This window comes from Lygodium microphyllum, chromosome 2 (genome assembly GCF_053477565.2).
Source record: "Lygodium microphyllum isolate KBCC chromosome 2, Lygodium_microphyllum_v1.1.10, whole genome shotgun sequence".
NCBI classification, from domain to species: Eukaryota; Viridiplantae; Streptophyta; class Polypodiopsida; order Schizaeales; family Lygodiaceae; genus Lygodium; species Lygodium microphyllum.
Window position 1 is genome coordinate 11562148 of NC_141136.1, and position 72089 is coordinate 11634236.

The 72089-nt window shown below is 44.7% G+C and overlaps 2 pseudogenes; both read right to left on the bottom strand.

Moving 5' to 3' along the window:
* Positions 1-40513: 40513 nt before the first annotated feature.
* Positions 40514-40683, bottom strand: LOC148039480 (small ribosomal subunit protein uS14 pseudogene; annotated as a pseudogene).
* Positions 40684-49708: 9025 nt separating this feature from the next.
* LOC148039481 (small ribosomal subunit protein uS14 pseudogene) lies at positions 49709-49878 on the bottom strand (annotated as a pseudogene).
* Between the last annotated feature and the right edge of the window lie 22211 nt (positions 49879-72089).

The following is a 72089-nucleotide window of genomic DNA, read 5'->3' on the forward strand; positions in this document are numbered from 1 at the left end:
GCTTCTGTACCATACACCAACTGGAAAGGTGTCTGTCCTGTTGCTGCTTTATGGGAAGTTCTGTACGCCCAGAGGGCCTCTGTAAGTCGATCGTCCCAATCACGACGATGTGCGGCAATCGTTCTTGTCAGAATCGAGCAAAGGATGCGATTGGTAACTTCGACTTGGCCGTTGGCTCTGGGGTAATAGGGAGTGGACTTGTGATGGCGGATCTTATACAACTCTGTCAACTCTTCCATGACTTTGTTAAGGAAATGAGTGCCTCTATCACTTACCAGCTCTAAGGGACTGCCAAAACGGGTGATGATATTCTCGTACATGAACAGGGCCACGCTGTTACCATCGTCCCGCTTTAGGGCTTTAGCTTCACACCACTTTGTGACATAATCTGTACATACGAGGATGTATCTATTCTGTTTCCTTCTGGTAGGAGGGTCGATTGGACCTACGAAGTCAATGCCCCACTTCTCAAACGGCTTCAAGGGAAGGATAGGTTGCAACGGCATGGCACTTGTCTTGGTGGGTTTCCCCATTCTTTGACAAGCATCACATCTTTTACAGTAATCATAGGCATCCTTATGAATGGTAGGCCACCAATATCCTACTAGCAGAGCCTTCCTGGCTGTAGCTTCTCCTGCAAAGTGACCTCCACATGGCTCGTCGTGGCAAGCCTTCAGAACAATCCCAACCTCATCTCCGGCAACACATCTTCTGAGTACTTCATCTTTGCCTTTCTTGTACAGTGCACCACCTAACAGGGTGTATGGGGCTGATTCTAGCATGAGCTTCTTTCTCTCCCGACTAGAAATACCAGGAGGATACTGTTGGGTTGCCAGCAGATTGGCAATGTCTGCATACCAGGGAGTTACAGTTTCCACCAAGAATAGGGAAGCATCAGGGAGGTCTGGATCATCCCGCTCCTCGTTTGCAGTTTGTGGGATACGCGACAGATAATCAGCCAGAACATGGGAACGACCAGGCTTAGTAACCACCTCAAAGTCGAACTCCTGGAATAGAAGGAGCCATCTCATCATTCGTCCTTTCACATCTGCTTTGTTCATCAAGAAGGACAGGGCCTCATGATCCACATAAAATTTAAAGTGGGTGGATAGGAGGTAATGGCGAAACTTCTCCAGGGCAAACACCATTGCCAAGCACTCCAGCTCTGTCACTGTATACTTTCGTTCCCTATCAGTGACTTTTCGGCTTGCATAATAGATCGGTTGATCCAACTTTGAGGAGCCCTTTTGGCAAAGGACAGCACCTAAACCTTCAATTGATGCATCAGTGTGTACGTGGAACTCTTTCGTCCAATCAGGAGGTTGCAGAATGGGTGCCTCTATCAGACACTGCTTCAGAGTGTGGAAGGCTTTGTCACATTCTTCCATCCAAGTGAACTCTGCATCTTTCCTCAGGAGCTTGTGCAAGGAGGTTGCCTTTGTCGCAAAATGGGCTATGAACCTTCTGTAGTAACCCACATGGCCTAGGAATCCCCTCAACTGTTTGAGGTTGGTGGGTGCTGTCAGAGCTGAGATCTTTTCGATCTTTGCAGGGTCTGTTGATATCCCTTGTGCTGAGACAATGTGGCCCAACAGAACTCCGGAAGAGACCCCAAAGATGCATTTGTCGGGGTTAAGGGAAATCCCATACTCCCGGCATCGGTCAAAGCATTGTTCCAAATGTCCCCAGTGTTCACTGATCAAACTATAGACACAGAAGTCATCCAAATATACCTCAATAAAGTCGTGCAGATGATTTTGAAATGCGGCCATCATGACTCGTTGGAAAGTAGCAGGGGCATTGCAGAGCCCAAATGGCATCACTCGATAAGCGTAGGTCCCCCATTCTGTGGTGAAGGTTGTTTTGGATTGGTCTTCTTCTGCGATTTGGACTTGGTTGTATCCACTGAACCCATCCAGAAGGGAATAAAGCTCATGTCCTGCCACTGTGTCCAACAGTTGGTCTGTGAAAGGGATTGGAAAGTGATCCTTCTTTGTCTTGGAATTAAGCTTTCGGAAATCCACACATATTCGCAATTTGCCATTCTTCTTGGGTACAACCACGATGGGTGAAACCCATTCACTGTTTGCCACTGGATAAATGAACTCGGCTTCCAGAAGCTTCAGCAGCTCTGCTTTCACCAATGTGGAATAATTCGGGTTCATTCGCCTCTGTCGTTGCCGTACTGGCTTGGCATCAGGCTCCAAGTCAATATGATGTTGACATATTGTGGGATCAATCCCCTTTAGGTCTTTGTAAGACCATGCAAACACGTCCAAATTTTCTTTCAACAAGTTGTACAAAGTTAACAACTCCTCTTCTGGGAGACTGCTACCCACCTTCAAGTGGCGTTCAGTGCCTTCTGCATCCACAAAGGTTAACTGCCTTTCACCTTCTACTTCACGGATGAAGGTCCCGCGGACTGCTTCTGGATACAGATCCGACTCCTTCAAGGGAGTGGTGTCCTCTTCTGATGTCCCACTAGAACCAACTTCTTCTTTTGGTGGAGACTTAGGTTGCTCCTTAAGACGTTGGAATGGGATAAGCGCTGTTTCGGATTTGGTTTCAAAATTAATTACCTCGTGGCTTGACGACTCATCTTCTGAAGATACATCCAGGAACGTCACATAACAGGGACCCTCTAATGCCTGTTGGGTTGGTGGGACTGGTGCTTGTTGGCACGGTGCATCATCATCATCTTTCTTTGGCGAGGATAGGTTAGGACGGCAGGAGCCACTGCTGAAAGACGGCTTGTTCTTCTTAATCCACGTCTTATAAAGGTTTTGCATATGAGAAGATCCATTGACTAGACCAAATGGTACCATTGCCATTCTGTCCCATAGCATGAGCTCATCGGCTTCTGACACTTCTGGAACTTCTTCAAAAAATGTATCCTCTTCAGGTGGGATAGACTCTTCTGGCTCACTTTCATCATTCTCTTCGTCCATATCATATTCATCCTCTTCTGTCTCTGCCTCTGTCTCTGCTTCTGCTTTTGCTTCTGCTTCTGCTTCTGCTTCTGCTTCTGCTTCTGTTTCTGCTTCTGTAGGAACTCTGTAACAGAAGAACAGATTCTCTGGTTCCTCTCCTGCCTCTGTCTCTGGCTCTGCTGTGGCCATGTAACAGGGAGAGCAGTACATCCATGCCTCTATCTCACTGTCAGAAGTGACTTCAGAAGTCATTCCCGGTTCAGGCAGGAAGTATTCACCCATTGATAATGGCTTTGCATCCTTTGGAAGTCGGCTTACTGTATCCACTGTTAAGGAATGTGCCACTGTTTTCTTAAGAAGGATTTGTTTGACAGCATCTTCGTCTGCTGATGTTCCATCCGTAACCTCATTAGGGGAGTCAGAAGATAATTCCAAGGAGGTGGATCCATGTCCTTTTTGAGAACCATACAATTTCAGCACCACTTTGTTGGGTCCTCTGCCCAAGGTCAAAGTTCCTTTAAACCAATCCGTCCTTGCTCGGGCTTCAAAAAGCCATGGTCTGCCCAGTAACAGAGGATAGGATGTGCCATAAGAGTTTGGCTTCACCACTAAATAGGTTAGCCAATAATCTTTTCCCGCCACTGTAGTCTTCACATATGGAAGAATGCCCAGAGGCTTGATTCTACTCTGATCCGCCAGTCTGATGAGCCATTGGGTTGGTTGCACACCTTGTAAGCCTAGATCCTTCATCGTCACATCCGTCATAATGTTCACTGATGAACCTCCATCAATCAGTGCATTTGAAATAAAGCAACCTTCTATCCACACGCCAGTCTCTGGAGTACCCGGATCTAGGAAAGCATTAGCCACATCCACTTCTTTTACAGGCTCTGGAGCCTTGTTGGACTTTGTCACTGTTGAGGGAGCAATCCTTAAACCACGTCTTTTCGTCAGTATACTTTTGAACCTTTTCCGGCAACTGGGAGACAACAACAATAATTGTCGGAATGTGAGGTTTGGTTTAAAGGTATCTAGATCTCTAACTAGATCGTATTCCTTAATAGGATCCACTGGCTTCTCTAACCGATTAGGGAATGGGGCAACACCCATTTTCATTTTCCCTCTTTCTTCCAATAGAGGAATTACAGGAACTTCTTCTGCCACTTGTGGCACTTCCTCCTCTTCTGTATCCTGGACCTCTGGTCCTGTCTCTGTAACTGTCTCTGTAACTCTCTGTGGCTCTGTAGGGCTCTGTACGGCACTGTTAGGCTCTGTTCTGTTCTGTTCTTCTGGTGGAAGACTGAACTTCACTGTTCTGGCAGGAGGGTTATTTTCTTTCTGGGTAGGTGGTTCCGTCTGCTTTGCACGCGTGATGGCAGCAACTTCCAATTCTACCAAATTGGAGGTAGGCTCTTGGGCCTTAGACGGACTATCAGTAGCACTGTTTTTCACTGGGGCTGGGCTTGGACAGTCTTTTGCAGTGTGGCCTTCTCCTTTGCATCGACTGCATAAGGGCTTGTAATCCACTGACCTTCGAGGATTTGGACAATTTGGTGAGATGTGTCCCTTTTCTCCGCATCTATAACACTCCACTTCTGATCTCTGACCACCGCCAGACTGTCTTCCTCTGTAACTTTGAGAAGGAAATCTTCTAGGTCCGAAATTAGGACCAAACTCTCTAGGCTTGGGTCCAATATCTTGTGTTGTCATTTTGGATTCCAGCAGGTTGAATCTTGCGTCTTCTTCCTTCCTTCTCCTATCATGCATCTCCTTTAGAGAGCAAATGTCCTCTGTATGGTTCTTCCGCAAACAGTAGGAACAGAAGGCTCCAGGGATGGTTGGTTTCCGTGTACATTCAGTGGCTAAATGGCCTGCTTGATGACACTTACCACACCAAGTATTTGACCGCATCACATCTCTTCCTGCTCCTGCAACATTGGATATGCTTGCGGTATTCACTTTCAGCGTCTGTAGTTGCTCTGTAATCACATCCATCAACTCCTTTTTGATGTTTGCAACTGAGTTAGATAAATAATCCTTCAAGCTTTCTCCTCCGGACGTACTGGCAGGAGGGTTTTGAGGAGTTTCTGTAATCACTGCATAAACTGGTTGGGCTGGGATAGAGGGGTCTCTGTTCTGGTTCTGATTTAGAGCTCCTGTTTGAACTGTTGGCTGTTGGCTCCAGTTGGTAGGATTCCACTGTTGCTGCTGATTTGGCATTGAGGAAATTGGTTGAGACCATGGTTGTTGTGGTGGAACCACCATTTGAGGCATGGATTGTGGCCACTGTGGATTTGGTGCACTGTACTGTGAGACCGGGGGCATCTGTTGGTATGGATAGGGAACAGTCCCTGGGACTGCATTTGGTGGATACATCATTCCTGGCACCAGAGGAGGTAGGACTCCTCTTCCTGTATTCATTGCTAATCTAGCTTCCACTTCATCGTACAGTCTTGCATCTTCTGTCTTGCAGTGTGGCCGGTCTTTGCAGCTCCACAAACTTACGGACTTCTGGTTGTAATCCTCTGAGAAACACTCCCTTCTGAATGCCATCATCTAGATTATGGTTAGTCCACCTCTTGAGGCTCTGTAATCACATCCATCAACTCCTTTTTGATGTTTGCAACTGAGTTAGATAAATAATCCTTCAAGCTTTCTCCTCCAGACGTACTGGCAGGAGGGTTTTGAGGAGTCTCTGTAATCACTGCATAAACGGGTTGGGTTGGTACAGAGGGGTCTTTGTTCTGGTTCTGATTCAGGGCTCCTGTTTGAACTGTTGGCTGTTGACCCCAGTGGGTAGGGTTCCACGGTTGCTGCTGATTTGGCATTGAGAAAATTGGTTGAGACCATGGTTGTTGTGGTGGAACCACCATTTGAGGCATGGATTGTGGCCACTGTGGATTTGGTGCACTGTACTGTGATACCGAAGGCATTTGTTGGTAGGGGTAGGGAACAGTCCCTGGGACTGCATTTGGTGGGTATATCATTCCTGGCACCAGAGGAGGTAGGACTCCTCTTCCTGTATTCATTGCTAGTCTAGCTTCCACTTCATCGTACAGTCTTGCACCTTCTGTTGCAGCTTGCAGTGTGGCTGGTCTTTGTAGCTCCACAAACTTACGGACTTCTGGTTGTAATCCTCTGAGAAACACTCCCTTCTGAATGCCATCATCTAGATTATGGTTAGTCCACCTCTTGAGGATGGATTCCATTCGTGAGACATAGGCTTCTACTCTTTCTCCAGAGGACTGACTTAGGTTCATAAATTCCTCTCTCATCCGCTCTTCAAAACCTTCACGCCTGAATTTAGTGAGGAAGGCCAACTTCAGATCGTCCCATGTGCCAAAAGTTCCTGCTGCTTGTCTCTCGTACCACTGAAACGCCGCGCCCTTAAAAGTGGCGGGGAATATTGCTAACCAATGCTCAGGGGTTCTGGCATTGTTAGCCACACACGCTACCATAAACTCTGCTACATGAAGATCGGGGTCTTCATTGTACTCTCCCTTAAAAACTGGCAATGGGACTACGTTCGCTGGCCTGTCATCAATATTTCCAGGACGGATCTGGCTTGGAAGTGGACCTCCAGCAGGAGGAGGAAGGGCTTGATGTGCCATTGGGACTTCTGTAAAGAGTTCCGCAAGGGCGTCAAAGGCGGCTTCTGCTGCGAGCTCGCTCTCGGCTCTGATTCTTGCTTTCTCTCTTCTTACGTACCTCTGGACTCGTTCTAACGCTTGCCTCTTTATTGCGTCATTCATCAGGGGGTTGACTCCACTATGTTGTTAGTGCTCCACAGAGGGTTAACAGAAGGCTTCAGTCTCTGGAGGACTCTCTTGCCAACATTTCTTCTACTTCTTTCCTCAGAACGTCCCTGAATTCTGCTTTCATGCCACTACACAGGGGAAGGTATTCGGTTCTGAAGGTGTCAAAATGCATACGTCTGAGCATTGTGGTGGTGCCATCATCATAGTAATGCCAGCTTCTGATGGTTTCAATAGTGTATGTTGTGAAAAACACTCTGTCTACCAACTTCCAGTGGGTTGCTAATTGAACAAACAGAAGATTATCAGTACACCAAGCATCCCATATATCTTGCTGTTGAGCGTCCACGAACAAATTCCAACTCTTTTCCTTCTTGTCCCTGTGAACCTCTACAGACCAAGACTCCTGAAGCTTCTTCACAATCTCCCACTTGATGTTGTCTGGAAACTTCTCAATGAATGCCAAATCTTCCATAGATGTTCATTCTCTCTGTTTCTGCTCTTCAGTTTGTTCCCAAACAGTTTGCCACCAAGATGCAAGTTTCTGTTGCTTCAATAGGAAGAGGAAACTGTCCACCACATAGAGCATGCATCATGATGGTGATATGTTTCCGCCATCGTGGGATGAACTTCTTGTGGAAAGTGGCTTTGATTATGAGAAATTCCAATTCTTCAGTGGAAGAAGGAATTTTACAGACATCCATTGAATTCTTCTCTTCTTGGCAATGCCAATTCCTTCATTTTCAGCCTCTTTTGGTGCTTGTTGATGGCAAGTTTCCCCGGCTGCGCACCAAAAACATGGAGCCCCGAGAGGAACACCAAGGAAAAGGGAATTCTCTTGCAAGAAAATCTATCTTGTAACATCAACAAGCTTGTTTATCATGTTTCATATGATCATAATGAAGAAAAGAACACCAGGCACAACAAATCTTCATGCAGCATCATGTAAATCTCCCACGGTTTTAATAGAATCAACCATATTCTTCAACATCCTCATAAAATCCATCAATGGAACAAAGAAAGCAAAGAAATACACCATCTTTGAATGGAAATACATCACATAGTATTCATCTTCAATATCTCCATATAGTCTTCTCTCTCAATCTCTCATATACAATCACTCTGTTTGAGTAGAATTGGCTATCTCTGACTCTCTCTCACACACTCCATCAATAATACATCATATCCTCACTACAATCTCTCAAAAATCACTCTCAATCATCACTCTTAGGTCGTGGATACCCCTCCCAAGAGGTATGTCTGATATGAAAGGTCACCAGAGCCACTACAGTGTCTCTTCATAGCTCACTACTATCACTTCACTCTAGTCTTCTCTTGAGTCTTCAACAGCTACTTCTTCCACTTCTTTCAGCTCTTTTGCACTTGTATTCACCTCTTTCCAAGGCTAGAAAACTTTCCCCAAAATCACACATACATTCCACAGAACACTTACAGAACAGTCTACAGAACAGTACCAAAACAGTTACAGTACAGAAACAGAACAGAGACAGAATAGAAACAGAAGCTCTACAGAAGACCTACAGAAGGTTATCAAAACCTCATAACTCACTCTCAAACCATTTCAAACTCTCACAAAACATTCAATAAGCTTTCACAATATCTCATTCTTCATCAATCAATACTCCATCCCTCCTTACAGAAGACAATCAGAACAAAAACAGACCAAAACAGAACAAAACAGAAGGTATACAGAACCATTCAGAACCTATCAGAACATCACAAAACCATCAACAAACATCATGAACTTCCAAAACACAATCAATACCATCCAAAACCCTCTCAAACCACTTCCTAATCAACCAATCATCCCATAAAATCAACCATTCAGCTCTCAAAAACAACAAAAATCAGCCAAAAAACAAGTCATTTCAACACTCAACAGACATCCATTTGGTATAAATCCAAGTCAAGCTGAGCAACCAAAGCCAAGACTAAGTGCAGGGTGGTCATCTTAACCACAGGAGAAAATACCTCATCAAAGTCCACACCATGCTCCTACTTAAAACCCTTTGCTACCAATCTAGCCTTGTATGCCGGCTTGGGGTGTCTAGGGGTACTTTTCAGCTTATACACCCACTTGCATGGCAAAGCCTTCTTGCCCGTAGGCAAGGAAACCAAATCCCAAGTGTCATTCTTATGCAGGTAGTCTATCTCAGACTGCATAGCCCTCTCCTAGGAGTGACTGTCACCCTTGCGCATAGCCTCATCATAAGTGAAAGGCTCTCCTGCATCCGTAACCAAGACATAATGCATCGAGGGCTGAAATCTATTAGGTGGACGTCTGTCTCTAGTAGACCGTCTCATGGTAGGCTCTGCTACCTGCCCAGCTGCCTGTCCAATGCCCTAATCATGAGCATCTGCTGCAGCTGTAGGCTATCCAACTAGCTGTGTGGGAGCTCTCAGCTCCTCCTGAAATATGACCCTGCGGATCTCAACAACTCTCTCAGGCTGCCTATGCATCTTGTCTTCATGGAAGACTACATCATGATTGTGGATGACTTTCTGCTCCTGCGGATCCCAGAGACAATAACCCATCTTGTCTACATCCCTATAACCAAGGAAAATGCATTTGACACTCTTAGGATCCAACGTACTTCTCTTGTCCCTGGGCACATGGCAAAATGCCTCATATCCAAAGACACGGAGATGCGCATAAGAGGGAGGTTTTCCAGTCCATACCTCCTCTGCAACTTGGAAATCCAAACCACTAGAGGGTGTTCTGTTTATGACATGCACAGCTGTACTAACTGCCTCAGGCCAAAAGCTCTGTGGTAGGCCTGCGTGGCTAAGCATACTACGGACACGCTCCTGGATGGTTCTATTCATCCACTCAGCCAAACCATTCTAGGGGGGGTGTAGGGGGCAGTCAACTAACGTTTAATACCCTTCTCATCACATAACTGCTCAAAAGCACATGAGACATACTCACCCTCATTATCTGTCTGTAGGCATTTTAGCCTATACCCAGATTGGTTCTCAACCAATGCAAGCCATCTCTGAGACACAGCCAAGACATCGGATTTGAGCTTAATGGGATAAGCCCAAAATTTTCGTGAAAAATCATCTATGAATGTAATAAAATACTTTGCACCACCCATAGACTGACAAGGCATGGGCCCACAGACATCCAAATATACCAATGCCAAGGGCTCAGTCATGCGTGGCCTACCAAACTTCTTATGCGTAGGCCTAGTCTGCCTGCCATAAAGACAATGCTCACATGAATCAAAACATGCATAATCAAGGGGCGGTAAGTACTGCAAACCAGAAAGCATTTTCATTCCCTTCAAAGGCATATGTCCCAAACGGGCATGCCAAAGAGATACATGTGGGATAGAACCCACAGACAAAACATGATCAAGGGAAGAAGCTGATACAATCAAGGGATAGAGGCTGCCAGTCTTGGCACCTCTCGCAATCACAAGTTTGCCACAAGTGATCATGTTTTGTCTGTGGGTTCTATCCCACATGTATCTCTTGGCATGCCCGCTTGGGACATATGCCTTTGAAGGAAATGAAAATGCTTTCTGGTTTGCAGTACTTACCGCCCCTTGATTATGCATGTTTTGATTCATGTGAGCATTGTCTTTATGGCAGGCAGACTAGGCCTACGCATAAATTTTGGTAGGCCACGCATGACTGAGCCCTTGGCATTGGTATATTTGGATGTCTGTGGGCCCATGCCAAGGGCTCAGTCATGCGTGGCCTGCCAAACTTCTTATGCGTAGGCCTAGTCTGCCTGCCATAAAGACAATGCTCACATGAATCAAAACATGCATAATCAAGGGGCGGTGAGTACTGCAAACCAGAAAGCTCTCTTCAATTTTAACACTAGACTTTGCAGGCACTATGCTGCGATCAGAAGACTTATCCTGCACTTTGTCTTTCCCCTTATCTTTGCACCTTTCATTGTGCAATTCATGGCATTGTGGCTTAATATGGCCCTTTTCCCCACAATGGTGACAAGTAACATTTGCATTCTTGCCACGAGATTTGCTACGTGACTTTCCATGAGACTTGGACCGAGATTTCTGAGAATCTCTTCCACGGCCACTACCACTGCCATGCTTTCCATATCCATCATTCTTGCCTCCAACTGTCATAGCATGCGACATATGAGAGGCATCCAAATTCTTACGGTTAACCTCTTCTTGCAGAAGAGCACTCTCAACATCAGATAATTTCAAGGTAGTAGTAGAGGCACATAATGCAGTGCGGAATACATCCCATGACTCATTAAGAGTACCCAAGAAAAGAGGAGTGACATCCTCTACAAAAGTGATGTCCTGTGAAGTCAAGTTCTTGAGTATAGCATGGAACTGGCTCAAGTGAGCAGACATAGTCACATTCTCCTTCATGCGCAGATTCATAAGCTGCTTCAACCAATACATCTGACTCGCTGGACTTTTCTTGTCATAGAGATTCTTGATTTTTTCGCACAACTGCCATGCACTCTATTCTTCCTCAAATACATTGTAGTGAACCTGTTCTATGAGAGATAAGACAATAGTGGACTTGCATAACTCATCAAGCTCAAGCCATTCCTCATCTGGCATAGTTGCAGGCAGATGCCCACTCAACCTCAAAGGTTTGATTTGCGATTTCTACACCAACACCTGCCAAATCTAGCTCTTCCAATAAGAGTAATTCGTACCATCAAGCTTAGTGATGTTGGAAATAGCATGATCAGTGACGAACTCACCATAATGCAGGCTGGAAGACTGTAGATAGTTCAAAATTGCTTGCTGTGTTTACTGTAGAAAATGACCAAATAATCACAAAAATCGAGGGAAAATGACGAGAAAAGTGAAACCAAAGCTGTTGCCCACCAAGTACTAGTGAAAGTACATCATTTCAAAATGTTTTAGCATGAAAAATCCATGTCAGTCCATACATACATGCTTGCTGTAATAAATTACAGATTTCAGTAAAAGAGAGATAACAGTGCCAAAATTAGATCCCAAGGCAATCAGATACTGCCAGGGCCAAAGCTGACATCATGCGGGCATAGCATAAGCATATGATGGTCAATAAGCATGAATCCAACACCTAAGTATATCATACAAACATCTGCCACCACTGAGTAGGCACACCCCCTAGTCAATAGGGCAAAGTGTTCCTGCCATTACCAAAACCCAAGTATGTCATACAAACATCTGCCAATGAGTAGGCACACCCCCCAGTCAACAAGGAAAAGTGTTCCTGCCACTACCAAAACTTGACACAAGTAGGTGTCAGTTCACAAAGATATAGATCCAAAACTGAGACTCAGCTCATAAGCATACAGTGAACCAAGACATATAATGTATCATCCCAAAGGGTGAGAAATCCCAAAGTCTCAAGTGTCTGTAACTGCTCAATAGCATGTAACTGCTCAATGCATAAAAGTACCACCTGCTCAATGTCTGATAAGCATTCAAGAATACTCCCACTGGCACAAAAGCCATATGTACAAGTTCAAGATCTCAAGCCAAGGCAAGACACAGTTCCAATGACATAAGTCTAAGACAATACATCAATAGTACATCCCGAACATGTAGGCGGTAGAGCATCCATATGTAGCATCCATAAGCATGTAAGACATCAAATACATCCCAATCCAAACTCTGACAAGCCAAGTAACATCCAAGACAACTCCAGATAATCCAAAATGCATCCAAGGTAGAGCTTCAATGAGCACTCAAGCTCAACGTATGCATAGGGTAATCAACTGTGACATGAGCATCAAGCCGTAGGCAACGGGTATGCATAACCCAAGGAGCATCACTGACAAAGCATAAACCACTGTCAAGCACGAACCATGTGAATGAGTGCATAATGTCAAAGCTCTTCCAAAAGCATCCGGAATGAAATCCAAGCTCGAAGTTGTACCCCAAAGATCAATACTTCATGGCATATATCCAAGACATAGGCCGGAACCAATAGGCATAACCCAAAGCATGTAGAATAGCTTCAGCCCGCTTTTATTACAGCATGAAATGACTGTTAAAAACTAAGAAATTTCAGTCCCAAATCAGTGCCAAATGGTTGCCAAACAATAGGCATACATTCCCTTAACATGTAGGCATCATACGGGACCAACCGGGCATCAAATGACAATGCCGGGCAAGCATAAGCATCAAATGTTATTGTAACACTGTCTATGGACTATTATGATAGTCCCAAAAAGTGCTAAATTAGACCAAAAGAAATTTCAATGCTCATCCTTCAATACCAAGCATCAAAGCATGTGCAAATGCCTCAAATGAAGCCTGTGGAATTGCCCAATGGCCTAAAGCTTGAGGAGTACCGATGTGATGCAGATGGAGATCAGACTGGAATCAAGCGCAAATAGTGTCCTATTGTCCTGGGTGGCTTGTAGCTCACGTGGCACAACTGGGGTGGAGGAGGGGCTCAAGTAGGTGCCCAAGGGGGCACACACCAAGCCTCAAGGGGTCTTGAGCAAGGGCAATGAAGATATGAAGCAATGGAGCTTCAATGGTGGCTGCCCCAAACTGTTCATAGACTTTGTGACCTAAGAACTGAAGTAAACCCTGAAGAAAATGATCAAATACCTCTGATGTAATGCCCTGAAGATGCCCAACAATGCCGAGAAGGTGCTCAGGAAGAAGGGGAGTGATGGGAGCTCGAAGAAGTCAGATATGGCTGCCGGGAAGGAGACCCAATGTGAGTAGGGAGTCAATGGGAAACTGAAAATGCCATGAACCAAGCTCAAGAGTCAGGAAGCCGGGCTCTGATACCAATTGAAAGGGAGAGAAGGATCGAAGCTTGGACTCAAGAGCTATGGCAGGAGAGCAAGAGCAAGAAAGAGAGAGACAAGAAATGGGAACTCCAATAGTCACAATGTGTGACCGGGCCTTCCTTTAGTCAAACTGTCACTAAAAGAATAAAGAATAAAGTGACGGTGACGGGCACCCACCACTTGCAGTGTGCAGTGGCAGTGACTGTCAGTGTAGTAATACACGGGCGGCTAGGCAGAGGCACCTTTACCCCCAACAGTGTGAGAGTGTGAGGGAGTGAGTGTGTGAGGGTGTGAGGGTGAGGGATCTTGGAGGTAAAGCTTTCCATCATCTCCTCTCTTCTTCTCTTTTTTTCTATTCTCGTGTCTCATGCGCGGCTATGAAGGATGGAGCTTGGAGGTGGAGGCTTGAGGATTCTTGAGCTTGCATCTCGAATCATGGAGCTACCATTGCGCTTGAGGGAGGAGGCAACTCATTTGGGCATCGAGATAAGCTTACTACAACCAGAACAATAAGCGGTACGTGGGTCTTAGCATTTGCACATGAGCTCGCCTCTACATTTTGGTTTTGTTGCCATGACCAATGGATTCAAGATTAAGCTCTTGCACACCTCAAATCGAGTGACAAAGTAAGGGTTTCATCCCCGAACTGGAGCTTGAGATAGATAGGAGGTTTTGGGCTTTTAATCTCTACAACAAATAAGTATTTTTTTATGATTAGGCAAGTAGGAGAAACCATTTCAATATTTTGCTTTCAATTTTTGTTGCATTTAGAGTAGGATAGGACCAAGAAATCAAAGCAAGAAGCTTTAGGGTTGCTGCTATGAAATAGGCCCAAATAGGACATAATAGGAAAAAAATGGAAAAAAAGAGTGCTTAGAGGTATTAGAATTGCACGGTGAGTGATCAAGGAGATTAAGGTTGAGTCCAGCAAAGGTTTAAGACCCTGAGAAGCAAAGGGAGACCTCATTTTCACTTGTGGCATTGAGAGAGAGAGAGAGAGAGAGAGAGAGAGAGAGAGAGAGAGAGAGAGAGAGAGAGAGAGAGAGAGAGAGAGAGAGGGAGAGAGAGGGAGAGAGAGAGAGAGAGAGAGAGAGAGAGAGAGAGAGAGAGAGAGAGAGAGAGAGAGAGAGAGAGAGAGAGAGCTTGGACAGCTAGGGTTTCCTACGAATCAATCGACTCCCATCGGTGTTGTTAACACATCATCCAGGTGTATACAAACATTTCCTTGTGGTCATAGTTCCATTTTGGAAGTCCTCAATTGTTAGCTTGCTCATAATCATGTTGTCAATTCGATTTTTTGTCGTTTTGGAACCTTGACCGACGGAATTGGACCACCTTACCAATGTCCAATTCCCAGAATCGAATGTCTAATTTTGAAAATTGGACATTTGATTTTGAAAATCAGATGCTCGGACACTCTACATCTGTTCGATTTTGAGAATTGGACAGCCAACAACAATCGACAGAGTGTCCAATCCTGAGGATCGAATACTCGGACCTATGACCTTGTTCAATTTTGGAAATTGGACTCTCTAACCACCCTGTCCAATTTTGGCAATTAAACACACTCAAATCTGACATACCTGTCCAATTTCAAAAATCAGACATCCCATAATCAAACACGTAAATCAGACCATTCTGAATCGAATAGCTAAAATTGGACACCTATCAAATCAGACGTCCGATTCCTGGAATCAAACATTGCCAAATTTGGACACTGTAGAATCAAACTCTGCAGAATCATACCAAATTTTGATACATCAAAATTGAAAAATTCAATGCATCCCCGAGACAACAAAGAGTACGACCCACAACAAGAGAATTCACTTAAAGGCCTAAAAATTGCAGTCGAACGGCCAGGCACAGTATCGACACTCATATCAACATATTCAACATGCTTAGAGCCATAGTGTAACCACCAGACCCCAATTTGACCTTGAATGCGCTGAACAATGCAAGACATACCCTAATCACCATCAAGGATGGCAAGGAATTGAGCCTAAAGCCACACCATGCCGAGTACGTAGACAAGAGTATGAGAGCTACAATTGTCACTTTATATTCGCACCCACATTATTTCCCAACACTTGAAGTGCTCTTAAGAAAAGTTGAAGCCTGATTTCGCACAGTGCACGGAAGAGAGCACACACACACACACTGAGTGTAAGTTGAGGATTGTTTGTAAATGATAAGAACTCACTCAAACTTAACAATCAAAATGAACCTAGTAGTAGGAAAAGACCCTGAAACATACTCGAGTGATCGAGAACCCCAAGTATAGGACCAAGCAAGGACATGACACAGGAGTCAAACACAACAAGGACTGACACCATTAGAGGAGTGGATCTACCAGACTTGATCAATCTCATCGACAACTTGGTAGAGCACAAAACTGTAGATATGGAAGAGAAAAACACTAGCCACAAATGTTGCAAAGAGCTTGACCCAAGTGATTTTTCGATATAAATCCAACAGTTCATCACCAGTTACAATCTGCAGATGATGCCAGGAGGCATATTTCAAGGTGGATTCCGTGCCACGGTGGATTCCGTGAGGTTTTACGGTGGATTCCGTAAACTTTGATGACCGGGGCTCATACACGAAGTGGATTCTTTGTGCGAGAAGTTGATGGGTGATGGACCCTAAAACGGGCCGGCACTGGCTCATGCACTAGCCGGATCTCTATCTCACGCGCTCAACAACCCCACGGCCTCGCGGCCAGGAGCGTTGATGACACATACATTGCCTTCCTAGACATCTTGCGTTTGTATTATATCGTTTGTAGTCCACTCTTCTCTCACCCACTACTCCTCAGAGGGAGTCCCTTACACATTGCCTAATGGCACGAAGCACAGACATAGGGGGTCCTCCAACGGCTGAATGTCGCCACCCCTCTGCGACTCTCCTACACCTTGGGGATTGGCCCCTCGATGCGTCGCTCAACATATAAATATTTCGCACAAAATCCACTCAAGGTACCATTTAATCGTATACAGGAATGTACCATTGTCCTTACTTCTCTTTTCCCTAGACCCCACGACTAGCCTATGGCTTAGGGTGTCCTGTCTCTCACTCAACGTGGGTCAAGGTCCTAATGAAAACAATTGCTGTGCATCCAGGATTTCTGATACCTTTAAATATTTCGATGATTTATGCATATTGTGGATGCTAAGTCTCAAACATTTAGCAAAACAGTATCGTGCACAAGTGCAAAAACATTCTTTTAATGGTTTCCTTTCTCTAGCGTTCGTGCTTCGTTGCATGGGCCTAGCACCGAGGTGATCCTCGTGCTACTAAGCTCTTAATTTTAATTATTTTCCGTCCTAAATGCTATGCATAGAAATCAGCAACTTTTCCATCATCTCACACGACATTTAGACATATTTCAACTTCCCTACCCTCCCCCGTTTAAATATTGCATCATTGCATAGATTTATAAGGCATTTTGCCATCATTTTATGTGTAAAAAATGGAAAAAGACGCACTAGAACAAGAAGGTGGGGTTGAACTGAGGCAAATCCTTATGCTTCAGTCCCCACAAACATTCACAAACATCGTTCTCAATTTTCATTAATTTCCCGTACCCAAAATGCATTTTTCCCCTATTTTTAGTGATTTTCCTCTATTTTCCTTATAGTTTTCCTTATTTTTTGCATTATTTAATTACTAAAAATTCAAAATAGGTTATGGGCTGTGGCCCTTAGTTCCTTCTTGCAGCAAAATTGAAAATTTAGTTGGTGTTCCTATTCATTTCCCCATTTTTATGCCCAAAAACATCATTTTCCCTTGATTTTCCATATTTTACGTGTCTTAGTATATTATTTTGAAACACAAGATGCATATTTTTCTGATTTTCTGATTATGATCAGCAAGTACTCATGGAAAATAGCAACATAAACAATTTTTAGCCCACATGAACAACATTTTATCAATCAAAAGCCAGGAAATCTCAAATTTCCTTTGAAAAAATTGAATTACCGCTTATTTGCGTGTTTCGGGTTTCATGTCCATGGCTGCAAATCTAAAAATCAGCAGCACTTCATGCTCAGCACAATCACAAATCACCATTTCCAGCCCGTGGAGCAATCCGATCCATGCCGGACAAGCCTCCACCATTCTTTCTTCTTCCTTCTTCTTCCCACATGAACTTGCCTTTAGAAGAGAGAGAGAGAGAGGAGAGAGAAAGAATGAAATCAGATATCTTCAAAGAGACAATCATTTCTCGGGCGAGAGGCGGCGATATGATTGGCATCCAGGAGGGAAGCAAGGGCAATGATCAGTTATGGTGGTTGTTTGCAGCAAGCAAGTTGCTCCTCTCCATCCCATGGCGCAAAATTCGGCGCCCTCTGTTTGGCCACGCTTCTTTCTCTTCCCACGATTTCTCTCCTTCAAATTGCATGCCTTTTAGTTGGGGGGTTAAAATTCCCCCAAAGGGCACCCCCCCCTTTTGTCCATGTTGTGGCCACCCTTTCAAATCTTGACCAATTCTTGGCCATTTTCCCGTCCGGACTCGGAATTGAGCTCTGAAAAATCCTGGGCGTCCGGCTTAGCATCCCTCATTGGCCAGTAGCTCGTGTCAACCTGCACGACTGTCTGAAAAATTATGAAAAATCTACAAGTGTCGATCGGGCGCCTTTAAAGCACTTTGTTGCTTAAAATCGTCCTAGATCGAGCCGCCGCCTTTGACGGCGAATATTTTTCCCTTGATATTCATAATTTTTAGCTATTTTTAAGCACTTCCCGGCACCGAAATTCCGCTCTCATAAGCACTTCCCAGCACCAAAATTCCGCTCTCATTGGCGACCACGGGATAGGGCGACTCAGCCCGTTGAATCCACGAACATATCTGCACATAAACAACCAAAGAAGCATCAAACTGATACAAAACAAATATATAATAAAACTCAGCACAATGCTCACCCTACCCCTGACAGAACCAAGGCATGACATCCACAAGGAGTAGGCCTAGCATCATCTAATAGAAGATCCGAAGCGAGTCACTAACCAACTGCTCCAACACAGCCAAACTAAAAAACCTATCAAAGAGGTTGCCCTAAGTGGTAGTCTGAACTACTTACCAATTGAAGACAACACAACTAGGAGCTCCTACAAGGCGAGGACTCCTATAGCCTGAGCAAGGAGTATTTTCTGTCAGTACATTTCTTCTTTTAGGATTTTTATTTGATGAACATACTTGGCATGTAAAAAGGAGGGAGCTGAGCGTAGTGACCCAAGGAGAACAGGGCATCGGCCTCAAGACCTGTCTCGGCACCCAAGAACCTACCAAGCCCTCGCAAGGCAACACTTAATCTTTTCCTAACGCTCACTTTTATTTTCGCTCCAACCGTCCTTGTTTTGTCATTTTGTTGTCAAGAAGCCACCCCGAGGAAGACAAGGTATCGGTCCCAGGTCTGACTCGTCCCCAGGAACCTACCAGGCCTTCGCAAGGCAATGATCAACTGCTTCTACATTTTCTTTTCTTTTCTTTTCTTGGGATAGGGGTTAGAACCCCTTTTTACACACCTTCGTATTTATATTCATATTTTAGGATGTTCAGGGTTTCTTGGCATCATCATTATTAGCTTCTAGCAGGCTTCTCTAACTGCCTCACTACTAACAAGAACTCCTAGAGTGGCTGCCTAGCAGGCTAGCAGAACAGGGCCACTAAGACTTCCTTCTAAAACAGGTCTTCCGATGCCTGACAATGTCTTTACAGGAGGCAACGACTACTCCGACCTCCCTCAAACATACTTAGCCTGAACCTGGGACTTCATGCCTTGGTTGCCGGTCCCCAACAAAAATATATCCCCTCGACAAGTACAAATACACATATAATAGGAAAGAAAGGTACTCATAAAGGAGAGATATCACCTGGATTGGCCACAAGAAGCTTCCATCGCAGTAAAGACTCCTCCAGGCTCCACCAACATTCACGAACACAAAACCTGTCAGCACAACACTTAAAACAAAAACCCAATTAAACGCACCCGCACTAGACAGGGAAATGGCCCTCTTGGCCTAATGAAATGAAACACTTCACTACAAAACTGAATCGGCCCTCTTGGCCTAATGAAATCAAACAATACTACTCATAACATCCTCCTGGAAACAACTATGATAGACATCAAAGCATACCATTCCCAGGGGAACAGAGGCTCGTAGCCCTAAACTAGGTGCATTAAATTATGACCCATCCCTCCTGCGTATATCGCAAGAGGTGTTCGCATCATATGCCGTCTAATCAGTCTGTGGGTCCAAGATAATAAAGGCAGATGAGTCTCACTTACCCTCTGCATCACCCAGATCAACCATCGTCTGCCAAAGAGGGCATGTTCAGAAAGCATACCCCACAAACGACCAGGTCCTGTCTCACCATCAGTAGTTCCAATTTCGTGGAATCAGCTGAAAAGACACTCTATCAAATTCGTCTAGCAGGGCTATGGCAGTATGATGGTACATGCAAAGGATGGGGTTTCGTACCATGTACGTCCCATTGAGTTGATTTAAAACCAACTGAGAGTCCCCTTTCACCAACAACTGACGGATACCACCCTTCTTTGCAATGTTCAAACCCATAATCAGGGCTTTGTATTCTGCCATATTATTGGTAAAATTCACCCTGAGATAAGCAGCTAACTTCATGACAATGCGTCGTCGGGGGTCTCGGATGACAACTCCTACACTTTCTTTTTTGCATGCACCCCTGGACGCCCCATCAAAGTACAAGGTGTACGTCCATAAAGGGTTTACATATCCCGCCATCCGGAACTCTACTCGTAATTGTGATAATCGAAATTCAGTATATTCAATGGGTGGACTGCAGGCTCCATCCCTCCATCATCATTGAATTCAACAGGGATGCTCGTCAAAATTTGTAGGCAGTGATGGGAGAAGACCTTGATCTCCCAAACAAATGTCCCACCTTCTTGCTCAGTCACCTTATATCCTTTGCTCCACCAAATGAGCTTTCCCTGATGATACCGCTGTTCTAAATATGAGTGTTCTAAATAAGGGATCAGACGACCCATCAACCTCTATCACGATTTCCTTGCAGATGTTTGATCGATCTCTCCTAGACCTGCAAGGCAGTCATAGCATTAGTGCAATAAAAAATAATAAGATTTAATCTTATTAAGATTAACCTTATTTTTAAATTCTATCCCCTCAAGGTCGGCTAACAAGACTGTGGATTTATTCTTTCCTATTCTAACGATCCTATAGGGCCCGTCCCATTTGGGCTCTAGCTTGCCTGGAAATAATTCACGTCGTGCGTCATAATACAGAACAAGTTGTCCTTTCTTGAAGGTGTATTTCTTGGCTTTGAGGTCGTGTAGCTGCTTCATTCGGCACTTCGCCACTTCTTGGTGCAATAAGCTCTGCAGCTTAAGCTCATCTAAATGTGCCAATGTCGTCAAGTGCTCAAAAAGTACGTCTTCATCGCTCAAAGAATGATTGATGCCAAACCGAATAGTCGGCAGCTCAATCTCTAAAGGCAAGACACACTCCTCCCCATATACTAACTTGAACGGGGTATGGCCAGTGGCTCGTTTGAAGGTCGTATTATAGGCCCACACTGCCACGTATAACTTTTTATCCCGATCCCGTTTCTTTTCCGATACAATTTTGGACAGGATGCCCACAAGCTGCTTGTTGGTGCTTTCCACTTGCCCATTGGCTTGCGGATTATATGGGGTTGTCTTGTTATGCTTGATTTGCCACATCTCTGTCAAACCTTTGATCACCTTATTCAGGAAATGGATTCCGCGGTCCGACACTAATTCTTTCGACGGACCAAAACGGCATATTATCTGCTCTAAAAGGAAACTAGCAGTTTCTTTAGCATCATCTTTCCTTGTTGCACGTGCTTCTGACCACTTTGTGAAGTAGTCAGTTGCTACAATGATGTACCTCTTTTGCGTAGTCGACGACGGAGTAATAGAACCCACAAAGTCTATTCCCCACTTCTCAAATGGAAGTATCGCCATAATAGGGGTGAGTGGTCGTTTCCTATTCTCTCTACTATCATGTCGTTGGCAAATATCGCATCTCTTAATATACGCAAACGCATCCTGGAAGATGGCAAGCCACCAATAACCTGCTCTCAAAGCCTTTTGTGCTGTAAGCCGTCTAGCAAAATGGCCACCACAAGCAGAATCATGGCACTCTTCCAAAATGAATGGCACCTCGTCAGGCATCACACATCGGCGATAGATGTTATCAACCCCTTGCCGATATAATGTACCTGCGATCAAGGCAAACTTTAACGCTTGCTGCTTAATTTTCCTTCTCTCAGCTTTAGATAATTCGGATCCCGCCTCTCCCATTGATAAATAATGCGTTATTGCAGCATACCAGGAGGGAATAGATGCCGTATCTATTTTAAATAACAACTCCATGTCACTACCTTCAGCCACAGATTCTTTCGGCTCCACAAAGTCCACAAGACATTCCACGATGCCTTGCAACCTTGGTGGCGCTCCACAAAGTCCACAAGACATTCCACGATGCCTTGCAACCTTGGTGGCTTACTCCTGATTTCATAATCAAATTCCTGCAAAGTGATTAACCACTTCGCTAGACGATCAGGCAGCTGTAGCTTATTCATCAATAGTCGAAGTCCCTCCGTCTTTGTATAAAGCACGACTTTCTCATAGAGAATATAATGCCTGAATTTCTTGGTCCCAAAGACCATCGCTAGACACAATTTCTCCATGTAAGTATAATTGATTTTGGATACCCCCAGCTTTCGGCTGGCAAAAGCAATCGGGTGGTACCACTTCTCTTCCCAAATTTGGGCTAAACAGCAACTGATACTATACATGGTGGCCGCTGAAAATATATAGAACACCTCACCTCTTTTAGGTGCTTTTAAAACGGGAGCTCTTGCTAGCTCCTGTTTCACATTCTCGAATGCTACCTTACAAGGGTCACCCCATTCAAACAAACAGCTAAAGGACAATAAATTTGTAAGCGGCAACGTTCTTTCTGCCAAGGCGTTTATGAATCTACGGTAATAACCAACCGAAGACAGAAAGCTATGAACTTCTTTCGGAGTGCGTGGTGGACCCATGGCAACTATAACTTTGACCTTCTCGGGGTCTGTCGCAATTCCTACCGAACTGACCACATGACCCAGCAATAGCCCATAAGGTACTCCAAAAACACACTTCCGTGGGTTTAAGGCGATGCAAAATTGTCTACAGCGCTCAAAGCATTTTCTTAAAACGATCAACTGCCTTCCTCTCACGGTGGCGGCCCCTAAGTCATCAATAAACACCTTCAACTCTTCGGGGGATATGTCACCGAATTTCTTATCTGCTGTTCGTTGCCACGAACCAGGCGCATTGCATAAACCAAAGGCCATCACATGGTACACAAAAGTACCAAATACAGTGATAAAAGTTGTTTTCAACTTGTCCTCTTCTGCAATTGCCATTTGGTTGTATCCTGCAAAGCAATCCATAAACGAATATATCTCCCTACCCGCCAATTGATCCAAAATCTGGTCAATAAATGGCAACGGGTAGTAGTCCTTAACTGTTTGCTTATTCAGCTCCCTAAAGTCCACACATAATCGGATTTGATTATTCTTCTTCTTTTTGATCACAACTGGCGAACACCATTCCGTGTGTTGCACAGGAAAAATCAAACCCGCTTTACGAAGCTTCTTAATTCTTCAAACAGCTCGTCCCTCAGTTCGAAAGGCATATGCCTTACTTTCTGTTGTACAGGACGACTGCCCTCTTTCAACGGGATTGTATGGACAGCAAGACTAGGAGGAATGCCTCTCAACTCATCATAACTCCAGGCAAAGATATCACGAAATTCCTGGATCAGGGCCACATAGTCCTCCCTTTCTGCTGTGTTGAGCATAGAACCTAATTTGATTGGCCGTGAATCATCAAGCCTACCAAGGTCTAGCTCGATAACATCTGCATCTCTTATACGATCTTGGCCCTCTATCAGCTCGTTCAAAGTAATTTGATAGATGTCTTCCTTGGTGGATCCCTCTTTGGACTCATCACTCGATGATGTCTCACTGGCAGATAAATCTTCTAATGTCTCCAATTCTATAGAAGATAGAGGAGCTCTTTCACTCTGCCGGGACTCAGGATAAGCATCAACCACCACACGCTGGGCACCTCTACCAAATATTAGTCGACCGGCGGGTATATCTACTTGGCAGTCCGCTTGCAAGATCCAAGGTCGTCCGAGTAATACTTGGTAACTTGGACGGCCTGCAAAGCGAATCACCCTAAAGTCCAACAGGCATTCTACATTTGCAACAGTGACATGGACCTTAGTAATGCAGCCTTATGGCTGTCTCAAGCTATCATCTGCCATTCTGAGAATTGTGGAGGTATCTTTTTGGATCGCAAGACCCAACCTTTCCATCAGTTCAGAACTCATAATGTTAACAGATGATCCCGTGTCGACAATGGCATAATCTACTAATATCCCATTGACATAGGCTGCAACCCTTGGGCAATGCTTCTCAGCATGCTCGAACCAGTCATCACCAACTCGTGCAATACCCAAAGGTTCTACGATATACCCGATACATAGGATCTTCCTAAATTCCTTGCGTACTCCTGGGGAAAGCTTAATAAGCTGTAAGAGATTCACATCCGGCTTAACTTCGCAAAGAGAGCTCGCCAAATCGAATTCATGATAGTTCAATAGAGCTCGCTTTTCACGCCAAACCATCCGCTCTTTAGGTCGCTGAACCGGCTTTATTGCCTCTTTCTTAACTTTCACCTTCTTCTTTGGTGGTTCCTTATTGGCTTTACTCTCTACGGGCTTCAAAGGTCCCCCTTCCATGGCAAGATCCAAAACTTGCGTTCCTTTGTCGCCTTGTTTAGGGTTTCCATCGACAGGCTTATCCTTGTCGGCCTCTCTACCCTTTTGACCTCTTGTAATGACAGCTCGCAGATTAGAGGTTTCAGCATCATTAACGCGTACAGCCTCAATCAAACTAACCCCACTACCACTAGGTAGCTCCTCCACTGTAGTCTTTGGTCGTTTGAGTATTTGTTTAGGCCCATCTTCTCGCTGGGAATCATTTCCTTGGGCACGATGATTAACAGGCCCTGGTTGCCGACTTCCTCGCTGGAGTGAACTGATCTTACTCCAGCAAGTAGCTGCTAAATGGCCGGATTTTCCACAAATGTCGCACTTAACATTTGGGCAATTTCTTGGATAGTGCTGCCCACCACACCATTTGCAACTAAACCTCGAAGGTGCACCCTCCTCTGGGTATCTACTTCCTATCAAATTTTGTTGTTTTTTAAGGAAGTTGACATCGACGGTTATTTGCCGATACTGCTCCATAATCATGTCGGTATAATGCTTCATCATGTCCTTAACCTCGCCAAGAACATTGGAAGCGCTCAACTCATAACCTTGGTCAATACCATGTCGTTCCATAGGCCTAACAATTCGATTAGGCACTGGTTGTTGAGCCACAGGCATGGTATTAGAATTGACCACCTGGCCTCCACCATTTGGAGCCATTTGACTGCCCGTAGGCATTGACATGCTAGGGGGAGCTGGTAATAAAGGGACATTCTGCATCATGTTCCCTCTCCCATTAGGGTTAGCCATCGTTATCCCTTGGCTACCACTGCCATTGGCCATCGCCATATTGTTTCCCAATACTAAACCCATATTCGAATTGCCTCGAGAAGCATAGGATGCTTGTAGTCGGGATTCCACCTCTTGTGCTCGTGTAATGGCAGTATCTATATCCCCCAAGGGGACATTACTCAACTGCAATTGGATATTAAAGTCCAAACCATGAAGGAAATATTGCAATTGGGCAGCTGCGGGGATAGGAATAGAGGTGTCCAACTTACGGAAAACCTCTTTTATTTTCTTCGCATAAGCAATATCCTCATGTGGTTCTTGGCGGGTCACGTTGAGTACACGCAACCAATATTGCCCACCCCTTTCAGGGGCAAACTCCCTTCGAAAAGCTCTATAAAATGAATCAATATTCAATATGGTTCCGGCTTCTAAACCATGATACCATATAGCGGCTCTTCCTTTGAGAGTCATGTTGAAGAACATCATTAAATGTCCTTCTTCTTGGATGCGACAGTTAAATATCAGCTTTTGAAACTCCCTAATGTGGAGTTCCGCATCTTCCTCAACTAGCCCATTAAAAATGGGTAGCGGGTAACCTAGAGCCAGAAAATCCATCGTTCCTGCTGAATTGCAATAGGCTGTGCCATGACGAGGATTGGATTTGCACTAGGAATAAGGGACGGTGAGGTTGCACCTCCCGCACTTGATGTAGACTGGCTTATGGAAGAAAGGGGAGCACTAGAGCTTCCACCTTCTCCTAACTTACTGCTTGTGGCACTAAGACTACTAGATCCACTCCCTCGTAAGGGTTCAGCACCGCTACACTTAGGGGAATATCTCCTAAAAATTTCAGCACGTCGCCTAGCTCTTTCGTCTCTCTCTTGCTTTTGGATTTCTGCTAGACGATGCTTATCGATAAATAACGGATCAATCTCAGTATCCTTTGGCATAAACTGCTAGTTGGTCCCTAGACAACCAGGATTCGAGGACCGCCACTTTTAAGTGGCTCCCGGCAGACGCACCACTGATGGACCCTAAAATAGGCCAGCATTGGCTCCATGCACTAGCCGGACCTCTATCTCACGCGCTCAACAACCCCACGGCCTCGCGGCCAGGAGCGTTGATGACACATACATTGCCTTCCTAGACATCTTGCGTTTGTATTATATCGTTTGTAGTCCACTCTTCTCTCACCCACTACTCCTCAGAGGGAGTCCCTTACACATTGCCTAATGGCACGAAGCACAGACATAGGGGGTCCTCCAACAGCTGAATGCCGCCACCCCTCTGCGACTCTCCTACACCTTGGGGATTGGCACCTCGATGCGTCGCTCAACATATAAACATTTCGCACAAAATCCACTCAAGGTACCATTTAATCGTATACAGGAATGTACCATTGTCCTTACTTCTCTTTTCCCTAGACCCCACGACTAGCCTATGGCTTAGGGTGTCCTGTCTCTCACTCAACGTGGGTCAAGGTCCTAATGAAAACAATTGCTGTGCATCTAGGATTTCTGATACCTTTAAATATTTCGATGATTTATGCATATTGTGGATGCTAAGTGCTCAAACATTTAGCAAAACAGTATCGTGCACAAGTGCAAAAACATTCTTTTAATGGTTTCCTTTCTCTAGCGTTCGTGCTTCGTTGCATGGGCCTAGCACCGAGGTGATCCTCGTGCTACTACGCTCTTAATTTTAATTATTTTTCGTCCTAAATGCTATGCATAGAAATCGGCAACTTTTCCATCATCTCACATAGCATTTAGACATATTTCAACTTCCCTACCCTCCCCCGTTTAAATATTGCATCGTTGCATAGATTTATAAGGCATTTTGCCATCATTTTATGTGTAAAAATGTCAAGATTGTGGGAGAGAAGGAAGGAGTCTCGCTTGAAGCTTTCTTGCTTGCACAATGGGGGAAGACACACAAGGGTGGAGGCTGAAAACAGTTTTTCTCTTCTTAGTTGTGTAAGCCAAAAGAACTCAAGTACAAAGAAATAGAAGAACCCTCTATATGGGTCTCAAAACCAAACTCAACTAACTAAGGTGGCATACTAACTGAGCCACGAACTAGAGTAGATAAGGATAGCTATCATGTAGCTATTATTCAGGGGCGGTGTACCAACCGCATCTGCAACTGACAAGTCGGTGACATAAATACACAACGGTCACCCTGGCGTATCACGAGTGGAGCTCGATATCTCAACAAAAAAACGGAAAAAGATGCACTAGAACAAGAAGGAGGGGTTGAACTAAGGCAAATCCTCATGCTTCAGTCCCCACAAACATTCACAAACATCGTTCTTAATTTTCATTAATTTCCCGCACCCAAAATGCATTTTTCCCCTATTTTTAGTGATTTTCCTCTATTTTCCTTGTATTTTCCCTTATTTTTTGCATTATTTAATTACTAAAAATTCAAAATAGGTTATGGGCTGTGGCCCTTAGTTCCTTCTTGCAGCAAAATTGAAAATTTAGTTGGTGTTCCTATTCATTTCCCCATTTTTATGCCCAAAAACATCATTTTCCCTTGATTTTTCATATTTTACGTGTCTTAGTATATTATTTTGAACCACAAGATGCATATTTTTCTGATTTTCTGATTATGATCAGCAAGTACTCATGGAAAACAGCAACATAAACAATTTTTAGCCCACATGAACAACATTTTATCAATCAAAAGCCATGAAATCTCAAATTTCCTTTGAAAAAATTGAATTACTGCTTATTTGCGTGTTTCGGGTTTCATGTCCATGGCTGCAAATCTGAAAATCAGCAGCACTTCATGCTTAGCACAATCACAAATCACCATTTCCAGCCCGTGGAGCAATCCGATCCATGCCGGACAAGCCTCCACCATTCTTTCTTCTTCCTTCTTCTTCCCACATGAACTTGCCTTTAGAAGAGAGAGAGAGAGGAGAGAGAAAGACTGAAATCATAGATCTTCAAAGAGACCATCATTTCTCGGGCGAGAGGCGGCGATATGATTGGCATCCAGGAGGGAAGCAAGGGCAATGATCAGTTATGGTGGTTGTTTGCAGTAGGCAAGTTGCTCCTCTCTATCCCATGGCGCAAAATTCGGCGCCCTCTGTTGGCCACGCTTCTTTCTCTTCCCACGATTTCTCTCCTTCAAATTGCATGCCTTTTAGTTGGGGGGTTAAAATTCCCCCAAAGGGCACCCCCCCCTTTTGTCCATGTTGTGGCCACCCTTTCAAATCTTGACCAATTCTTGGCCATTTTCTCATCCGGACTCGGAATTGAGCTCTGAAAAATCCTGGGTGTCCGGCTTAGCATCCCTCATTGGCCAGTAGCTCGTGTCAACCCGCACGACTGTCTGAAAAATTATGAAAAATCTACAAGTGTCGATCGGGCGCCTTTAAAGCACTTTGTTGCTTAAAATCGTAATAGATCGAGCCGCCGCCTTTGACGGTGAATATTTTTTCCTTGATATTCATAATTTTTAGCTATTTTTAAGCACTTCCCGGCACCAAAATTCCGCTCTCATAAGCACTTCTCGACACCAAAATTCCGCTCTCAATGGCGATGCCTGTCCTTTTCGGGCGTTTCATTAATTTAGTGTGTACATGGGTGATTCCATAGCGGGTGATTCCGCAAAATGCATATTAAATTAATAAACATTTATGAGTTTAGAGTGCGCACTCATAATAAATTAAGGTTAGGATTTATTTCTAACCAGTTGATTTATTTATGTAGCTGAAGACTGCTAGGTATTCACTTTTGTCGGTTTAATTGTATTATTTTACTAACGATTGTGAATGCTTCAGTTGATGTGTAGAGATAGCAGCAGTGGCGGAGGAAAGCATTGGAGGATAGCGAGTATTCGATCTATGGATTATATTCCGATAGGCGCCACGCCTATATTTTGTCATGCCTATTTATTGAGGCATCGATTATTTATTATTATTTTGTATGCGCATGGGCGCACGATTATGTTATTTCTATTTGGACATTGTATTGGGTGTGCCAGACTCTTTGGGCACCGTCCATTAGCTTTATTCCTATTTTTGTGTAAAAGCAAACTCAAAAGCTAAAAGCTTGTTATATTTTTGTAAATTGGGCTATTATTGAGCATGAAGATGAAATATACATAAAATACATGCTTTGTGAAGCGCTCACACAAGGCATGGGGGCAGATTGCACCCAATTGGTCTCTTGCTCTTGTCGTTCATGCTTTTTACCTTGTAACTTGTGCAAAAAGTAGAGTTCATTGTTCTTGGGGACCTTCCGGCATTCACTACGCGAGCATACAACGTCCGATCTGCGCACCAGCAGACCCAGATTGACCACCACGGTAGGCCATCGAAATAAACCCCACAGGCATACCTAGACTACCTAGATACTACGTGACCCATCCACCAAGTGACGCTCTAGTCCACTATGTGGAGGAGCCGAACAACGAAGAGCCTTAGGCGCACCCTTATGTCTTGTATGATGAAGAGGGCAATGTAATCCTTATGGATTACACCGACCCTGTAACTGGTGAAGGCATTAGGTAGAGGTAGAGCCAAAGGCTTTGGAGGGCAGACCCAAGAACCAATCTCGTGTTGGAACTAGAATATCTGACAAACAAGCTAGCTGACAATGTAGCTACTAACCTCAAACCTCTCCAAGATCTCTTCGATGAACCTAAGTGGTGATGAACCAAAGTGCATGACTTAAACTTAATGTACAATTGGGCCTTAGTCATCAACAACAAGGAAAAGCTCTATCAAGACAATGAGAAATCGGAGGAGGATGGTTATATCGAGGAATATGAGGACTGTTGTTCCTTTAGTGTATAGAAGTGAAGAAGAGATGGATACGATAGAATACAACACTGAGGGAAGGGTGGTAGAGAAAATCCAAGCTGATTCCAAACCATGTAGGAAGAGTGCCTTTAGAATCAAGAGACGGGTCATGTGCATGGATTGCGATCAAACCTGGCTAGAGCACATAGGGGCAATAGACGATAAATTAGTAGGCCTTGTCCAACCAAATGCTTTGCGAGTGCTTAGGACAGAGTCATATGAACTACGACCACCAGGTGCGAGACTCCCGCTTTTTCTAACGCAGACAAAGAGTTTGATTCTAAGTTGGTCAGATAGTGATCATGAGGTGCTACAACCCACCTAAGACTAGACACACCAAAGGGGACCTGCCAGTCCACCTAAGGTGCCGAAGGTTGAAGGAAGAATACACAAATTGAAGAGCAAAGGAAACCGCAAGACGTGCCAAAGTGATTTACTAAGTTTAAGAAAGGCGATAGGATAGTGATCTTGTTAAGAGCCAAACGACAAGGGCAAGAAAGCAAACCAAAAGAAGGACCGGCCTGTCAACAAATTTGACCAAGCTAAGCAAAATTTCACTAATATGAGAAAAGCCCCTAAATTTTTAGAGCCAATGTGCACAATTTTTGCAATTTCTTGGTCAGATTGTCCTATTCTCAATCACGGTTCTTGAATCCAAGAAAACCCCCAAAATTTTCAGTCAAAATGGTGTTGTGTGCTTGTGCACATGAACACCCGATAGAGAAAGATGAGAAAATTTGTAGATTAAAAAAAATTTCAAATCGTTGACCTATCCATCTCCCAAGCATGCTCACATTGTCAAGGAAGAAATTGACAAGCTGCTAAGGGCAAAATTCATTTACGAGATTGAACACGAGATTGAACACAGGAATTGGATCTCGCTCTTAACCACAGCACAAGAAAAAGTGAAAAAAGTGAAAAAGTGAAAAAGTGCAAGTAGGGACCTAAAAGAGATGGCCTAGAAGGAAATCGGACAAAACGGAAGAAGCAGAAGGAAAACAGCCAAAAGTGCAAGGGTGGTCTCAAAAGCTAAAGCAAAGGCAAATGTGCACTTTTAAATGTGAGGCACCCCTAAATCTTTTTGTAAAAGAGTGCCAAGCTCCCTCCTCTGCAAATTGTAAAAGTAGATGGGCAGTAGGAAGGAAGTTAGGAATATAGGAGGACAATGGGAAAAAAGGCCTAGGCCACAGTTGGCCATGTAAAAAAGGGGATAAGGGATGACTGCCCAAAAGGGATTTAGGGTTTTGTATATAAAGTTGAAAAGTGAATGAGGAGGTCATTCTTTGGTGTGCGACAAAGTGGACTCATATTCTTCTCTTCTTCTCTCCTTCTTGCTTACTTGTGTGTGCTTGAGAGAGGGAGTGGGAGAGTGTGAGTGTAAGAAGGTGAGGGATCAAGGAGAAAAAGCTCTCCATCATCTCTTCTCTTGTCTCGCGTGTGGCTATGGAGGATGGAGCTTGAAGGTGGAGGCTTGAGGTTGCTTGAGCTTGCATCATAAATCGTGGAGCTACCGGTGTGCTTGAGGGAGGAGGCAATGTTTGGGCATCAAGGTAAGCTCACTACACCTCGATAGGATCAAAGGTGCGTCACTAGATGAGAGATAGCCATAGGTGTTTGCTTGAAACACTTGAACAATAAGCGGTCTGTGGGTCTTGGCGGTTGAGCGTGAGCTCACCTCTACTTTACTGTGACCAATGGATTCAAGCTTGAGCACTTGCGCACCTCAAATCAAGCGATAAAGTAAGGGTTTCATCCCCGAACCAAAGCTTGAGATAGGTAGGAGGTCTTGGGTTTTTAATCTCTACAACAAGTATTTAGGTCTTTTGATGATTAGGCAAGTAGGAGGAATCATATCAATATTTTACTTTTGATTTTTATTACATTTAGAGTAGGTTAGGACCAAGAAATTGAAGGAAAAAATTTAGGATTTCTACTATTAAACAGGTCCAAACAGGGCACAAACAGGGATAAAAATGGGAAAAAATGAGTGCTAGAGGTGTTAGAATCTCACAGAGAGCGATTGAATAGATTAAGACTGAGTCCAGCAAGGGTTTAAGACCTTGTGAGGCAAGGGAGACCTCATTTTTGGGTTCTGCAATAGAGAGAGAGAGAGAGAGAGAGAGAGAGAGAGAGAGAGAGAGAGAGAGAGAGAGAGAGAGAGAGAGAGAGAGAGAGAGAGAGAGAGAGAGAGAGAGAGAGAGAGAGAGAGAGAGAGAGAGAGAGAGAGAGAGAGAGAGAGAGAGAGAGAGAGAGAGAGAGAGAGAGAGAGAGAGAGAGAGAGAGAGAGAGAGAGAGAGAGAGCTTGAGAGCTTGTGTAGGACTTGGTACTTCCAGCGAATCAATCAAAGGCCACAGGAGTTCATTGCTTGGATCATGTGTGTAGAAACCTTTATGTGCATCTAACCTTTGATTTTGGTGAAACTTGCTAGCATGTATGGATAAAAATCATTGGCACAAAGTGATTTTTACTCCCGCTGGTTATGTACCAGCGAAATTGATCACGATCCATAGGCATCTGATTTCAAGACTCAGATGCTCGAATACCCTAAACTTGTTTGATTCCTAGAATTGAATGACTGACACTGGAACCAACTCGACTGGTCCCTAGACCTAGCAAATTGGACTTGGACCACTCGAACTCACCCCCGTCCGATCGATCAATCAAACTAACCCAAATAATCAGAGCACTACCACACGTCCAATCGTGAGGGTCAAACACTCGGACTTAACCTTGTCCGATTTTGAAAATCGGACAAAATACTCAAATTGGACCAACCTGAACTATCCAATTGGACACACCCTATCCGATTCCTAGAAATTGGATATCCCATAATCTGACAAGAGCAAATTGGATAGCTAAAATTGGACACATATCAAATCAGACATCTGATTCCTAAATTCAGACACTACAAAATCGGACCCTACAAAATCGGACTAGATCTTAACGCATCAAAATTGAAAAATTTAGCGCATCCAAGGTGACAGAGAGTACCACCCACAATAGGAGAATTCACCGAAAGCCCTATTGGGAAATTTGACCCTAGAAATCAAAGTTGAATAGCCAAGCATAGTGCTGACACTCATATCAACATATTTGACATACTTAGAGCCGTAGGCTAATTAGCAGACCCCATTTGACCCTGAGCAAGCTGAACAATGTAGCATAGACCCTAGAGACAAGAGGAAGTGGCTAGCAATTAAGCTTAGAGCCCCATTAGGTCAAGTACGTAGACAAGAGTGCGAGAGCTGCAACTATCACTTTATATTCGCATCCATATTGTTTTTCAACACTTGAAGTGCACTCAAGAAAAGCTAAAAGCCTGATTTTGCATGGTGCATGGAAGAGATCACGCACACCCACACACCCCCTCCCCCCCCCCGAATGAGTGTAAGTTTGAGGACTATTTATAAATAATAAGGAACTCACTTAGTGTAATGAAAGAAGCTTAGAGGAGAGAGAAGAAGAGATGAGGAGAGAGAAAGAGAGCAAGAAGAAGAAGGAAGAAGACTAGAAGAAGAGAGGCTAGAGATGAAGGTGAAGAGTATGATCTTGATAATAACTGGTTGCCCTAATTTGGGACTCTTACATCTTAAATACCCCGATCAGTGTGATAGGGTGTCTAAACCCTAGTTAGTGTGTATCCTGCTTGTTACAATCCATCCCCACTCAGAAGGTTTTTGCCCTAAAAAACAAGGAGAAATAGAGGGGAGGGATGGGTGGGCTAAGGGAGGGTTGCAGAGTACTACTCAGAGCCCTTTCACAATGAAAATTAGGTGTGGGGAGGCTAGGGATAGCATGCAATCCGGGACCGGTCTGCCGAAGTAAGCAGGTCATAACTTTTGATAGCCTGCTCCAATTAGGGCGTACCACATGTCAAAACAAAGCTTATGACGAGTACCTTCAGTCTATGTAGAATGTCCATGCATATGATTTGAGTAAGTACAAAATTGTTCTAAAACAGTGTGCAGTCTCTGGGCAGAAGGTGGTCCATTTGGGGCATGACCATCTATTCTTCCAGTCGTTGGGCCTCACGGAGGTAGGGAAATTCATTGAGGATGGTTTCTGGGCGCTAAGAGGATTCTTCCAAGGGTAGGCCTTGCCATTTGATGAGATATTCTTTGATGGATTGAGATCGTAAGTGCTTATCTCGCTACCCAATGATTGCCTCATGGACATATTGAGTGATGCCCTCTTCATCTATGGGGGGAAGTTCTTCCATGTTGAGATGACAAGCTCAACACATGTGGACATTGATGATGGACCGCCTGGTTAGATGGATTCACACGTCTACACTTAGCACGTCGGTGGTCATTATGACTCTCACATGGCCACTGACTCATTACTTATTATATTCAGGTTGTTACACCTATTTACAGCTGGCATAGTTATAGCGCCAGTCGACTAGTGTAGTCGGTTATGCATTGTTTGACTTAGTAGGCCACTTTCCTTTTATGTTATATCTTATGTATACTTTGTGTACATTGTAAAGTGTGTGGAAGAAGAAGAAGAAATCAGCAAGAAAACGTTTTGGCCTCCATCTCTCTTCTTGTCTCTTGAGTGAGCTTCTCCTTGTGCATTCTGTGTGTGTTCGGCGCAGCATCTTGAGCAACCCCCTCCACCACGCGATTCTTGACATGGTATCAGAGCCGCGCCATTGAGAGAGGCTGATTTCGAAGGCTGAAGTGAAGGAGAAGAAGCAAGGTTCGAGCAAGCAAGCTACGGGTAAGAATCTCTCCCATTCTTCCACTTCTTCTCTTGGATAGTGCCTGTGGAGGCACCGGAAGCAGGCAGAGCAAAAATCTCAGATTGCAGTGAGATTTGGTGTGCGCGAAGAGCGCTGTATATTCTGCAGATAAGCCCTTTGGGGTTTCTCCGCAGTTATTTTGGGCATTTGAGGCCGTTTCAGGGCCCGTTTTAGAGCCGCAAGGTTGCAGACAACAGTTTCAGGGTACACTGTGACTTTGACTGTATTGACCGAACGTGGGTGCGCAGGTTACAGATTTCAGATCTGTAAGTTCAAAGGTGTTTACCAGTGAGTAAACACAAGGTTTATCTGCAAACTAGTTGCAGATTGCATGTATTGTTGAGCAGACAGTGAAAAAGGCTGTCTGGTGTATTGCTGTGCACTACAGGTCAAGGGTTGCAGAAGTTTTGCTTGCTGTTTGGTATTAATTTTGTGATAATGGCAGAGAACAGTGGAAGCCCCATCATTGAGAAGCTCGATAAGAACAACTACCCATCATGGAAGTTTCGTGTCACGAACTTCCTTATTGGAAAAGGCCTCTACGAGTTCGTTTCAGGTGAAGAAAAGGAGCCGGAGATGAGTGATCCTCCAACTGCAGAAGAGACAAAGGCACGGAAAGAATGGAATGCAAAGGATAAAAAGGTCATGTATTGGTTGTCTGCAGTAATTGACAATAATATGCTCGGACACATTAGAAATGCAGAGAATTCATATGCAGCTTGGACCATACTTGAAAGTATGTTTTCTGTAAATACAAAGGCACGAAAGATTCAACTCAAGCAAGAGTTGAATACATTAAAGAAAGGGAAGATGTCTATCAATGAGTATGCACTGAAGGTAAGAAGCATTGTAGATGCATTGGCAGCGATTGATGCAATGCCCGATGATGATGATTTGGTGTCGTCTACCTTGGGTGGACTTAACAATGAAAAGGCTTGGAAGTCTTTTGTAACTTCTGTATATGTTAGAAAGCCATTTCCAGATTTTGATGAGTTGGTCTCTCTAATGATCACTGAAGAAATCAACATGCAGAGTGAGACATCTGAAAGAAGTGGTGAACAGGTCCAGGCTTTCTACTCCAGTTCAGGAAGGGGACGTGGCAGGTTCTCTTCAAGAGGCCGTGGTACAGGACGTGGTAGTGACAACCAGCAAAACAGATTGAATCAGCAATTTGGTGATATGCAGGTTTCAGGAGGTCGTGGTAACTTTAGAGGCAGGGGGAGCTTTAGAGGAAGAGGTGGATGGCAGAACAGAGGTTCTAACAACTCTGGTATTGTGTGCCATTACTGTGGCAAAACAGGTCATATTGCAGCCCAATGTTATGCTAAGAGAGATGATATCCGCAGTGGTAAGTTGTAGCAAGGAAACTATGCATCGTCTTCACGACAGAATGAAGACAAAAATGAACGTTTGTTCGTTATGCAGCATATGCTGAATGCTGTTACAAGAAAGGGAACACATGAAGATGTTTGGTATGTTGATTCAGGTGCATCCAATCATATGACCAGCCATGCAGAATGGTTTGGAGAGATGCAGGATTTGCAGAATGCAGGTTATGTGCAGACGGGTGATGACTCATGCCACCCAATTTCACATATTGGAAAAGTTCCCTTGTCCTTGCATGATGGTAAGACAAAGAGTCTTTCAGATGCATTACATGTGCCATCTATTACAAAGAACTTGGTGTCAGTCGGTCAAATGGTAGAGCAAGGGCTGCAAGTTAGATTTAATGCAAAGGGCTGCTTTGTAGAAGACTTCAATGACAAGTGCAGGTTGGTAGCAAAGGGAAGTAGAGTTGGACGTATGTTCACTCTAGATGCTGGAATTCCTACTATGAATGCGGCTATGTATGCCAAAGGAAAAGGTGTTGTTGCAGACATTGAAATTTGGCACAAACGCATTGGACATGCAAATGTACAAAGGCTGAAATTAATGCAGTCCAAAGGGTTGGTTACAGGTTTGCCTACATTTAAAGTTGCAGAATTTCAGAAGGTATGTGAAGCATGTCAGTTTGGTAAGCAGGCAAGACAACCCTTTTCACATGACAGAGATGTAAGCAGAAATATCCTTGATGTTGTGCATACAGACATTTGGGGGCCTACACAAAATGTATCTCTTGGAGGTAGTTCATACTTTGTCACATTCATTGATGATTGTTCTAGAAAGCTGTGGGTATATTTTATGAAGGAAAAGAGTGAAGCGTTTGAGCACTTTAGAACTTTCAAGGTTGCAATTGAAAGAGAAACAAGCTTGAAAGTAAAGTGCCTGAGGTCAGATGGAGGGGGAGAGTACCTCTCAAATGAGTTCAGTGATTTTCTGAGGTCTCATGGGATAAAGAGACAGTTCACATGCAGGTATACCCCACAGCAAAATGGGGTTGCAGAAAGGAAAAACAGGCATATTGCAGAAGTTGCACGCGCCTTGATGGCTGAAAAGAATATGCCTAAGCATTTTTGGTCTGAGGCTGTTCATACTGCTGTTTATATTATGAACAGAACTCCCACAGCTGCAGTTCATGGTATGACCCCCGAAGAATGTTTTACAGGTAAGAAGCCTGATGTTTCACACTTGAAAGTATTTGCCTGCATTGCGTATGTTCATGTGCCAGATGAGTTGCGGAAGAAACTGGATCCAAAGGCTGAAAAGTGTGTCTTTATTGGATACTCTTTAGAGCAGAAAGGGTATCGCTGTTACAACCCTGTCACATGTAAGTTCAGAGTGAGCAGGGATGTCATCTTTGATGAAATGAGCAGTTGGTATGCATCTAGTGGTGATGCATTGGATGTTGATGATGATCATGACACTCATGTGCAGGCTGAAAGGCAAGAATCACGGACTCTTAGTGGACCAGAGACATCATCTGGTAGTCCTTGGTCTAGGAGACTAAGGAGTACCTCTACATCTTCGAGTGCATCTAGTAGCACTACAGGTAAAGACAAAGGAAAGAATAAAGTGTCAGAAGGCATTGATGCAGTTCTTGATGGAGACTCCAGTGGCTCAGAGAGCTTGGATGATGAGCTTGGCATTCCTTCAGTGAGGACTCCAGGTGTGCAGAGAGCACGTGTTAATGCAAAGACTCCATTGAGTGATCCAGTGGTACGCAGGTCTAGCAGAGTGAGATACCCTGTTAAAAGATTTGGTTTTGAGGATTATGCAGCTCACCATTATGCTTATATGGTGAAACTAGTTGAGGATGTTGAGCCCACATGTTTTGAGGAGGCTGTTGGTCATGCTCATTGGGATGCAGCAATGGATGAGGAGATGGCTGCATTAGAGGCCAATAAGACTTGGGATCTAGTATCATTGCCGAAGGGAAAGAAAGCTATTGGATGTAAGTGGGTTTATAAGATTAAGCACAATGCAGATGGTTCTATTAGCAGGTACAAAGCTAGGCTGGTTGCAAAAGGCTATGCCCAGACATATGGCATAGATTATGATGAAACCTTCAGTCCAGTTGCTAGGATGGCAACTGTCAGATGTGTGATTGCTTTGGCAGCAGCCAAAGGTTGGAGGTTGCAGCAAATGGATGTAAAGAATGCCTTCTTGCATGGTGATTTGCAGGAAGAAGTGTATATGGATCAGCCAGCAGGTTATGAAGATTTAGAGCATCCCACGTATGTGTGCAGGTTGAAGAAGGCACTCTATGGGCTCAAGCAAGCACCTAGAGCATGGTCTGACAAGATTAGAGAGTATCTTGTCAATATTGGCTTTTATGTTTCTGATGCTGATCACTCACTTTATGTGAGAAAGGGAGATGCAGGTTTGGTCATCATAGTCATCTATGTGGATGACTTGATTATTACAGGTGATAGTGATAGTGGGATTGCTGAAGTCAAGGGCTGTTTGAAGATGAAGTTTGAGATGAAGGATTTAGGTGAACTAAGGTACTTCCTTGGCATTGAGGTGATCAGATGTGATGATGGTATATGGCTGTTCCAAAGACAATATGGCTTGGATATGTTGTCCAAGTATGGTATGACTGCATGAAAACCACTTTCAGTCCCATTGGAGCAGAATGTAAAGCTGAGTGCTGATGTTGGGGATGAGATAGAAGACCCTACTATGTTCAGGAGGATAGTGGGGAGTTTGATCTACATGACCATTACAAGGTCAGACTTGAGCTACGCTGTTGGTCTTGTGAGTCAGTTTATGCAAGTACCTAGAAAGCCACATTTGGATGCAGTCAGACGCATATTGAGATATGTGAAGTCCACATTACATTATGGACTTTTCTATGAGGCAGGTACAGATGTACAGGTGTTTGGATACACAGATGCAGATTGGGCTGGTAGTATGTCTGATAGAAGATCTACCAGCGGATACATGTTCTCTCTTGGTAGTGCAGCAGTTGCATGGAGCAGCAAAAAGCAATCTACAGTTGCTTTGTCGAGTACAGAGGCTGAGTATAGAGGTGCTGCTGTTGCAGCATGTGAGGTGGTATGGCTGCAAAAGCTATTGGCTGATTTGGATGTCCAGGTGGAAGGCCCAGTTGTCATTTATTGTGACAACATGAGCAGTATACAGTTGGCTAGGAACCCTGTGTTCCATGCCACGACAAAATATATTGAGGTACACTACCACTTTGTGAGAGAGAAGGTACTAGCAGGTGAGATTGACTTGGTGTATGTCAGCACACAGGATCAGATAGCTGACATCTTCACGAAGGCATTGGGTACAGAGAAGCTTCAAAAGTTTCGAAGCTTACTTGGAGTTGCAGAGATGCAGTTGAGCTTGAGGGGGAGTGTTGAGATGACAAGATCAACACATGTGGACATTGATGATGGACCGCTGTCGAAGGGTTTTCGAAAGCAAAGTCACAACCACAGAGGTTCTTGAGAAATTCCAAGATGAAAGATCAAGCGAAACAAATAATCAAGACGAATATGATGCCAGGGTTTAAGTGTATTACAATTTTTGGTTCAAGTACAAGTAACAAGACGGATCAACCAAAAGAATCAATCCTCGCAAGAAAACCACTTTATGTTATAAATCAGAATACAAGAGCATCAGATATGTCATCCAGTCGTCAAGAGAATATCTTCAAAATAGACTCTTCTTCAACTGATAGATCAGCTAATATGTGTCTTTAGTGTAGCACTAAAGTCAGTGTCAGTGGACTGAGGGAGAGCACATTGGGGTAAAAGAAGCTCACTCAAAGGAACAAGATGGGCTGACAGTGTAAGATAATTGCTTCTCCATAATCAGGTTTAAGGATGATTCCATGTCTTATGCCAGAGAATGCAAGATATAGCAGTTTTGAAATCCTGTCCAAACCTGTTCTTTAAAAAATAAATACATAGTCCGTTTCCTTCAGCAACAATTTGTAATCCTTCTTCTTTTGACATTCGCAAAACTCAGATCATTGCATTTACATATTGATCAACAGACTCTGCAAGAAATCCAGTCCTTTGACCTTTCTGTTCAAGAACTATGTTCATCTTTGGCCTGGCAGAAGGTATAACAGGTTAAAGCGTAAATTGCCCTTGTGGATTCAAATAAACCACTTGCAGGTCCCGTTCTATTACAACATACTCTTTTTGCTCTGCAAACAGTTAAGGAGTAAACTCTGTTCCTGGTTTGATCTTCAGACTGACTATTTTGAACTGTCCTTTCAATTCTAAGTGCTAAGTTGGACACACATTTGTGCATACATAGGACAAAATGTAGGCTCAAGTACAGCCTTATCAAACACAAGTGATATCACAAAATCGCATCTCGGCTCACTGGTACATCACGAATTCTTCTATACATGTTCTGCCACTGGTTAACGAGTAACTCCAAAATTGTTCTTTTCTAAATCACTGGGCTGGCAATCCATACAAAAATCCTGGCAGCACCTTCAGGCTAACAGGCTGAAAGGAATACTCCAACTACTTCCAAGCTGTAGAATCCACCCACACTAAGTCCTCTCCATCGCATTAATAGTATTTCACAAAGCCAATGTCTTTGGCATAAATCCGGAAGCAATGACGGCAGCACATGATGTTGTATTTCCGAACCAGCCATGGCCGTTCCTGCACACACGACATGCGCAAGATCCTGCTCCATACGTCTTGGGATGAAAGTTCCACACGGCCGAATGCCCCATCTTACTGGCCCAATTACTGCAGCGAGACGAGGTTCACCGATGCACAGGCGATAACGTGGCTCTCAAACTCTTCATTTTCTCCTCGTTCCTCTGTCTCATCTGTCACAGCAGCATCGATCATCGTCGGCTTTCTTCTTTTTGTACTCTACACCATCGACTTCTGGTCTTCTTCTCAATCTCCTTGTCTCAACGACGACTCGTGATATTTTTCTTCGACTATAGTTTCTTCTTCAACGCTTCCTTCGTCACCTCCCGTGCCTTCCTTGACGTCAAAATTGCCACCCAGCGCTTCCTGTTCCACACCCCATCAATCCTCTGTTTCTCCCCTAAGCCGAACTGGTAGAGAATTCGTACCCTCAGAGATACCAGTGACCACTGCAATGCTCCCACCGTTCAAGGTTTACATCTCCCAGAGATAGTTGCACTGATCGCAACACAGATAATCTCTGAGACGAATCCGCCGAGAACTTCCTCCCTGATTTCGTCAACATCCGTTTCTTCATAACCTCCTTGTAGATTTCAAGTTCAGAGACTCGGAGCCGAAATTTCCCCCCGCCACTCCTCCTCATTTAGCATTCTATCTTTGATGTTCCTGAAACGCCTGCGCACCATCCTCCTCTTCCCAATTCGTCCCGCACTCTCCTCCCCTGTTTCTGCCTTTCTTCTATTTTCCCTCCTACACGATTCAAAAAGCTCCTTCTTTTTCTAGAAAAGCTTCCTTTTTTCCCCCAAATAGCCTTTTTGCTTTTCTTACCATTTACTATTCACAATCCCCTTTTGTTTTTTTTTTAGCCACTCTTTCTTCCATAGCATATCACACACAGAAAAGCGGCCTCCATCTTTTTAACTTCCCGTGTATACCATAATGCTCGCAAAGAAGCCGAGATGTGTGAACTATAAGTTAAAATGTTGCATCAGCCATGTTGCAAAACACTTGTTCTATCCCAACGATCCGTTGGATTGTCAAGAGCATTATACTGAAGTAGCAACTCCATTAGCGACAAGATGTAAGGCAATTCTGTTATCATAATCAGCTGCTTTTGGTGAAGCCCCATCATCCAACACATCCTTCAATGCATTTGTGTTATCTTTGCTTGTATAATTTCTAGTAATGTCATCTTCTCTATGACTATTATGCATGCCTGAAGGCTAAGGACAAATATTGTCTTGCAAAGAATACAACCTTCATCTTGCATTTGCTTGTAACATGATAAACCGCTTTTCTCTTGACCTTGCACAACATAGGCTGAAAGCATCTCATCTTGCTCACCACTATGCCTCCAACTCCTCCTCACTATACTCATACGCAGAAAATAAATGTAAACACAACTAAATATGTACAAAGTACCAAATCCCATGCACAACTTTTGGGTGGTTTACACACCTCGAATGCGCAGCAATACGACATCCACCCCCTCTAATCCTGCGCATCCTCCGGATGGGCCAACTACCCATGATCATTATCATAAAGATCCACAAACAAATCAATCTCTTCGTTATGCATTTCCGGTAGATCAACAAGATATCCAGCCATATCATCTGTCTCTTCCATTGGAGTTTCTTGTCATTGCTCTTCTCTTGAAAATTCTTCCAATGCATAATCCTCATCATCTCTTTTCTTGAAAATCTTGATTCTTTTTCCGGCAATAGGCACTCTAAGCACTGTTCCATCCAATTCTGTCAGCTCATATGTTGCATTATCAAAGACATGTCTGACTATGTATGGCCCAAACCATCTTTTCACCATATTCCGAAGTGCAGTATGCTGATTTTCAAGGCTGCTATCAAAGACCAATACCCAATCTCCCTCTTCTATTGCTCTAGGCCACAAGCGATGCCTACTATCAAACCTGTCCTTGTTCCTTAGTCTAGCAACTTTCAACCTGTCAATAGCTAGCTGAATATCCTCAGGTCTCCTCTCCAACTGTCGAATCCGAAGAGCTAAGAGCTCCTCTCTCGTCAAATCCTCCTACCATGGTAAAACTGACCAAGTCAAAGCACAAGTCTCAATCGGCATAACAGGTTTCTGACCATACATCAACTCTGCAGGCATATATCCTGTAGTAACACTATGAGTCGTACGATCAGCCCATAAAGCAAATGGTAGAAGTCTCGGCCATTCTCCAATCCGTCCTCTGCATGCTTTGGCTAATGCTTTCACTATCGGCGGATGCCCTCTTTCACTCTTCCCATTTCCCTCTGGATTGTATGCTGTGGTTAGAGCCAATTTGATTCCTAGCTGAGAGAAAAACTCCCTAGCTTCATCTGCATCCAATTCACCATGATCCGCAGTGATCTTACCCACACAACCATACCTGCAGAAAATTTCCTCCAATAAGAACTTACACACTGCACTAGTGGTCTTCGTTCTCAAAGATCTGCCCTCAACATGATTGGTAAGATCCTCTCTAGCTAAAACAATGTACCTCATCTGCCATAGACCCATAGGCATGGTAACCAAATCAACTACCCATTTATAATGAATGCATAGCGGATAGGTCGGATGAAGCTCATCTCTATGACGCACTACTGAATACATCTGGCAGTCTCTGCAAGTCTCAACAAAGTGAGAAACATCTCTGTACATGCCTTTCCACCAATATTTCTCCCTGATTTTCTCATAAGTAGCCCATACTCCTCTATGACCAGCCCAAGGACTCTCATGAAACTCCCTCATCACCTGTAACTGTGTCTCTCTATTGCAGACAACCCGCAAAGGTAATCCGCCTCTTTTCTTCGGATGCTTCCAAAGAAATCCGTCCTTGAGAAAATAACCATAGGCTTTCCTTCTGATCTTCTTGAACTCTTCATCTGTCCATTCATCTCTTTTGCTTAGTGTACTAAGGTACCTGCCAATCTGCAACCAATCTCCAACATAGAACTCTTCTGTGAAAGCCACAATTTCATAAACATGACAAACATGATCAACCATAGTGGCTGAAATTTCTGCATCATCCTCTTCTGCAAGTAGAGTCTCCTCATCATCATATCTGGCTCTAGACAACATATCTGCCACTGGATTATCCTTCCCTGCTATGTGTTTAAATTCCGGATTTAATGACTTGATGTATGCAATCCATCTCAACATAGCTATATCCGGAGTAGAGCAACTCGTGATCATACCAATCAATGGCAAGCAATCTGTCTCTACCACAACTGAAGCTCCAATAAAGTACTCCTTGTCACATTTGAGAGCCGTGACAATCCCCAATAACTCCCTCTTGATTTGCGGATATCTTCTCTGTCTCTCGTTTAGGACTTTCGCCCCAAACCGAATAGCATACCTATTTCCATCTGCATCATCTTGACCCACAGCCCAACCTATGCCAATTGGACTAGTGTCAACTGTCAATACAATAGGCCTATCACAATTATAATCCGCTTTCCTGAGAGTAGGAGCATTCTGCAATAACTTCTTCAATTTCCGCATGGCTCTAGTGTGGCTCTCATTCCAATAGAATTTCTGCCCCTTTCGAAGCAGCTGATACAAACAATCTGCAATGTGTGCAAAATGAGGTATCCAAATCATATAAAACACACAAGCACTAATGAATCTCCGTACCTCTGAAGTGGTAGAACAATACTCTGCAATCTTGCCTATAGCATTCACCTTATCAGGTGAGGGTTTCCTGCCATAATATCCACACATATGCCCAACAATGACAACCTCATTCACTCCAAAAACAGATTTTTGCCCTGAAAGTGTCAAGTTCACTTCTTCTAACCTGGCCAAAATCTTCTCACATGCTGAAATATGATCAGCCACAAAGTATCTGCATCCCTGCTCATTTAGGCTCTCATTCTTCTCTTCTTCTGCACACCCCTTAATGGGCACATCATCCAAGAAAGGCATAGTAAGCTGAGGTATGTAATCACGAAGGACCTTATGCATGGCATTCATCATATGTGCAACAGAATTAGTGGCACCTTGAGGCAAGGTACACATCCTGACAAGCCCAATAGGAGTTCTCATGGTGGTTATGTCCCTGCTTTCCAAAGCCAGCTGAAACTGATCATAACCTGAATACAAATCACCCAAAGAATAGATGGCACGTCCAGCAAATGCCTCTGCAAACTCATCCACAACTGGACCTATACCAACATTCCTGATAGTAACTCTATTCACTGGCTGCATGTCCTGAATAAATCGAAGAGTACCATTCTTCTTCAGAACTGTAAACCACCTGTTTGAGTATGGTGCAGATGAAGGCTCAAGGATTCCCATCCTGATTTTCTCATTCAATAAATCAATCAGCTTTGGCAAGTGTGCTTTAGGCACTGGAATACGTCGGAGATTCCATGGAATATGAGGAATAGTAAAGATGACCATAGGAGCAACAATATCAGGATTCACACATCCAATCTCATGTGGGACAAAAGCAAATCCCCTTCCATGACGCTCAAGCATCTCCTGAAAGCATTGCTTCTCCATGGGTAACAAGAAATCACCATTTCCTATTTTCAATTCAGCAAGTGTCTCTGCTGAAAATTTATGACCAATATGCTCCGGATTCCTCAAAATTTGCTGTTTAGCAGCCCTCTCTATTTGCTGATCACTGTCAGGTGGAAGCGGTACAGCAACTGGCTTCACCTTCTTATCCACAGTTTTGTACTTCGTGTCAACCCTGGCTTCATTATGCTCTTCTGCATTACATAAACCTTGCTGTAAATCAGCAATTCTGCACTCCAATGGCTGAATATTCTCAGCCCTCTGCTCTATGGACTGCATAGGAACAGCCCCAAACTCTGAATGCTGAAATATTTCAGCAGTAAACTCTGTTGGCTGAAAATTTTCAGCCCTCTGTCTCTCTGAAAGCTGATCATAACCAGCTGGAAACTCTGTTTGCTGAATTTCTTCAGCAGTCAACACTCTTTGCTGAGTTTCCTCAGCCTCTGACTCAATTTGTGACACAAAATCTGCAATTTCATGAAACATGTCCAGGGACTGCACTAATACATTACCATGACAATTCAGCATATCAGTTTTCAGCATATCTCCCATCTCTGTCATCGTATCTGCACAAATCACACTGTCATACATACCATCTATGTGCTCATCATCCTCCAAAATTCCTGCATTTTTCAAAATTTTCTCCTTCCTGCATATATACTGCCTGGCAGCTCTAGACAATCTAGAAGTCTTCTGATAGCTCATCGAACTGTTTGCTGAAATCCCAACATAACCGGAGGAGAAAACACTGCTGCTGCTAGGAGGCGAGAACTCCAATCTCCTCTCCTCTGTACCACCGTCGTCTCGCGAAACGGCGGTACCTAATGAAAACCCGAATCCCTCACAGTGGGTAAGGGTGCATCTCTGAGAGTATCCCTGTTTCTAACATGGTTCACACATACAGTCATAAACTGAACTGCTCTCATACCATCTTTACTGCGAATCCGTGCATAAGCAGATCCATCATCCATGACCTTTGTCTCCATGCGCATCTCTGTAATGAATGGCTGTCCAAGAATTATGGGATACGAGCATGAATCCTGCACAAAGAAATGAAAATCCTCCTCTACATCACCAATAGAAACCCTGACACTAGGGCAAGCAGCATATAAATCACCTGCAGTGTTATTGGCGGCTCTCATACGCCACCCATGCTCTACATCCATAGGCCATCTGTTACTCTCATAAACTCCACGAACAATAAGATTAATCTCTGAACCATGATCAACCAATGCAACATAAGGCACCTGTTTTTCTCCAACCTTTACCATCGTCTCTGTAGTTGCCCTAGCCCAATGGCTCCTCGAAAAGTGACTACGCGGTATCAAAACAGGCTCATCAATTTCAGCATAATGCATAGGCTGAACCCTCTTCTCTACCTGCGGAAAAACAGAAGCATTATCAACCATGACCTCATCATCATCCTCATCCAACTCTCCAATCAAAACTCCCTGTGCATCAGTGGTTGACAATGCATGTCTTTTCCTCTTCAGGACCTCCTGAAACTGATCCTAAAACTCTCTTTTTGAGATGCCCAAAATCTCAGAAATAGTGAAAGTCACCTCACTGCCAAGTATCTTATCATTAAAGATTTTCTTCATGTCTGTAGATGTCTCAATATCGGACATCAATCTGAATCCTGGCTGCTTTCTCTCTCTAGGCTCTTGCCTCTTTTCCCTCTTTTGAGCATCCTCCATCTGTCGATCTGGCCCTGATCGTGAAGACGGTCCTGCAGCAGGTGGAGTAACAAACTCACCCCCTCTAGTCTTCTTAGCTACACTTGGATTTTCTTCATCCCTCTTACGCTTCTCCTCAACAAATACATCTGCACCATGAGATTTAGCCAAATAAGCATAAATAGAATACCTATCAACAGGCGAATCCCAACCTGTCTCTGATCTGATGCTAGAGCCTGCGCTAGTCAAAACAGTTTGCTGAATTTTCCCCTTGTTTGCAGTCTCCATAGCATAAGTCCATAGTGCGGACTGAGTCTCCGATCCCTTCTCAATCTGTACTCCATATGCAGAAGCATCACCTCTAGCCGTCACATAAGAAGTACGTGCAGCCATGTCCTCCACTAACTTCTTCATTCCACCTTTACCAAAGTTGGTAGCAAGTGGAGCTCCTGTCTCAGTCAACCAAATCTTACCATCTTGCCCCCAATATACCAAATTCTGCCTCCTTGCATCCTGAAAAGAGTCACAATCCCTGCAATGCTAATGCTCCGTACTATCACACCAAATACATCTCCGATCTCTCCTAGGTGCACTAGGAGCACTCCTAGGTGCAATAGGAGCACTAGAAGAAGTAGCAGGCGCAGTCGAAGCAAACTGCTCCTTCAACTTACCCACCAACTCCGCTTTGACTGACTCAAGTGTCAAATCTGTGATACCTTTGATTATGTCATCAAGAGAAGTAGGCACGGATGGAGCGGATGGTTTTGGAGCAGAAGGTGTAGGCATCGGTCGTGGAACAGGAGGAATAGGTGGAGTAGAAACAGCAGGCACTGGCATAGGCCAAGAAACTGGCTGAGGAGGAGAAGAAATAACAGGGATAGAAGTAGGCATAGGAGCAGATGATGGTGTAGGTGTCATGGAACCATTCTGTAGACGAGTCTTCCATATCCTCCTCTTGGTCAATGTTGAGACTACATCCTGAGCATCTTGCCAATCAGTTTTAAGACCCATAGGCTTCGTGTGATCTTCAAGAAGCTCACCTAATTCTTCTTGAAGAGCAGGATCTGCAGCTTGCAAGAAAAGTTCAACTTTTTCAACATCCAATGCTCTTTGTTCAATGGCATCAAGCTGACTATACCTCTCTTCAAATTCTCGAATCAACTCCGAAGCAGCAAGACCTTTGTTTGGCATGTAGACCCACTCTCGGAATGACCGTCGAGTAGCCATACCAAAGTCCTCAAGGAAGTATTCTTCTTTTAGAGCCTTCTTAAAATCTTGCCAATGTGTATTTTGAATAAATAAATCAGTCACCTTTGTCCTCAAAGCAGGTGTGACAAGACGAAGGAAGTACTTACTCATAAGTCCAGCAGGAACTCCAAAAAACCCCATCTTGATCTCATATGTCTTCAAATATGCTGAAACATTACGCCCGTCAAATAGCTTCTTCTCACTCTCAACTGCTTCAATAGCCTTAGTCGCGCTGTTTGCATTCTCCTGCTCCGAATAGAGCTGCCTTTGCTGAGACAACTGCTGTTGATGCAATTGTTGTTGCTGCTGCATATACATTTGTGTTTGCTGATTTTGGAGCTGCATATACATGGACATATTCTGCAAAATCTGTTTTAGATCCTCCGTTGAAGTACTTGACGCAGCAGTCATTGATGGAGCTGAAGTAGAGGCAGCAGGAGTTGTAGAGGAAGCTGAAATAGAGGCTGAAGTGTCTCCCATCCTGAAATTTCTGCGACGCTTTCACGTCGGGTTCACCAAAGATGTCGAAGGGTTTTCGAAAGCAAAGTCACAACCACAGAGGTTCTTGAGAAATTCCAAGATGAAAGATCAAGCGAAACAAATAATCAAGACGAATATGATGCCAGGGTTTAAGTGTATTACAATTTTTGGTTCAAGTACAAGTAACAAGACGGATCAACCAAAAGAATCAATCCTCGCAAGAAAACCACTTTATATTATAAATCAGAATACAAGAGCATCAGATATGTCATCCAGTCGTCAAGAGAATATCTTCAAAATAGACTCTTCTTCAACTGATAGATCAGCTAATATGTGTCTTTAGTGTAGCACTAAAGTCAGTGTCAGTGGACTGAGGGAGAGCACATTGGGGTAAAAGAAGCTCACTCAAAGGAACAAGATGGGCTGACAGTGTAAGATAATTGCTTCTCCATAATCAGGTTTAAGGATGATTCCATGTCTTATGCCAGAGAATGCAAGATATAGCAGTTTTGAAATCCTGTCCAAACCTGTTCTTTAAAAAATAAATACATAGTCCGTTTCCTTCAGCAACAATTTGTAATCCTTCTTCTTTTGACATTCGCAAAACTCAGATCATTGCATTTACATATTGATCAACAGACTCTGCAAGAAATCCAGTCCTTTGACCTTTCTGTTCAAGAACTATGTTCATCTTTGGCCTGGCAGAAGGTATAACAGGTTAAAGCGTAAATTGCCCTTGTGGATTCAAATAAACCACTTGCAGGTCCCGTTCTATTACAACATACTCTTTTTGCTCTACAAACAGTTCAGGAGTAAACTCTGTTCCTGGTTTGATCTTCAGACTGACTATTTTGAACTGTCCTTTCAATTCTAAGTGCTAAGTTGGACACACATTTGTGCATACATAGGACAAAATGTAGGCTCAAGTACAGCCTTATCAAACACAAGTGATATCACAAAATCGCATCTCGGCTCACTGGTACATCACGAATTCTTCTATACATGTTCTGCCACTGGTTAACGAGTAACTCCAAAATTGTTCTTTTCTAAATCACTGGGCAGGCAATCCATACAAAAATCCTGGCAGCACCTTCAGGCTAACAGGCTGAAAGGAATACTCCAACTACTTCCAAGCTGTAGAATCCACCCACAGTAAGTCCTCTCCATCGCATTAATAGTATTTCACAAAGCCAATGTCTTTGGCATAAATCCGGAAGCAATGACGGCAGCACATGATGTTGTATTTCCGAACCAGCTATGGCCGTTCCTGCACACACGACATGCGCAAGATCCTGCTCCATACGTCTTGGGATGAAAGTTCCACACGGCCGAATGCCCCATCTTACTGGCCCAATTACTGCAGCGAGACGAGGTTCACCGATGCACAGGCGATAACGTGGCTCTCAAACTCTTCATTTTCTCCTCGTTCCTCCGTCTCATCTGTCACAGCAGCATCGATCATCGTCGGCTTTCTTCTTTTTGTACTCTACACCATCGACTTCTGGTCTTCTTCTCAATCTCCTTGTCTCAACGACGACTCGTGATATTTTTCTTCGACTATAGTTTCTTCTTCAACGCTTCCTTCGTCACCTCCCGTGCCTTCTTTGACGTCAAAATTGCCACCCAGCGCTTCCTGTTCCACACCCCATCAATCCTCTGTTTCTCCCCTAAGCCGAACTGGTAGAGAATTCGTACCCTCAGAGATACCAGTGACCACTGCAATGCTCCCACCGTTCAAGGTTTACATCTCCCAGAGATAGTTGCACTGATCGCAACACAGATAATCTCTGAGACGAATCCGCCGAGAACTTCCTCCCTGATTTCGTCAACATCCGTTTCTTCATAACCTCCTTGTAGATTTCAAGTTCAGAGACTCGGAGCCGAAATTTCCCCCCGCCACTCCTCCTCATTTAGCATTCTATCTTTGATGTTCCTGAAACGCCTGCGCACCATCCTCCTCTTCCCAATTCGTCCCGCACTCTCCTCCCCTGTTTCTGCCTTTCTTCTATTTTCCCTCCTACACGATTCAAAAAGCTCCTTCTTTTTCTAGAAAAGCTTCCTTTTTTCCCCCAAATAGCCTTTTTGCTTTTCTTACCATTTACTATTCACAATCCCCTTTTGTTTTTTTTTTAGCCACTCTTTCTTCCATAGCATATCACACACAGAAAAGCGGCCTCCATCTTTTTAACTTCCCGTGTATACCATAATGCTCGCAAAGAAGCCGAGATGTGTGAACTATAAGTTAAAATGTTGCATCAGCCATGTTGCAAAACACTTGTTCTATCCCAACGATCCGTTGGATTGTCAAGAGCATTATACTGAAGTAGCAACTCCATTAGCGACAAGATGTAAGGCAATTCTGTTATCATAATCAGCTGCTTTTGGTGAAGCCCCATCATCCAACACATCCTTCAATTCATTTGTGTTATCTTTGCTTGTATAATTTCTAGTAATGTCATCTTCTCTATGACTATTATGCATGCCTGAAGGCTAAGGACAAATATTGTCTTGCAAAGAATACAACCTTCATCTTGCATTTGCTTGTAACATGATAAACCGCTTTTCTCTTGACCTTGCACAACATAGGCTGAAAGCATCTCATCTTGCTCACCACTATGCCTCCAACTCCTCCTCACTATACTCATACGCAGAAAATAAATGTAAACACAACTAAATATGTACAAAGTACCAAATCCCATGCACAACTTTTGGGTGGTTTACACACCTCGAATGCGCAGCAATACGACACCGCCTGGTTAGATGGGTTCACACGTCTACACTTAGCACGTCGGTGGTCATTATGACTCTCACATGGCCACTGACTCATTACTTATTATATTCAGGTTGTTACACCTATTTACAGCTGGCATAGTTATAGCGCCAGTCGACTAGTGTAGTCGGTTATGCATTGTTTGACTTAGTAGGCCACTTTCCTTTTATGTTATATCTTATGTATACTTTGTGTACATTGTAAAGTGTGTGGAAGAAGAAGAAGAAACCAGCAAGAAAACGTTTTGGCCTCCATCTCTCTTCTTGTCTCTTGAGTGAGCTTCTCCTTGTGCATTCTGTGTGTGTTCGGCGTAGCATCTTGAGCAACCCCCTCCACCACGCGATTCTTGACATTCCACATAGTCCACTGGGGAGCCTACAAAGGGTTTCAGCTGGCTGACATGAAACACATTGTGGATTTTGGTGGTAGGGGGAAGTTCTAAGCAGTAGGCCAAGTCACCACCTCTCTTCAGGATCCGGTATGGGCCATAGAAGCGATGGGCCACCTTGTTACTGTTGCCCTCTTTGAGAGTTGAGTAGCGGGACTTGGGCACTTTCAAAAGGACCAATTCCCCTTCTTGGAATTCCAAATGCCTTCATTTTTCATCAGCATAGAGTTTCATGTGTGTTTGGGCCTTTTGAAGGTTCATTTTGCATTGCTGAAGTAAAGCTTGCATGCAATCCAATTCAGCCTGACTGTGAGGATTGGTCTTATCATTAAATAAGACTGTGGGGAGGGGAACCTTATACCCATATAAGGCCTCAAAAGGGAAAACTCCAATGCTAGAGTGTGTGGAGTTATTATAGGCAAACTCAGCCAAGTGAAGCCACGTATCCCAACTGTGCTGAACATCATGGCAAAAGTGTCTCAAATATGTTTCAAGCCATTTTTTCACTCTTTCAATCTGGCCATCAGTCTGAGGGTGGTATACAGTGGATGGAGCAAGCTTGATCCCTATGGAGGCGAAAATTGTCTGCCAGAAGTTACTCATAAACTTTGCATCCCGATCATGTTCTATAACCTGTGGTGTTAACCCCAAGCCGAGAAGGCGGAAGGATGAATGAAAAAGCGGAAAGAAGATGGAAAAGGAGCAAAGACAAGCAGGCGGCCTCTAAAGCTAAGCCAGGGCCAAAAGCATAGTTTTAAATAAGAGGCGCCTCAAAAACTCCAAAAACTCTTGTAAAAGAGCACCATGCTCCCTCCTGTGCCACTTGTAAAAGAATATTCGAATACAGGCCTAGGGCATGAAGCAAAAAGAGGGAATTAGAAAAAGAGACCTTGCCACAATGGCCGATCATGTAAAAAGGGATGGATGCCCTGTTGAGATATCGAGCTCCACTCGTGATATGCCAGGGTGACCGTTGTGCATTTATGTCACCGACTTGTCAGTTTTGCAGATGCGGTTGGTACACCGCCCATGAATAATAGCTAGATGATAGCTATCCTTATCTACTCTAGTTCGTGGCTCAGTTAGTATGCCACCTTAGTTAGTTGAGTTTGGTTTTGAGACCCATATATAGGGTTCTTCTATTTCTTTATACTAGACATCTTTTTGGCTTACACAACTAAGAAGAGGAAAACTGTTTTCAGCCTCCACCCTTGCGTGTATTCCCCCATTGTGCAAGCAAGAAAGCTACAAGTGAGACTCCTTCCTTCTCTCCCACAATCTTGACATGGTATCAGAGCCTTGTTCGTGGTAAGGAGCTCAAGAAAGCAAGCCAAGCTCGCGGTGTTCTGGTAAGAGGAGCAGTGTTGCTTTCATTTTTCTGTTTTGGGAGCAGATCTCTGCAGGTAGCACAACCGAAAATTGCAAGAGTGCATTGTCTCAGGTTGAGACGCCCTTCGCGGTGAAGCAAGAGGGCAGTATTTTTGATTTGAGGCCATTTCGGGGCCTGTTTTTTTGATTTGAGGCCATTTCGGGGCCTATTTTGGAGGCGGAAGTTTTCTGGACGCACTCAGGAAAAAGCCCTGTTTTATGCTATGCGACCACTGTTCTACAGGTCGGTGAAAAGTTACCACAGATATTGCATCGTATACTCGTGTGCAGAGACATTGGGAGTTACAGAATCATCCTTGGTTCCTGTATATGCAAAAGCGTCACTAGGAAGTGACTGTGTGGTCAAATACCACTTTCGCCAGTTTTGCAGATTTGCCCTTGTAAGGCTGAAGCTGTGTTCTTTGCAGTGACAGAATTTTTTGCAGTGTTCTGTAATGGCGTCTGATTCTCTTTCACAGATTGTCACTGAAAAGCTTGACAAGAACAACTTCCAAGCATGAAAGTTTAGAATGACGAATTTCCTTATGGGAAAAGGATATTGGGAATTTTTTGCAGGGAATGAAGAAGAACCAGTTCTTCCTGATGTTCCCAATCAACAGCAAATGCAGGCATTTAAAGCATGGCATGAGAGAGCCAGGAAAGTTATGTACTGGCTGTCTATCAGCATTTCAGACTCTATGATTGTGCATATTCAAGATGCAAGTACGCCAAAGGAGGCATGGGATACTTTGTCAAAAATGTATAGCACAAATACGCAAGCCAGGAAAATGGAGCTCAAGCAAGAGTTGCATAATGTGCAAAGAGAAAGTATGAGCATCAATGACTACCACATGAAGGTGAAGAAGATTGCAGATGCACTTGCTTCCATTGGGTTGCCAATGGAAGATGATGATTTAGTTTCTGTGACCTTGAATGTCTAAGAAAGGATTATGCACAGTTTCGGACATCCATTTCAGTTCGTGAAAGATTTTCTGATTTTGAGGAGTTGATTGCTCTTCTAATTTCTGAGGAGCAGAGAAATGGTGGTGCATCTTCTTCAAGAGGAACTTCAAAAGAAACTGTCTTCTACTCAAATGCTAGAAGAGGTAGAGGCAGAGGTAGAGGAGGCCGATTTGGAGGCCGTGGTAGAAATCAGAATATGCAGCAAACTCAAGAAAACCAGTCCTATGGAGGAGGACGTGGTAACTCTAGAGGCAGGGGGAGCCAAAGAGGTCGTGGTGGATGGCAAAGAGGCCAAAATGCAAACAGTAATGTTGAATACTACTACTGTGGTAAAATGGGTCATATGGCTAAAGACTGCTATAAAAAGCAGAATGACATCATGAATGGAAAACTGCAACAAGGGAATTATGCATCTTCTAGTAGACAGGGTGATGACAGAAATGAGCATTTGTTCATGGTGCAGCACATGAACAATTCTGTGACAAGTGTAGAAGAAAGCAATGATGTATGGTATGTTGACTCAGGTGCATCAAACCACATGACAGGTCATGCAGAATGGATGGAGGATGCAAGGAAAATGGAAAAACCAGGATTTGTGGAGACTGGTGATGATACTGCACATCCTATTGTGCAGATTGGAAAAATTCCTTTGTCTATGCAGGATGGGAAAAAGAAATACTTGTCCGATGTATTTCATGTCCCGAATATCACCAAGAATCTGGTTTCTGTTGGTCAAATGGTTGAGCAGGGCTTGCAGGTCAGATTTAATCCTCATGGATGCTTTGTTGAGGATATGAAAAATAAAGGTCGCTTGATAGCAAAAAGAAAGAAGAAGGGCAGAATGTTTACATTGGATGCAGACATGTCTGAATTGAGTGCAGCAATGTTTGCACATGGGACCGGTGTAGTTGTAGATATTGATATCTGGCATAAACGCATTGGTCATGTTAATGTACAGCGACTTAAATCAATGCAGGCCCAAAATATTGTTGCAGGATTGCCTAAATTCAAGGTTGCAGAAATGCATAAGGTATGTGAAGCCTGCCAATTTGGAAAACAGGCAAGGAAACCATTTCCTAGACATGTTCAAGAGAGTAAGAAGCCATTGGAATTAATCCACTCTGATGTGTGGACTACTAAAGCTGCATCTCTTGGAGGCTGTCATTATTTTGTCACTTTTATTGATGACTATAGCAGAAAAGTTTGGGTGTATTTTATGAAAAAGAAAAGTGAAGTTTTTGGGCATTTCAAAACTCTTAAAGCTATGGTTGAAAAAGAAACAGGTCTGCAAATAAAATGCCTAAGGTCAGATGGAGGGGGAGAGTACCTCTCAAATGAGTTTGCAAGGTTCCTGCAGGAGCATGGCATAAAACAGCAATATTCATGTAGTCATACCCCACAACAAAATGGAATTGCAGAAAGGAAAAACAGGCATATTGGAGAGGTATCTCGTGCCATGCTCAACGAAAAAGACTTGCCAGATTTTTACTGGGCTGAAGCAGTTGCTACAGCAGTCTACATAATGAACAGGACTCCCACTGCAGCAATACATGGGATGACTCCAGAGGAGAGGTATACTGGTAGGAAACCATATATTTCTCATTTGAAAATTTTTGGTTGCATTGCCTATGTACATGTGCCAGATGAGTTGAGATCCAAGTTGGATCCAAAAGCTGAGAAGTGCATCTTTATTGGTTACTCTCTGCAGCAAAAAGGGTATAGATGCTATAACCCTTCTACTCTTAAGTTTACAGTGAGCAGAGATGTTGTTTTTGATGAGATGAGTAGCTGGTATAAACCATAAATGTGATTGATAATGTAGATGCACAAAATGGTAATGCTGCACAGAATTCACAGCAGCAGTCACAAAATATTAGTGGACCTGGAGCGTCCTCTAGCAGTGGTTCACATTCTTTGCCATGGACAGGCAGATTGAGATTAGGAGAATCTTCTCAAAGCAATGCAGATAGTGGTATGCAGGTATCACGAAAAGGAAAAGAGAAGGTTGATCAGCCCATGTTTGATGTGAATGCAGGTCATTCTTATGTGGATGGTGAATCCAGTGGCTCAGAATAGAGCATTGATGATGAGTTGGATATTCCTTCTATTGTTACACCTGGAGTAAGGAAGACCAGGGATGTTTTGAGAGCACCTGGGAGTGAACCTATTTTGCGCAGGTCTAGGAGAGCTAGGTATCCTGTGGATAGGCTGAAATATGATGGATTTATAGCCATTCACTATGCATATATGGTCAAAGTGATACAGGAACCAGAACCCACTTCTTTTGAGCAAGCCATGGGAAAAGAAAAATGGGAGAAAGCCATGGATGAAGAAATGGATGCCTTGGAAGCAAATGCCACATGGGAATTGGTACCTTTGCCTAAAGGTAAGAATGCAATTGGCTGTAAGTGGGTTTATAAGGTGAAGCACAATGCAGATGGTTCTGTGAACAGATACAAGGCAAGATTAGTAGTCAAGGGGCATGCACAAACATATGGCATTGACTATGAAGAAACATTCAGTCCGGTTGCAAGGATGGCAACCGTAAGAGCAGTCATTGCTATGGCTCCATCAAAGGAATGGTCTTTACATCAGATGGATGTAAAAAATGCCTTCTTGCATGGTGATTTGCAAGAAGAGGTATATATGGAGTAGCCACCCGGTTATGTGCATGCTGTTCATCCTGATTTTGTTTGCAGGTTGAAGAAAGCATTGTATGGCTTGAAGCAAGCACCTAGAGCATGGTCTGACAAGATAGGACAATATCTTGTCACTATTGGCTTTCAGATTTCCAAGGTAGATTTCTCACTTTATGTGAGAAAAACAGAGAAAGGTATTATGCTACTTGTCATTTATGTTGATGATTTGATTATGACAGGTGACAGTGATGAAGATATCCTTCATGTGAAAATGCTATTGAAGTAGAAGTTTGAGATGAAGGATTTGGGAGAGCTGCGTTATTTCTTGGGCATTGAGGTGATTAGATCACCAAGTGGGATACAACTCTTGCAGAGACAGTACGGATTGGACATGCTGTCCAAATATGGGATGACAGGCTGTAAGCCTATTTCAGTTCCTTTGGAGCAGAATGTGAAGCTGAGCACAGATGCAGGTGAGCTTCTGGAAGACCCTACTATGTATAGACGCATAGTAGGAAGCTTGATTTATATGACTATTACCAGGCCAGATTTGAGCTATGCTGTTGGATTGGTAAGTCAGTTTATGCAGGCTCCAAGGAAACCGCATTTGGATGCGGCTAGACGCATACTCAGGTATGTGAAGTCCACATTGCAGTATGGACTATTTTATGAGACTGGGGTTCAGATACAGTTGCATGGATACACTGATGCTGATTGGGATGGTAGTATTTCTGATAGACGATCTAGCAGTGGATATGTGTTCTCTTTTGGGAGTGTTGCAGTCACTTGGAGCAGCAAGAAACAGCCTACAGTTGCCTTGTCGAACACAGAGGCTGAGTACAGGGGTGCAGCAATGGCTGCATGTGAGGTAGCTTGGTTGCATAAGCTACTTTATGATATGCATCAGTCTACAGATGGGCCAGTTGTCATTTATTGTGACAACATGAGTAGTATACACTTGGCAAATAACCCAGTCTATCATGCTAGAACAAAGCACATTGAGGTGCATTATCACTATGTGCGGGAGAGGGTTTTACTAGGTCTTATTGATCTAATTTATGTCAGCACAGAGGATCAGGTAGCTGACATATTCACGAAGGCATTGGGCGCGCAGAGAAGCTGCGTAAGTTCAGAGACCTGCTTGGTGTGCAGGAATTGGGATTGAGCTCGAGGGGGAGTGTTGAGATATCGAGCTCCACTCGTGATATGCCAGGTTGACCGTTGTGCATTTATGTCACCAACTTGTCAGTTGCAGATGCGGTTGGTACACCGCCCATGAATAATAGCTAGATGATAGCTATCCTTATCTACTCTAGTTCGTGGCTCAGTTAGTATGCCACCTTAGTTAGTTGAGTTTGGTTTTGAGACCCATATATAGGGTTCTTCTATTTCTTTGTACTAGACTTCTTTTTGGCTTACACAACTAAGAAGAGGAAAACTGTTTTCAGCCTCCACCCTTGTGTGTATTCCCCCATTGTGCAAGCAAGAAAGCTACAAGTGAGACTCCTTCCTTCTCTCCCACAATCTTGACATGCCCATGGGGTTTTAGGGTTTGTATATATAAAGTTCAACTAGTGAACGGAAGCTCATTCTTCGGTGTGTGTCCAACAAGAGCTCTTCTCTTCTTCTCCTCTTCTTGCTTATGTCTGTTCTTGAGAGAGGGAGTGTGAGAGTGTGAGGGAGTGAGTGAGTGGGAGTGAGGGATCAAGAGGGTGAAGCTCTTCACCATCTCCTCTTCTCTTCTCTTCTCTTCTCTTCTCTTCTCTTCTCTTTTCTTGTATTTTCTTCTCTTGAACGCGCGGCTATGGTGGATGGAGCTTGGAGATGGAGGAGGCTTGAGGATGCTTGAGCTAGCATCTAGGATCGTGGAGCTACAAAAGTGCACGAGAGAGCAGGAAACTCATATTGGCATCAAGGTAAGCTCACTACACTCGTAGGATCGATGGCACGTCGGCTATGTGAGAGGTAGCCATTAGAGCTCGCTTGGAACGCTTGAAACAATAAGCGGTCCATGGGTCTTGGCGGTTGAGCGAAAGCTCCCACATTTTGGTTCTGCTGCCGGGACCAACGGATTCAAGCTCGAGCACTTGCGTGCCCCATATCGAGCATCGAAGTAAGGGATTCTCCCCCGAAACAGAGCTTGAGGTAGGTAGGAAGGTTGGGTGTTTTGATCTTCGAAACAAGTAAGTATTTTGGGTTAGTTTGTTTGTTTGATGATTGGAAAACACGGAGAAATCATTTCAGTTTGTTGCTTTCGATTCTCATTGCATTTAGTATATGATAGAATTAGGAAATCAAACCGGGAAAGGGTAGGGTTTACTGTTGCAAATAGGGCAAAACAGGGCATCAATCATGCAAAAAATGGCAAAAAGCTAGCTTGGGATGCTTAATGTCGGCAAGTGAGTGATTGAGAGTGTCAAAGCCCTACCTGGGAAGGCCTTTAAGAGCCAAGAGGCCAAGGGAGAGCTCATTTGCAACCATTGCAGTGAGAGAGAGAGAGTGAGTGAGTGAGTGAGAGCCCCCACAAAGATTCCATTCGATCTCGTCATTGGAGAGCCTACCGCTCACCCCAGGTATACCAATCACTTCCCTTGGTGCCTTAGCCAGGATCTGGAAGTTTGTGCTTGGAATGATTGCCTAACTTGGGAGATTCAATCGAAATCGTTATCGCGCGACATTCGTCGCACCGCATTTGGCCGGTCCGAACGGCCCTTGTTAGGCCGAGTCCCAGACTCGGCCCTCGGACCCGCCCATTTGGACCTCGACCTGGAAACCCTAATCAACCCTTGGGCCAAAATTTGACTTGGCCCGTCCGAGTTACGCCACTCGGCACTTTGACCAAACCGACACTCGGCGCGAAGTCCACTCAGCCCAGGACCCGACTCGGCCCTCAGCCCTCGTCCGAGTTACTCCACTTGGACCTCGGCCTGCGAAAAACTTTTTGCACTCAGACAAATGCGATTCAGCCCGTCCAAGTCACTCTCTCGGCCCCTGCAATTCGGACCAGTTGGGCCGAATGTGTGTCTAACTCAATTTCTCAAAAATTTGACCTGACCCAACTGGAGCTTAGCAGTGCAACCTGTCATAAGCCGTCCTAACGTTCAGAGCCTGATTCTGGCACACCGAGTAGACAAAATCGTAAGGCATAGCTGCTTAATAGTTTGAGTGGGCTGTTGCGATACCTAGAAACCCAGAGACTAGAGGCAACTTGCTGCCATAAAACCCTAATCAAGCCCAAAAACGGCAAGGCAACGTAACTGAAAGGCCCTAAATCCCATCTAGACGGCCAGAGAATTGATCTACAAAGCCTATCAGGCCCGAGGGTGCATGAGAAGCTTAGAGGCTATTCGCCGCACTCACCTTGAATTTCTGCACTTAAAGTGCACTTAAGAAAAACTGAAAGCGTGATTGAACACAAGTGCACCAGAAAGAACACACTCACGAAGTGGAGATAACTTGAGGACTGTATTTAATAAGTCAAGGAACTCACTCAGGTAAGCCACTCAAGGAACCCACGAATAGGAGAGAACCCATAGACAGAGACAAACCATCAACACACAAAGTAGGACCAGGCAAGCAGCGCAAACGAAGGGGATTTAACAAACCCACTCAACCTGATCGATAGCTTGGCAAAGCACAAGAACTCAACTATGGCAAAGGAACGCTCGAACCACAGGTCTAACGAGGAACTCGACTTGGGCATCTTCCCAGAGGCTATTCAACAACTGGTCAGCAACTACGATGTGCACGCCCGGTATGAGCACCGCGGTCGGACAGCAGATGTTATCATCGCAGACTTAAAAGAAGAGGGGAAGCTAGCCCATAAGGTGTTGCAAGGCATAGCCACATACAATAGAGACCAACAGGCCAGGAGTCAAAGGCAAAGCACGGAGTTGTGTGAGGTAGAGTGAGTGCTGAACTTAGCCGGCAAAAACCGAACGGATCATGAGAGAGCCCTAGAAGGAGACTTAACGTTGAGCGAACTTCTTATGAAGCGATTGTTAGACAACACTGCAGCATAGCAAAGTGCTGCAGCATTGGCGACCTCACTACTGGCAGGATTAGGAGCAACCCAAGGCTCTAAGAGCCAGTTTAAAATCCCAATAGTCACAAAGTAGCTCGACAAGTACCAACCCCATGACGACCCATACAGCTTTGTAGAGCAGTTCGAGCAAGTCTGCAAACCAACGGCCTCAACGACCTGACTCAGCGTTCTCAAGCGTTCGGGCTTTGCTTAGGTGACAAGGGCAGGACTTGGTATACAAGCTTAGACACTGCAGAGTGGGCGAACTTCAATAACCTCAAGAATCTCTTCATTAAGAGATTTGCCGAGCCTGGATACTCTTACAATCTACTAGTACGACTGATAAATGTCAAGTAGAAAGAGAAGGAGGACAATCGCGATTACGTAACCCACGTAAGGAGCCTCTTCAAGAGAATCCCTACAGGTGAACGATCGACTGAAAGAGAAGTTTCAACTGTGTTCATTAGTGGAATTCGAAACGAGGAACTATATAAGGCTTTGGCAGCCAACTCGAGCTTGCAGCGAGACACTCTAGCTAGGATTTTTGAGGAAGCTATCAGAGTTGATGATCAACTGAAAGAGAGGAGCTCTAGGAGCCCCAACTCAGAAGAAGCCATCTCGTGAGGTTTGGAAAGAGCATCAACCTCTGGTGAGAGCGAGCAACCCCATCATCCCAAGATAAGGGGAAGGCCACCGAGACGAAGAACCATGACTTGGCTAATGTCATGATGGAGACAGTCAAGCTGCAAGACCTCTGGAGACTACCAACGCGGACACACGTCCAATGTGTGTACTGTGGCGAAAATCATTTACCGGTCGAGTGTCAAGACCCTCGGCCAAGACCTTGCACTAACTGCACCAGGTTTGGTCATGACATTATGCACTGCAAATTGCCCAGGAGACTTCCGTACTCCCAAACATACGGTCAGCCTTACCTAGCGAATAGATCACAGCCACTTTTCAGAAGGGGAGCCCCATTGGCCCTTCCTGCGCCTAACGACATTAAGCCCCCTGTCCCCAGGATGGACATAAACCCTATGGGTATACCTAGGCCGCCCAGCCCCTATGTGACCCATCCACCGAGTGACACTCCAGTCCACTACGTGGAAGAGCCAAATGAGGAAGAGACTTACTTATACCCTTATGTCTCTCACGATGACGAGGGCAACGCCGTCCTTATGGACTATCGACCGGTGCCAGTGATGGCGTTAGGGAGAGGACGAGGTAGAGGCCTAGGAGGGCAGATGCAAGATCCAATCATCTGTTGGACTTGTGGTCACCCAGGCCATGTCTCATCACATTGCCCCGAGAGGGAGCAGCAAAACAGAGACAAAGCTGACCTAAGGTGTGTTGAGTGTGGAATCACCTATCTCTTCGTCGATTGTCTAAAGCGGAAACCTTCTGCAAATTCAGCCGAAGTACCATCTGTCCCATTGGGGTTGTTTGGTGTCGAGAACCGTGATGGGGAGGCCACACCCATCTCGTTGCAGGTCATGACCCGTGCCCAAGCAAAGCAGACTGGCATCCTGCCCAGATAATGCAATCTCGATAAAGCCTCGACGGGGAAGAAGAGCCGCATGCGAAGGAAGAGGAGACTGGAGGCTAAGATCTCATTGAAAGTTGAGAGTGCTACAACTCTACGTGTTGGAAAGAAAGTCGAGGATGTAGAGACAGAAACTTCAGCCCCCAAGACGGCCGAAAAGGGAAGTGCCAAGGTAGGGGAGCACCCGCATCCGAAGCGCCAACTCGAGCCCATAGAGAAAGTGAAGGACTGGGTAAAAGAGGCCCAAGAGCACTTAGGGGATGCTGAGCCCATCCTAGAGGACGAGAGCGAGGATCTCATCAGCATGAACACGGCAGTCTCACCCCCTCGACCAAAGTCAGGAGATGCAACAACACTGCAGATAGTACCCCTTAGGGCAAGCCAAATCAGCCAGGCGGTTGGCCAGGACAATCCGGCGTAGGAGAGGGATGAGCAGCCGACAGCCTCCAAGTGACGTTAAGCCGAGGAGACCTGCTTAAGCAGCATCCCATCCTATGGCAACCTCAAGCAGTGGGTCGAGGAATCACTAGAAAAGGTGGAGGATCTGCAGGATCAGGACGCAGAAACACAAATACCAAGTTTAATGCTACACTGTATGCCAAAATCCTTGCACGTTAATGCTTTCTAGGAAGGCACCGAGATGCATGTAGTGTTACCAGTCCTAGCCTTAGGAGACACAACAAGAAAGGGAATCGTAGACAATTAAGCTGGGGTTAGTGTGGTAAGCCACACAGTACTGCAGACCTGGGAAAACCCACCTATTGAGACTACTCGGTTTAATGTCACATTAGCAAACGGCATGAGGGTGAGGCCATTCAGGGTATTTAAAAACTGGCCAGTGAAAATCACAGGTGTCCAGTTCTCTGTCAACTTTATAGTCATGAAGGGGGTGGACTACAATGTCCTGTTAGGCCGGCCCTGGATGCGGAATGCCAGAGTTATTGAAGATTAGGGTAATGGCTTGATATTCTTAGGCAATAGGACAGAAGCTGTGAGGGTAGAGATGGACACTTGGAAGACCTCACCAATCAACTTGGATGCCATCTCCTCGATGCTCAAGTTTAACAGTCAGGTCAAGAAGTCTTATGGGCCCTTGACCAAGTATATTCCATGCCCAGAGGATGAGCGGGATTGGATGCATGTCCTTGCTATAGTCGACCTGCCATTCTCGGATCAAGAGGCACATGAGCAAGCCATCAAGATGATGGGCACAACTGACGGCACACCCTCTATACCAGTTTGCATGATGGACGGAACCCTTCTTGGGAGACCTAAGCTTGTCACCTTCCAAGTGCCAGGCAACAAGAGAGAACTCCAGGAGGCCCTAGAATACTTAATAGACAAGCTGGCTGACAATTCAGCAGCAAGCCTCAAACCACTCCAGAATCTCTTAGGCGAATCCAAGTGGCAATGGACTAGGGTGCATGACTTGAACCTTATGTACAACTGGACCTTAGTCTCGGATGGATGACAAGAGATGTACCAAGCCCTACGAGACGATGAGCAGTCTGGCACAGAGGACTCTGACGATGAGTACAAAGGCTGTCAACCCTTCAATGATGGAAGTGAGGGTGAGATGGATTCGGTAGAATATGACACACAGGGACATGAAATAGAACAAATACGGGGGATTCCAAGCCACAAAAAAGAAGTGCCTACAAGATAGAGCGAGGACTCATGCACATAAATTGTGATCATGCCTGGTTAGAACACGTAGGAGCCATAGACCTTGAGCAAGCAGGCCTAGCTCAACCAGGTTCGACACCAGTGCTTAGGGCAGAATCACCATTTGAACTGCGACCACCAAGGGAGACCCCCTCTTCTAGCGAAGACGACGAGTTCCACTCTGAGTCTCGGTGGTGAGCTCAGATAGCGACCCAGAAATATCTAGGCCGCCCAAGACCCGATGCACAACTGGGGACTTACCTATCCACCTGAGATGTAGACGATTGAAGCAAGGAAGGGTGAACCAACCCAAGGACACCCGAATAGATGAACAACGAAAATCACAGGACCTTCCTAAATGATTTACGAAATTCAAGAAAGGAGATAGGGTAGTGATCTTGATGGGTGCCAAATGGCAAGGGCAAATGAGCAAACCAATCAAGGGACTAGCCATGGTCAAAGAGGTGAACTTAGCCCGGGAAGGGGAGACACCCCGACCAGTCTTCATTGCCGATAACTTGACTGAGGAAGAAGAAGCAAGTCTTGTCGCTCTCTTGTGAGAGTATGTAGACGTATTCGCATGGTCCTTGGAAGAGCTTAAAGGGGTAGACCGGAGTGTAGTGACTCATAACATACCCATGACACCAGACGCGTACCCAATGAATCCTAAGCACGCTCATGCTGTCAAGGAAGAGATTGATAAGCTGATGAAAGTAGGATTCATTTACGAAATTGAGCACACAGACTGAGATTGATAAGTTGATGAAGAAAAACAGAAAAATTAGAGTGTACATCAATTACAAGAAGGTGAATTCTGCTACTAAAAGGGGTAATTATCCATTGCCATACACCGAGCACATGCTTGAAAGAGTGGCAGGCAAGGAGGTCTATAGTTTTCTGGACGGCATCTCATGATACAATCAGGTGCAAGTGCATCCTACCGACAGGCATAAGATTACCTTTGCCACCGAGTGGGGCGTCTTTGCGTACATAGTCATGCCTTTCGAGTTGACTAGTGCCCCTGCCACCTTTCAACATCTCATGTGCACCATATTTAAAGACATGCTTCGTAAGGAATTAGAAGTCTTTGTCAATGACCTCTGCATTCACTTGACCTGGATGGAACACTTGAACAAACTCCAAGCAGTCTATGACCGGTGTCGCCTATATCGTCTCTCCTTGAATCCCTTGAAATGCCAGTTTTGGGTGAAGCATGGATGCATCGTCGGCCACGTGGTGTTGAAGAATGGCATTTCCACTGACTTCTCAAAGGTTAGGGCTATTGTCGACCTTCCACCCCCAACCAACTACAAGGGAGTTCAATGCTTCTTAGGCCATACGGGATACTATCGACAGTTTGTGTTGAATTACGCATTGATAGCTAGACCTTTATACAAGCTGCTGATTGTCTTTGAATGGACTAAAGCATGCCAATGAGGATATGAAGAGTTGAAGAAGGCTCTAACCACAGCACCAATTCTACGAGCCCCAGATTGGACCATAACCTTCCACGTGCATATCGATGCTTCTAAAATTGCTGTGGGGGCAGTGTTGTGCCAACCTAGTGAGCACAACCTAGATTATCCAGTGAGCTTTGCTATAGCAGACAACTCACGAAGATGGAAATGAATTACTCGACGACGGAAAGAGAGGGCTTGGCCATGGTGTTTTCTGTGAAGAAGTTCCGGCATTATCTATGGATGGAGGGCTGCTTTGCCTTTTCCTTCTGGAACTGCAGGGGGCGCGGGTTCTGGTGCCTGCATACTGGAGCTAGGCCCTTCTTCTCTTGGATGATTCTAGGCTTTTGGGTCATCGGCCTTGCATTGCTGCTCGATGGACCGGCGGGTAGCCTCAGCCAGGTCCTCCTCCTTCTTTCTTCTTAACTCCTCTTTCTCTTCCGCGACTCTTCTTTTCCTTTCCTGTTCGGCCTTTTTGTATTCTTCCTCTAGTTTTTCTTTTTCCTCCTGCTCTTCTCTTCTTCTCCTTTCAGCCTCTTGCTTGGACGCCTTTTTAGCCTGCCTAACTTGCTCCGTTGTTTCTTCTTCTTCTTGCTTCCTCTTCCTTTCTCTCTCCTCTGCCTCCCTGAGGGATTGTCGTTTCACTTTCTCCAAGTCTTCCCTCTCCTTTCTACGGCCTTCATCTTGTTTCTTTTTCTTTTGCGCTGCTTTTTTCTTGGTCTCCTTGACCTGTTTTTTGCTTTTCTGTTCTTTCCCTTCTTCCTCGGTCTCCGTCCTATCACTGGACCTCTCCTGGTGTTGATGAGGAGGTGATCTGTCGGGTGTCTCCCCCTCCCCCTCTTCTACTTCCTTTAGGACCTCTGGATAAGCACCGTTAAGATGCTCCCGTATGCGAGGAACGAGGCTTTCGAGGAGGGCCTCTTTCTTTCTGCGGCCTTTGACATCGGGGATTCTCCTCCTGCTGGCATGCTTCCTAAGGCTAGCGCTTGAGCTGCCTGGTCGATAGTCTTACGCACGTAGCCGTTCCAGTCGACTTTGTGCAGGGTATGGGCCGCTACATTTTCCAGTATTGGTATGCTGATCCGGTGCATCAACGTGTTGTAGCGCTGGCTGGAAAAGAGCGCATGTATGAGCTTCGCCTGTAGCCTGGTCTCTGCATTGGGGATGTCCTGGATACTGATGCCATTGTTTGTTAGCACATCCTCCTTTCTCATCCCCAGCATGGTGTATGCGTCCCTCTTCTGCTTCTTTTCCACCTTTGGTTCCAGTCCTAGTGCCTTCTCCACCAAGGCCGAGGTTAGACGAACCAATACTTGCTTAGCATTTTGTCCTCTTCCCACTGTGACAGTGCCGCATTCGCTGTCGGGGTTGTAGGACCTGAGAAATTCCACACAGCTCGTGTGATCGGGTTCTTGTGCGAAACTTCCCAGGTACTTCTTGAGGTTGCAGCTTTCTATGACGCTCCTGGCCGCCTCTTCCTTGGCCACTAATTCTTCCAAATTGTGAATAGTTTAGAATTTCAATTGATTGTAGGCACGGCTCTCCAGGTTGATGCTGTACCGCGTTCACTCCTTCTCCGTCAAGGGGAGTCAGTGGGCTCGGTCCTGCTGCAACATTTTTTGTTCCTGTCATAAACTGTAATTTTCATTAGTGCTTGCGACATAATAATTGCTGAGAAAAGAAAGAACTCTATGCTTTTGAATGAATTCATTAAGGTCTAATGCAGATTCCCTTTTTCAGACTTTTACTTTTTGCCCTTTAATTCAAAGTTTTCATGCCCTTTTCCTACCCCATCTGTTTTTCACAATGTATGTCTACGTGCTTCACTGACTTTAATTTGATTTACTGATTCTGATATGATTCACCTTACCCCCTCCCCTTCCATTTTGAGAAGAATCCTTCCTAGGATTGAGGGTTAGAAGGTGAAGGGCTTTCGGCATGGAGATATAGGGGCTACTTGTGAAGGAGCCAAGTATAGAAATTGGGGTTGTATTCCAAATGGGCTTCGCGGTCCAGGTCAGAGGGTTTAATCCCCACTTGGGTGATGTATGTGAGAACATCAGTTAGGAAGTCGCCCGAGTTGACTCGGCTAGCAATGTGTAACTCCTCCTCGGTCAACAAGCGGTCGAGGTAGGGGTGTCCCTTGATGTGTTCTTCTACAGGATGGCCCTGCAGCATGGTTAACACTCGATATGAGGTTGGTGCGATGTATGTGGGGTCGTACTCTGCTGTTTTGATAGCGCATCGCTGCTCAGCGTTGTCATTATTCGGCATCCTTCTTCCCATTGCAGCCTAAGAGCGTACCAATGCCTTAAGAACTGGGATTTTTTCTCAACGAGTTTTGACAGCTTTGTTACTTCTTGGTTAGTGATGGCAGAAGTGGTTCGCTAATCATACGACGTGATGAGGCATTGTTTGATTGCTTGCTCTTTTAAGATCTCACTGTTGAGCAACTTAGCAGCGGAGGTAGCGGCTTTTGCAAATGCAAATTCAAACGTTTCCCAAGAACAAGGCATCGTTTGAACTTCGGCTACAAAGGATTCATCCAATAGACCTTAGTCGAGGCAATCGTAGCTCAGAGCTAGCGACAAAAAAGTGGTGTCCAGTCGCTTAATGCAATCCACCACATCATCCCCTATTTCCTCAGCTAAATCAGCTGCTAGTGAGAGAAAGGATTTCCTCTCATAAGAGGGCCTAAGGTTTGTGGGTGGTTGGGGTTTGGTAGGACTTGAGCCTTTGGCGATGGAAAGTTGCGGTGATGAGTGTTCTTGAGCTTGCGATTGGGTTGCTGGGATAGAGGCTGGGTTAGCAACGGCCTCAAGTGACGGCCTGTTGCTTTCAGGATGGATTTGGAAAGTCAAATCGTTTCCAGCGGGTGATGACTCTTGAGCTGGCGGTTGTTGCTTGGGTCGACAGGCTTGGGCGATTCGCGTGGGTTCGTGCGTGGGTGATCTTGATGGTTGCGGGTCAGGGAAGCTCTGCAGCTTGTGGTTTCGAGGTTCTATGGCTTTTGGGATGATCAAGCTTGAGGCTGGCATACGAGTGGTGCCTCAGGCTGTGTGGGCCTTAGGTATCCATAGCCAAGCATTGCCCTCATAGTAGCCTTGTGCGTGCAAGAGGGCCTTGGGGACCCATCTTTGACTGATTACACATCTATTCCTGTAACTGCATTTGGGCCTCCTAGGTTTAGAGTTTCTGGTCTTATGAGGGTAGGAGCGTCGACTCCTAGGCAGCTATTGCGGTTGTTTAGGCATCCATTGAAGGCGAGGCTATGGGGCCTTCGCTTTGGCTGCTATGGGTTGCGGTCTGTGAAGCTCGAGGAGTGGCGACGGCGCACTATCCCCCTCCTTAGACTTGCCTACAGGTGTTTCTATCGGTGGCTTGGTGGCCCGTGATGAGGATGTCCAGCCCTTGCTGAACGCTGTAACAATGCGAACGTTGCCTATTGTGAGGTGGATACGCTACGACGCGTAGTCAACATTGCAATGGGTTTGATTTTTGAAGGTTCGCCCTAGCAGTGACTCTGTGCCTGTGTTTTTAGCATTTGGCAACACGTAAAAAATCATTGGAACAGTCTCAGACTCAGTAGAAACGGCTGCTCTGCACTTGCCGAGTAGTGTATAGGAATGGGCCCCATATGGGCTTAATTTTGCAGTGGTGGGTTGAAGTTGTGGTTGGCCAAGTTGAGTCCAATGATCGTAGGTCAAGATGTTGAAGTCTGCTCCCTCATCGATCAAGGTGGTGAAAGCACATGTTTGTTTTGTTGTGACCATGATACGGAGGTATGCGGGTTCCACGGCTTCCTCGTCATCGTCGTCGATTTCAGTGATTGTGGCTACTCGTACTTTGACAGGTGGTTCTAACATCGATGGATCGTGAAAATGATGCGTAGGAGGGTAGTATTTCTTGACACGACTGCCATTGAAGAAACCTATTCCTTCACCGTTTAGGGTCTCAAGTTTGACATTGCCTGTTTGGCTGATCACACGAACTTTGAGGGGTCCAAGACCTCTAAATTTCATCTTTTGCTTATGCCCCTTAACCTAGTAGAGGAGCACTAAGTCACCCTGTTCAAACTCGTGCTACTTGACGTGCTGGTCAAACCAGCTCTTGCGTCAGGCTTTCTCACAGATCAGTGCATGGGTGGTGAGAAGACGAGTCTCTGAGAGGCGTTCGAGCTCAACTAGTCGTTGCATCCATGCCTCCTTCCCTTCCCATCGCTCTTGAAGCGCTATTCTCAGGCTAGGAACGAAGAACTCTAATGGTAGAATTGCTTCTATTCCATATGTCAATCTAAAGGGGGTTTGACTGACAGCCGTTTTATAAGCAGTTCGGTAAGCCCACAAGGCAGCCATCAACTTGTTGTCCCAGTCGCTGCGTGAAGCAAAGACAACCTTGGTTAGGACATTGACAAGAATTTTATTTGTTGATTCGGCCTGGCCATTTTCCTGAGGGTAGTATGGCGAGGATTTGCGATGGATGATGAGGAAGGTGGACAGGAGATGCGCAATCACTTAATTGACGAAGTTCGTGCCCTGGTCACTGACCAGTTTGATGGGGCAGCCGAATCGTGAAATCACTTGCTCCCATAAGAACATAACTATCGTTCTAGCATCGTTTTTTCATGTCGCTCATGCTTCTGCCCATTTAGTGAGGTAATCCGTGGCCACAATGATGTACTTAGCCTGCGAATACTATGCCGCAGGACTGATGGGCCCAATGAAATCAATTTTCCATTTTTCGAAGGGTTGTCGAGCAATAACTGGGGTTAATTCCATTTGATCTTTGCGAATTGGGACCTTCGTCCGTTGGCACTCGTCATAGTGCTTGACGAATCGTGCTGCGTCGCAGAAAGGTATGGGCCACCATAGTTGAGACTGCAACACTTTTCGTGCTGTCGTGTCTCCGCTAAAGTGCCCTCTGGCGATGTTGCTGTGTGCTTCTGAGAGCACATCATGCATCTCATATTCGCACATGCATCTACGCAACAATCGGTCTTGCCCCAGCCTGTAGAGCTTGCTTGCAATCAGCTGATAGGGCTCAATCTTAAGGATTAATCGCCTAAGTCGGGCTTTTTCTATTGGTCGGTCAAGCAGTTCGTGCTCAAGCACTTGGACTATGTCATCTGCCCAATACGGCGGTAGATCAGCCTTAAATAGATCTCTCTTGCTGGAAAGGTTAAACAGATGGGCGTCGGGCAATTCATCAATAACACCTTGTCCAACGGCTTCTCGGGTGGGAATGCGTGACATGTGATTAGCCATGTAATGCTGTTTTTCCTTCCGTACCACTATGGAGAAGTTGAACTCTAAAAGCAGAAGGAGCCATCAAGCTATGCATCCTGTAGCACAAGGTTTGTTTACTAGATAGAGCAAGGCTTGATGGTCCACAAAATAGGTGAAGGGCGTGGCCAAAAGGTAATGCCGGAATTTCTTCACTGCGAATACCATGGCTAATCTCTCTCTTTCCATCGTCGAGTAATTCATTTCCATCTCAGTGAGTTGTCTGCTAGCAAAGCTCACTGGATAGTCTAAATTGTGTTCTCCAGGCTGGCACAACACTGCCCCCATGGCAAACTTAGAAGCATCGATATGCACGTGGAAGGTGATGGTCCAATCTGGGGCTTGTAGGATTGGTGCTGTGGTTAGAGCCTTCTTCAACTCTTCGTATGCCCATTGGCATGCTTCAGTCCATTTGAAGACAATAAGCAACTTGTACAATGATCTGGCGATCAATGCATAATTGAGTATAAACCGCCGATAGTACCCAGTATGGCCTAGGAAGCATTGAACTCCCTTGTAGTTGGTTGGGGGTGGAAGATCAACAATGACCTTGACCTTTGAGAAGTTAGTGGAAATGCCATTCTTCGATACCACATGCCCTAGGATGCATCCATGCTTCACCCAAAACTAGCATTTTAAGGGGTTCAAGGAGAGATGGTATAAATGACACCATTTGAAGACTGCTCGGAGTTTGTCTAAGTGTTCAATCCAGGTCGAGTGGACACAGAGGTCGTCGACAAAGACTTTTAACTCCTTGCGAAGCATGTCCTTAAATACCTGAGGCATTGGAAAGTGGCAGGGGCATTAGTCAACCCAAAGGGCATGACTATGTAAGTAAAGACGCCCCATTCAGTGGCGAAGGCACTCTTATGCCTATCCGCAGGATGCACTTGCACTTGGTTGTACCCTGAGAAGCTGTCTAGAAAACTGTAGGCTTCCTTGCCTGCCACTCTCTCAAGCATGTGCTCGGTGTACGGCAACGGATAGTTGTCCCTCTTGGTGGTAGCGTTTACCTTCTTGTAATTGACGCACACTCGGATTTTTCCATTCTTCTTCATCATGATGACTATGGGTGATACCCACTCTGTGTACTCAATTTCATAAATGAATCCTGCTCTCATCAGCTTATCAATCTCTTCCGTGACAGCATGAGCATGTTTTGGATTCATAGGGTACGGTCGCTGCTTGACCGGTATTGCGTCTGGCGTCATGGGTATGTTGTGAGTCACGACACTCGGATCTACCCCCTTAAGCTCTCCTAAAGACCAGGCGAACATGTCTATGTACTCTCACAAGAGAGCGACAAGACTCGTTTCTTCTTCATTAGTCAAGTCATCAGCAATGAAGACCAATGAAGACTGGTCGGGGTGGTTTCCCTTCTTGGGCTAGGTCCACCTCCTTGACCTTGGCTGGTCCCTTGATTGGTTCGCTTGTCTGTGCTTGACATTTGGCA